At 43.9% G+C, this 71,597-nt stretch overlaps 2 protein-coding genes across 3 annotated transcripts in view; one reads left to right on the top strand and one right to left on the bottom strand.

The window, feature by feature from the left end:
* Positions 1 to 7,241: 7,241 nt before the first annotated feature.
* Positions 7,242 to 51,896, bottom strand: Ube2d2 (ubiquitin conjugating enzyme E2 D2). The gene is made up of 7 exons (XM_048331139.1): positions 51,428 to 51,896; positions 23,584 to 23,647; positions 12,942 to 12,973; positions 12,787 to 12,864; positions 12,599 to 12,704; positions 11,592 to 11,685; positions 7,242 to 8,946 (listed from the first exon to the last, which is right to left on the bottom strand). The coding sequence occupies exons 1-7, from the start codon at positions 51,449 to 51,451 to the stop codon at positions 8,901 to 8,903; spliced, it is 444 nt and encodes a 147-aa protein (XP_048187096.1). The 5' UTR covers positions 51,452 to 51,896; the 3' UTR covers positions 7,242 to 8,900.
* Positions 51,897 to 68,370: 16,474 nt separating this feature from the next.
* Sting1 (stimulator of interferon response cGAMP interactor 1) overlaps positions 68,371 to 71,597 on the top strand; it is a 6,756-nt gene continuing 3,529 nt past the window's right edge. The window contains exons 1-3 of one of the 2 annotated variants that reach the window (XM_048331224.1): positions 68,371 to 68,673; positions 71,081 to 71,307; positions 71,425 to 71,597. The exon at positions 71,425 to 71,597 is cut by the window's right edge and continues 11 nt beyond it. In XM_048331224.1, the coding sequence (XP_048187181.1) occupies positions 68,641 to 68,673; positions 71,081 to 71,307; positions 71,425 to 71,597 (433 nt within the window). In that variant the 5' untranslated portion in view covers positions 68,371 to 68,640. Of the gene's footprint in view, positions 68,674 to 70,691; positions 70,771 to 71,080; positions 71,308 to 71,424 lie in introns of those variants that run through there. The other variant, XM_048331225.1, reaches the window with a different exon arrangement.

The following is a 71,597-nucleotide window of genomic DNA, read 5'->3' on the forward strand; positions in this document are numbered from 1 at the left end:
GGAAAGCAAGGTGCTCTGATTACCTTACTCCTTCCTATCCCTCCTCCTTCAGGAAGGGCTGGGAAACAGGTGGGGAGAGATCTGGCACCCTAGCCCATAGCTGGAATCAAATCCTCCCAGTACCTGCCCTGCCCCCTTGCCCCAGGCTTTATTCACCAGGAAGGGCAGCCACAGCCAGGAGGCCTGGCCTATCCACTCAGCCCTTTATCTACTCTATTTGTGGACACATGCTCATAGGCCTCATTTAGTGGGTATACATGAGCTGTGAGCTTGAAAGGGCCCAGATATCTTGCCCTTAGGTCCCTGTATGTCCTAGGAACTGGGTCCTACTCCAAGGACAAACCTCAGGCTTGTACAGAAATCTAGGAAAGACATCCTACTATACCTACATTCCTGAAGCCAAAGGCGCCTGCAGACACACTCTTCTAATCTGAATAAGGCCATTTCCACCAAGCCTTGCCTACAGACCCAGCTGGGGGCCACATATCCACTCATTCTCTAGAGGGGAAAAGCCAAAGATGAATTAGTTGCCCAAGATTCTAACTGAAAAGCTTGGGGCTTGTGATTCAAATCCCTACCAGAATCCTGTTACTCAAAAGCTACAGATTTAGGCCCACACCCATATGCATAAACACCAAAGAATGTCCAGGCTCACAATTCTCACAAGCTCTTGAACACATGCACAGCACCACACACACACACACACACACACACACACACACACACACACACACGCTGGCCTATGTCCTTCCATGCCTAATGCCTATCAGCCACATTCTCCATGGCTCCCTCCTTCCAACAGAGATAGGGCAGGCAGGGAGTCTACATTCCCAGGTTTCCTCCCTGACCCTGATGGCTCCTCTCACCAGAGCACACATTCCTCCTGCTAAAGTCAGATAACCAGCCCCAAGGGGAGGTCTGGGGAGAGCAAGGAATTCTGGGACCAGGCTGCTAGTCCCCTTCAGGCTTCCTAAGCCCAGGTCTATTGCTAGTATCTGGCATAGTACCAAGCTAGGAACATCCCCTGCAGGTAGCCCCCACTGTCATACTAAAACATACACTTTCCTCACATCCCAAGGACACTCTTATAGCTCTCCAACCTCCTTTGGATTTGAAGTCCCTTACACAGTTAAGGACTAAAGCAGGGCTAAAACCTACAAGAACTCCCTTCCTAGAGTTAATCGACTGGTAGGCAAAAGCCTGACTTACAAGCACCAACAGCCCCTAGACTCCCATCTGGGGGTAGCTGTGGTTCTCACAGCTCTGCCTGGGTTGCAGCCACTTGGTGGGTTCAGCAAATCTGCAGATATTTGCATACCCAGATGGCCAAGCCTAAAATTTCAAAGAATTCCCCATGAAGAGGCAGCTGGCTTCCGGGTGGTGGCCCTAGAGATTCACAGCTGTTAGGCTAGAGGACCGGGGAGCCTGGGGACCCCAGACACAAGATTGACAAAAGGCAAGAAAATGTGATTTCTCTACTCTGCTCCTGGACCGCCACAGCTTCTCCTTTCCTCAGGCTCTGAAAGACCAAGTCATGACTGCCCAGATAGGCAAGTGAGACTGGGTTAAGTGGGGAACAGGACTACTTCTGAGAAAAGATAATGGTAGAATCCCAAATTATACATCCCGCTGTCCACATAAGCCAAGGACGGGACAGATCTGCACACCAATGTTACCCGCAAGGTGGATGAAGGATTTGGCCTGGACCTGTTTAGCCTGTTCACACATAGGAACATGACTAGGAACATGACTATGAGAGCAGTGAGGACAGGAGGTAGGAGTTAGCACCCTGCTATTTCTGGTAGGTCTTGGGCTAAAAGTTCCTTCACTGTGTGAGGGAAACTGAGAAACTAAGCTATGCACTGGCTCGTGGGATGCCAGACACACCAAATAAAAACCAAGCCCCCCAAAACTCTCCCCACCCCCAAATCCACAAAAGCTCAGGATCTGTCTGTGAATGGACTATACACCTTAAAAAGCTATGTCACTACTGCCCTCTGCTGGCCACTCAGGCACTAGCACCCACGTAAGACACCAAAGTCATACCACTCCCCACACTGGCTAACACTTTGGACATCTCCACCTGTGAGCATGGAGATAACCCCATGCAGTTGTCTCTGGAGTCAAGGATTAACAGAGGGCAGGCAAGTGGGAACCAAGCTAAAGACACAAGGTGTCAGAGCAGTTGTTCCACGCCCCACACCCCCCAAATAAATCTGCAATCTGCCCTGTTACTTTTTAACGACGCATCAGAAACTCCCCTAGATTAATCTTCTGTTCTTGCCTGTGTGCACTAAAGGAGGGCTGAGCTGAGCTGGAACTGTGCTTCTAGAAGACAGCTATGATTTTCATGGTTTCTCTTGTGACTTTCCAGCAGGTGACTGGTGACTAGAAGTCCAAAATGTCCTCTAATGAGGCCAGGCACCTTCAATTCTTTGCACAACATCCTGCAGGTAGCCACACCTTCCAAGTTGACAGTGACAGGAGAAGCTGCTCACATGAGTCAAATCAACATTGTTTCTTATTAGCTAAGAAAAATTCTAGACACCCCTGTGGCCAGGTTGTCAGCCTTGCTTTTACCAATTAGTGCAGAATTTCTCTCGTGTCAGAGATGGTGCTGGCTCTAGAGTGCAAATGTCATACTTGGGGGAATAAACCCAAGAAAGCTAACAATTTGGGGAATAGCTGTTCTGCCTTAAAAAAAAAAAATCTTCCCCTTAATCATTCTTGCTCTCTAGAGGGCCTACAATGTAGGTCAGAAACAGCAAAATCACTTGAGCTCAAAGTTTGAGACTAGTTAGGGCAACAAAGTGAGACCTGATCTCTCCTACCACCACTGACATGCGTGTGCGTGCTAACACACACACACACACAATTCACTTTTCTGTAGCATAGAAGTCCAAGCCTACAAATAACTAACTTGCTTTTCTACAAGTGATGAACCATTTGTTTTCAGAATGAAATAGAGTAAGCAAGTGTCCCAGTACTGTACATCTAGGCTAAAAATGAGGAAGCGAAGGTACAAGTGACAGAGTGCCAAATCTGAGTGAGAAAGCCACATGTGAGTGCTAGCTAGGCCCTGAGTTCAAGCCCAGTAGTAGCATCAACCAACCAGCCAACCATTCAAAGACCAATAGTTACAGCTGCTATAATGGTGCTAAGATATTCAAATAGGCTTACGTCTGCTAACAAGCAGATTACACCATGTGTCTGGATTGGACCAAACTCCACAACTAATAATGTAAAGAAGAGAAAGTATCGGGGGGCTGGGGATATGGCCTAGTGGCAAGAGCACTTGCCTTGCATACATGAAGCCCTGGGTTCGATTCCCCAGCACCACATAGGCCAGAAGTGGCCCTGTGACTCCAGTGGCAGAGTGCTAGCCTTGAGCGGGAAGAAGCCAGGGACAGTGCTCGGGCCCTGAGTCCAAGGCCCAGGACTGGCAAAAAAAAAGAAAGAAAAAAAAAAAGAAGAGAAAGTATCATTTGTGACTTTGCCTTGACCAGCAAAGGAATAGTCAGTCCCTTACAAAGAACAAAGCCAGGGGCTGGGAATATGGCCTAGTGGTAGAGGGCTTGCCTCATATACATGAAGCCCTGGGTTTGGATTCCTCAGCACCACTGTGGCTCAGAGTAGTAGAGTACTAGCCTTGAGCAAAAAAGCAGCTCAGGGAAAGCATGCAGGCTCTGAGTTCGAGCCCCACAACAAAAGCTGATCAATGAGACCTTAAGGGCTTTAGCCCAAACATTTGAAATTTCCCACTTATCCTGAGTACGATAAAATATGGCACTAAAGGAACTGTTTCATGAATATTAGCCCTGACAATTCTCTCTCACCAATCTTCCTACTTCTAACCCCACCCTAAGAACTGGTCTAGAAATATTGAGGGTCCTGACTACCAAGCACTTACACTAACCTTAGTTAAGGCTTTTAAAGGTTTCTGTAGAGTAAGAGAACTAGAGAAAGTTGGTTTTCATTTAAGTTCATGTTCAAATAGAAGAAAACAGAACAGGGACCAGGATTTAGGACTGCTTTATGTATCTATATCTGCCTGCATATATACAGATAAACAGAGTGCTATAGTTTGCTTCAACTATGTTTGTATTGAAATTTTACTTTATATAGGATCACACCCACTAAAAAAACTCATTTGAAATAATGTTTTAGAAAGTGACAAGGACGAACCAAAGGATTTTTGACTAAGTCTTTAACTTAGTAACAATTGGCCATAGGGTAGTAAATGTGCTTATTCCTGATTTGAAAGGAAGGAAAATATGTTCATAATTTAGAAGAGCCAGAAACAGAAAAAGTTCTTTTAAAACCCCACAGGCAAAGCAGGTGCCAATGGTTTATACCTGTAATCCTAACTACTCAGTCTGAGATCTAAGTATCTCACCTTAAACTCAGACCAGGTAGGTAAGTCTGAGACTCATTTTTCCAATTAACCACCAAAGACCCAGACGTGGAGCTGTGGTTCAAGTGGTAGAATGCCAGCCTTAAGCAAAGCTAAAGGGCAGTATCTAGGCACTGAGTTCAAGTCTCAGTACCAGCACTGGTTAAACACACACACACACACACACACACACACACACACACACACACACACACACGGCGGGGGCGGGGAGGAAAGGGGAAAAGGGAAGGGAAGGAAGTTAGAAAGGAAAGGAACAGGGAAAGGAGAAGGAAAAAGGGAAGGGAAGGGAAGCTCATAGGCAGCCAGGACTTGGTAGGTCACTCCCATAATGGTAGCTACAAACTAGCCTGGGCAGAAACTCTGAGAGATTCCATCTCCAATTAACAAGCAAAATGCTGAAGTGGTAGGAGTAACTGCCACAAACAAGAAAGTTAAACCAAAAGGCAGGCACTGGCTCCTGTAATCCTTGCTACTTAGGAGGCTGAGATCTGAAGAATAAGATCCAAAGCCCAGCCAGGCAAATCCAAGACTCTTTATCTACAATTAACGAGCAAAAAGACTGAAGGTGTGGCTCAAGTGGTAGAACACCAACCTGAGTTTAAGCCCTGGTGTAAGCACATACAAACTGACCATAACCTCACAAAAATCTCACACCCCAAGATCACCAACCCTCAGCCAGAGCCAGGACAGAGGCATAGCTCAAGTAGTAGAGCACCAACTCAAAAATAAGCTGTGCAAGCACATGGCTGAGTTTACCTTATCTCTCCCCTCCCCCCAAACCCAATGACCAAAACCTCCTCACTGGGGGCTGGGAATATGGCTTAGCCGTACAATGCTTGCCTCTCATGCTCGAAGCCCTGGGTTCAATTCCTCAGCACCACATAAACAGAAAAAGCCGAAATGGGGCTGTGGCTCAAGTGGTAGATACGTGTTAGCCTTGGGCAAAAGAAGCCAAGGACAGTGCTCAGGCCCTGAGTCCAAGCCCCAGGACTGCCAAATACAAAACAACAAAACCCCGCACTGGGTAGTAAGAGGTGCTATACAACACTAAGATAAAGTCTGAGTTTCACTTTAATTGCATACAAGGATAGTTTTTTGGCATGGTAACTGTAATTTAGAAATAACCCACTTCTCCTGACAACTTACCTAGAGTTCAAAATAACTTGTTAGCAGTTAGAAGTAGCAACTTCCAAAAACTGCTGCTTTTGCTAGATCAGGTTGGTACAAAGAAAGTGTCTCTGTCCGACCATATTTTCCTCTCCCCACACACCTTTATGTGCAAACCCCCTCCCTCTCATTTCTACAGCCTTTCCAAATCTTTGTAGAAACTCGAAGGACAATGTTCCTTATGACTACTGGCCAGTAACAACATGCAAATACCTGAGATTGATCAAAAGAGATTGCAACCATTATAGCTTAATAAAGTAGTCCAAGCTATTACTTATTAAGAAAGAGAGAGAAAGGGAAGTGAAGGGAAAGAAAAGGAAAAGAAGGAATGAGCAAGCAAAAGGAAACTTCAATGAACCTTTATAAGTACTACTTAGGCTATCAAAGTAAATCAAGGTTGGGGCTGGGAATGTGGCTTAGTAGTAGAGTGCATGAAACCCTGGGCTCTATTCCTCAGCACCACACAAACCGTAAGAGCTGGAAGTGCCACTGTGGCTCAAAAGGTAGTGTGAGATACCCGTGAGCAAAAAGTCAGGGACAGTGCCCAGGCCCTGAGTTCAGGCCTCAGGACTGGCCAAAAAAAAAAAATTTAAAAACATAAATCAAGGTTGCTTTGAACTAGTTTTTACATATGACAAAGCCAGAGAAACCACTGGAAAGATGATCTTTATGAGAGTAGGTGAAAGCTACTTTGAGTGATATTTTTCTTTTAGTAGGAAAGGTTGGCTTCTCTCACTCAGTCTTCATTTTGGAAAAGACCCATGTACACAAGTGGGACCAAACATGGTTCCTACTAAATTGGCAAAGACTAAACTGCATTCAAGGACTAACACTTCTTTTGTGACCATACAGACCTTTTATGTGGCACTTGTATACTAGGATGGCAGCTTTGATTCAGCACAATACTTAAGGGCATTGTTGTGAAAAATACCCATATTACCACCTAATAAATGGTAGTAAGCTGGTTGCTAAGATGACAAATAAAAATGAGCTTTCAAGATCTGTGCAACTGACTCACTGAAAATTATGTAGTTAATAGCAAATTAAAAAAAAAAAAAAGGGGCTGGGGATATAGCCTAGTGGCAAGAGTGCCTGCCTCGGATACACGAGGCCCTAGGTTCGATTCCCCAGCACCACATATACAGAAAACGGCCAGAAGCGGCGCTGGGGCTCAAGTGGCAGAGTGCTAGCCTTGAGCGGGAAAAAGCCAGGGACAGTGCTCAGGCCCTGAGTCCAAGGCCCAGGACTGGCCAAAAAAAACAAACAAAAAAAACAAAACTGCTGAGTTCAGACTAGGATGCAGTCAATGATTAGAACACTTAATTTGCGGGTGTGTAAGGGTCCAAGTCTGATCTGTGTCGCTGGGGGAAAAAAATCAAAACAAGCCAACCAAACCATACACACATGCACACAGACTGGACTTCCCACTGCCCATCGTACAAAGAATGCAGGGTTGTTTTAAGGTTAAATTCAATTCTAACTTTTCATCCTAATTGTTAACAGTCAAACCTTATCTGCAAGGTCAAGGATGTTAGTAGTCATCCTTGAAATGTTCTTAAGCACCCAACAGCTAACATCACAGAGGGTTTTTAGCTGATGTCATAGGTAGGTTCTGAGATACAGGAGCAGTGACACTGAGAGATGAGACAAGGTGAACACGTTTAAAACCAAAAGCAGTGGACATTTATTCCTCAATTTTTGTGCAAGAGTGTAAAGATGCATTTTAAAGAATCCGATGGCTAGAGGCTGGCCTGGTTTACAATGATAGGTTAGGTAAAGAAGGGGAATGGGAATAACTTGCCTAGTTCACATGAATGATGTTGCTGGCAAACACAGTTTACAAGTTTCAAACTACACTTTACTAGTCCAGGGAAGACTTTAAAAAGCCACATACAGTACAATTTAAAATTGGATGAACATCCTGCAAATGTTAGTGCAAAGTAATTAGGTACGTAGACTCTCCAATACAAGATTGTGCTCATGTTCCCAGGTTTGGTCAGAGTTGCTCTTTTATAATTAGTCACACAGGCTTCACTTACCAAATAGCAACGCCTTTGTGTGTTATGTCCTATGTACCAGGGGAATGTCACAAGGTTTTAGTGAAATGCAGCTTAGTTTCATTAACAAAGCAAATTTCTTATTTAGTTTAACAGTCATGTTCCTGGAATGCTGCACATATACATTTCACAAAAATGCCTTTAAGCTTATGCCTTTATCTTGTTCAGTAAAATTATTCTCAAGGTATTTTTTTAACTATGTAAACTAGAATTGTTTCATGATTTTAAAATGCAATCAGTATAAATGAAAACATTTCAGGGGTGAGGGAACACCCACCACTAATCTTAGTTAGAGAAAGTTCTTAAAATCAAAAAGCCTATTCACACAAAATTATATGTAATGACTGTAGTAATCAGTTTATTACACAGATTAATCATTCTTGAACGTACAAGCTCCAGAGGAGCAATTGGGTCTTTAAATATACACAAGTATTTCCATCAGATGAATTTTCACCCTTACATCCAAATAGACCTAAGCAGTTAAAAACATAAGAAAATAAGAGCTATTAGCTATGTATTAACTGAGAAACCACATACAAACCAAAGAATATGGAGAGGAAGAGAGAGAGAGAGAGAGAGAGAGAGAGAGAGAGAGAGAGAGAGAGAGAGAGAGAGAGAGAGAGAGAGAGGTTGAAAGGGTAGAGAAATGTAAAAGAATTGGGAACAAAGCCCATCACACTTTTTGTACTAATAGCTCAATCCATTTAAATGGTGACCAGTTAAACTTAGACCTTAAAATACAGGATGTGGGTAGTTTAATCTGGTTGGTCATAACTTTCACCTAAGTTGTAGGTCCTTTGAAGAAAATGAATACAGAAATACCTTCATGTTCTTCACCTCGCTGTTCGTAACTGTTTTGAGTTTAAATGGATTCCACTTAAAAACAATCTCCTACAGGCCAGTGGAGCTTTCCCCCATCCAAGTACACACCATGTACCCGACATCCCTCACACCTTGCCGTTATCCAAATTTCTGCCAATAAGGAAAGTTTTTAGTCTCACACCTAGGTTATGCCTGGAAGATTGGCTTGTCACACACATACTTCTCTGCTACGAGGCAATGTTGGTACAGAAGTACAGTATCTCTAGTTTGTTGTTCCAAGTATGTACAACACGCAGCACTGCTGTTTTATCAGGTAAACATGTGCACAGGGGAAGATGAGGCGTGGGCTCATAGAAAGCAGTCAAATGGAAATCAAAAGGACTTTCTCTTTCAGAGTTCCCCTATCTTTATTTGTAGAGGTTATCCAATAATTTCTTTAATTACATCGCATACTTCTGAGTCCATTCCCGAGCTATTCTGTTGTACCTGTACATACAAAGAGAAGCTTAGCTTAACATAGGTAAGGAGTCAATAAGCAACAGATTGAACTCATTATCTTATCTAGTAACTTCAGGGCACAATTTCTAGGACAAAGCCACTTTTATACATTAAATTTGTAAGAAGCCTATACTTTGACAGCAGGACACATTGTACCATGGAAAATAATTTCATATAACTGCATTTGCTAACATATACCTTTTTACACACTTGATTTTTAACTCTTAATTTATTTGAGGCATGTGTGTGTCCTGTCTTTTGTGGGAGGGGGACAGTCTCACTATGAAGCCCTGGGTTCGACTCCTCAGTACCACATAAACAGAAAAGGCTGGGAGTCGGGCTGTGGCTCAAGTGGTAAGAGTGCTAGCCCTGAACAAAAGAGACTCAGGGACAGTGCCCAGGCCAAGTTCAAGGCCCAGGACTGGCAAAAACAACAAAAAAACGGGAATGTAAAAGTTCTGACTACTACATTACTACTACAATGATTTAAGGTATGCCTTCTAATAGCATTCCTATCCATAATTCTTCCATACTAAATGAAATGGTTTCATCAAAAAAAAAAAAAAAAATTTTTTTTTTTTTTTGGCCAGTCCTGGGCCTTGGACTCAGGGCCTGAGCACTGTCCCTAGCTTCCTTTTGCTCAAGGCTAGCACTCTGCCACTTGAGCCACAGCGCCACTTCTGGCCGTTTTCTGTATATGTGGTGCTGGGGAATCGAACCCAGGGCCTCATGTATACGAGGCAAGCTCTCTTGCCACTAGGCCATATCCCCAGCCCCTCATCAAAAATTTTTAATTAAGACTAATTTTATTTATTTATTTATTTATTCATTAGTGGTTAATTGGAGATAAGAGCCTCACAGACTTTCCTACTCAGGCTGGCTTTGAATTGTGATCCTTAGATCACAGCTCCCTGAGCAGTTAAGATTAACTAATAAAACTATAGCTGGGCACTGGTGGCTAGAAGCTAGCTAACTCAGGAGGCTGAGATCTGAGGATCTCAGTTCAAAGCCGGCCTGGGCAGGAAAGTCCATGAGACTTTATTTCTAATTAACAACCAAAAAACAGTATGTGGCCCTGTGGCTTAAGTGGCAGAGCACTAACCTTGAGCTCAGGAACAATGACCAGTCCCAGAGTTCAAGCCCCATGACCAACCAAAAATAAATAAAAAGATAAATAAAAATTACTCTCTGTATATCACCTTTATAATAATAAAATATTACAAATTAAAAAACTTTCTTCTTTTTTCCAGTCCAGGGGCTTGAACTCAGGGGCTGGGCAATGTCCCCAAACTTCTTTTGCTCAAGGCTAGTGTTCTACCACTTGAGCCACAGCACTACTTCTGGCCTTTTCTGTTTATGTAGTACTGAGGGCTTCATGCATGCTAGGCACTCACTCTACCACTAAGCCACCTTCTCAGCCCTAAAAAACTTAAAAGAAATAAAAATTTCACCTAGAAATACATGACTACAAATGCTATTCAGACCTAAACACAAACAAAACTAGATGCAACTACTATTAGAATTCCCATTCCTGGTGTGCTCCATTAAAAAACAACAACAACAAAACAAAGCCTATTTCTTTCTGTTTTGTTATCTGTTTTGTTGGATGCCTGGGCACTAGTGATATTCCACTTTGAGCCACAGCATCACTTCTAGTTTTCTGGTGGTTAACTGGAGATAAGAATCTCACACTTTCTGCCAGGACTTGTTTTGAACTGTAATCATCAGATCTCAGCCTCCAGAGTAGTTAGGATTACAGGTGTGAGCCACTAGCACCTGGGCAAGCCTATGTCTTTTTAAGACATAATCCCTCCTAAAATCTCATGGAACACATGCATTAATCGTTAGAACATTCTTAGTTACTATCTCGTGTGTGTGTGTGTGTGTGTGTGTGTGTGTGTGTGTGCGCGCGCTAGTCCTGGGGCTTGATCTCAAGGCCTATGTGCTATTCCTGAGCTCTTTTTCTCAAGGATAGCACTCTACAACTTGAGCCCTAGCTGGACTATCAGCTTTATGGTGGTTAATTAGAGATAAGTGTCTCATGGGCTTTCTTGCCTGGGATGGTTTTGAACCTCGATCCTTAAATCTCGCTTCCTGACTAGCTAGGATTAAGGATTACAGGCATAAGCTACAGGAGCCCAGCTGCTATCCTGACTATTTTAAAATAATTTATAGTATTCTAAAGTACTAAAATATCTAAATTCCACATCAAGTTTTGTTATGGAAGAAATTTAGGGCTAACATGTCTAATGGGATTTATTCATTTTCCTCCTTTAGATTGTGTAAAATGGTATCCCCCTTCTCATTAATTTATAAATACCTAGGCAAGACAAATGGGGGTATTTGATTTTAAGTGCTTTATGTCAAAGGTCAAGCATAAAACACAAAGCTGTTGGAAAATGTACTATACATGAAAGTATTCCTAGATAGTGAAAGTCACATGAAACAATTAAGAGATAAAATTGGTATCATCTATGATAACTGATGTAAATACTCCTATTGCCTATCTCAAGGCGAGTATGTTAGGAGTTCATTTGAAATATGTGGCCCACATTTAGCTCTTAGATAAGGAAGATTCTATGTAACATCTGTATTCTACCACAGAGACCTTTCTATCTGGAGGCCGCACTTACTTTTCTCTATCTGTTTTGTAGATCCGAGCAATCTCAGGCACTAAGGGATCATCTGGATTGGGATCACACAACAGAGAACAGATGGACAAAAGTACTAGGATGAAAAAATATGTATGCGTTAGTAGAAAATAAAAGCAAAAGTTTGAGATAAACACAAGAAGTCAATAAATTTTCTAGGACTAGGAGTAGCTAGATGGATTCTCTAAAACCAGGTCCAGGGGTGTAGCTAAGTGGTATAGTACTTTATATGCACAAAGCTGAGTTCCATCACCAGCATCATCAAATAAAGATTAAAAACTATACTACACTGCCTTGCAGCTTTGAAAGCTCTACCCCAGTTTACATTTACAGTAGGCATCAAAGATTTTAAGAAGCTTAAACAGATTTCAAAGTTGTCATAAAATAAGAATGACTATTAAAAGTGTCTTTCTTTTCTAATAAACATTTCCTAAAGACAAAAAAAAAGGGAGAATAAATAGAAAATTATTGTTACGACACCTTAGTCTCTCAGATAAGAATATTAGCCCCTTTGGTCAAAGTCTTACAATTATGCCATGATGTAAATAGCTCAGATATGATTGTCTCTAAACTGCTAAGGGAGAAAAGAAGTCTCATAGACTTCTGCCTGGGTTGTCTTCAAACCAGGTAACCTTGGGCTTGAAGTATGGCTCAGTGACAGAGTATCTATTTAGCAAGTGTGAGGCCCCAAGTTCAAACTTCAGTACTGTCCCCCTCCCCAATAGTAATAGTCTTAAACAGGGGCTGGGAATATGGCCTAGTGCAGAGTGTTTGCCTCACATATATGAAGCCTGGGGTTCAATTCCTCAGCACCACATATATATAGAAAAAGCCAGAAGTGGCGCTGTGGCTCAAGTGGTAGAGTGCTAGCCTTGAGCAAAAAGAAGCCAGGGACAGTGCTCAGGCCTCAGGACTGGCAAAAACAAACAACAACAACAACCAAAAAACCATATTTGCTTTGTCTTGATATTAAATAACTATTCCATTACCTTTTGAAATAGTTAGTGCTGGAGACCACTGTGACCGTAGAATATCAAGACAAATGCTGCCATTACTGTTAATATTTGGATGATAAATTCTCGTTGTAAATGCAACCTATATGAAAACGAAATTTTCGTAAATTGGTTTATTAGTACCATACAGAACTCATGAAAAGCAATTGTTACATCTCAATTACCTTAGGTGGTTTGAAGGGGTAATCTGTTGGGAAATGAATTGTCAAGAAAAATACTCCACCCTGATAGGGACTGTCATTCTGTTGATGATAAGAAAAATAGATTTAAAACACGAAAATTACATAAACATTCATCCAAAATTAATGTGAATACTTACTGGTCCCATTATTGTAGCCTGCCAATGGAACACTGAAAAAGAACAAGGAAAAGATCAACATGTAACAAATACCCACATTATACCTACACTATAATAAGCTATCATTGCCCATCTATTTGCAGATGATCATTTATAAACAGTACAATAATTAATATGGGTAGGATAAAAAAAATCAGTCTAAACAACAAAAAAATTAAAAAATTTAGACTACTGATGAGAGAGAGAGAGAGAGAGAGAGAGAGAGAGAGAGAGAGAGAGAGAGAGAGATCTCGATCCTATCAGGCTAGGAACTATAATCCTAGTACTTGGGAGCTGGAGCAAGAAGACCTATCTGGGCAATCTGTGGAGAGAGATCTTAACATACCAAGCTACTTAAAACTTAATCATACCATTATCTGAGGAAACTAAGGGAAGTTGTCCCTGGGGTTAGTTATATTTGGGTAACTCAAACCAGATATTACTACAGTTATAAATGTGAAGATAGAAGGGCATAGGCGGCTCATGTCTGGAATTCTAGCTACTCAGGAGGCTGAGATCTGAGGATTGAGGTTCAAAGCCAGTACAAGCAGGAAAAGTCTTATTAGATTCTTATCATCAATGACGCCACAGCCCACTGGCAGAGCACTAACTTGAGCAAAAAAGCCCAAGGACAGGGGCACACATGCGTGTGTGCTATGTACACACATACACACACATACCCATACACATCTCCACAGAAATCCATTAGAATGCCAGTCCAAATTCTAAAGTCCCTTCTGATCTATCTCTGGAAAGTTTATCTGCAGAAGCCAGGGACACTGCTCAGGCCCTGAGCTCAAGCTCAGGACTGGCAAAGAAATAAAATAAAATTAAAATTAAAAAAGACTAAAGAATGAGAGGCATTGCTGAAGCTCCTCTCCTTGGATTATCCCTCCATAGTACTTTTACTTATTTTTTTTTTTTTTGGCCAGTCCTGGGGCTTGGACTCAGGGTCTGAGCACTGTCCCTGGCTTCTTTTTGCTCAAGGCTAGCCGCTTGAGCCACAGCGCCACTTCTGACCATTTTCTGTATATGTGGTGCTGGGGAATTGAACCCAGGGCCTCATGTATACGAGGCAAGCACTCTTGCCACTAGGCCATATCCCCAGCCCCCTCCATAGTACTTTTAAAAATTCCTCTTATTTTCAGCCAACAAACTGTGTGTGCGTCTGTGTGCTCATACCAGGGCTTGAACTCAGAGCCCCAAGCTCTTGCTTGATCTTTTTTGCTCACAGGTGGTGCTCTACAACTTGAGCAACACCACCAGTCTACTTGGTTGCTTACTTTCTTTTTGGTTAAGTGAAGTCTCCAGCTTTTCTGTGAGTGCTAGCTTCAAAATCTAGACTTTGTAGCTGAGTGCCAGTGGTTGACACGACAATCCTAGCTACTTAGGAGGCTCAGATCTAAGGATCACAGTTCAAAGACAACCCAAACAGGAAAAGTCTGCGATACTCTTATCTTCAATTAAGAACCAAGAAAGCTGAGAGTAGAGCTGTGGCTCAAGTGATAAGAGCACTCGCCATGAGCAAAAAAATCTGAGGCATAGATCTCAGGTGCTGGGTTCAAATTTCAGGACCAGTATAAGACAGAGACACACAGAGATAAACAGAGACATATCTCTAAGGATCAATCTTAGCAGTTGGTCAAAATAAGTTGTTTTGTGTGTGTGTGTGTGTGTGTGTGTGTGTGTGTGTTTGGTGGGTAGTGAGTGGGGCTTGAATTCCAGCACTGTTCTGGATGTCTTTTTGTTTAAGGCTAGCATTCTACCACTTTTGAGCCACAGCACCACTTCCAGTTTTTTGAGTCATTAATTGGAGAGATGAGAGTCTCAAGGGGACTTTTCTGTTTCAAAACTTGATCCTTAGATCTCAGCCTCTGAGAAGCTAGGATTATAGGCGTGAGCCCTCGGTGCCCAGAAAAAAAAAAACCAAACACTTTTTTTTTCCCCCGTTGGCTTTCATTTGCAGTGTTGGGGACTGAAATCAGGGATTTACTTGTGCTAGGCAAGGGATCTACAAAGTAGCTACGTCCTAAACCTCAAAATAGGTTTGACAGTAAAAAGCAGCTAATGTTCAATTTCACCTTGGTTTGATGATGTTAAACCCAATTACACAAAAGAAAGGTACAATCTGTTGTACATCACAGTTTACTCTTTGGTTCTGTGGATAAAGCCTTATCCTAAAATAGTATACCGAGAGTATTTGTTAGACAACCCTACATTTGAACATATATTATCTCAAGAAACTTCTCCTAGTGTTCAAAATAGCTGATTATCACTAACAAGTCTTCAGCTTACTTGTTTCAGAAGTACACTTCTTCCTGCTTATTAGTGGGATATTGAAACCAGGATGCTGTAACTTTTTGTTTCGTTTGTCCTAGGGCTTTGGTGGCTGTTCCTGAGCATTTTCCCCTCTGAAGGCTAGCACTTCCACTGGAGCCACAGTGCCACTTCTGGCTTTTTCTGCGATTATATTAATTGGAGATAACAATCTGCCAGTGCTGGTTTCCAATTTTGATCCTCAGATCTCTGCCTCCTTGAGTAGCTAGGATTACAAGCATGAGCCACTGGTACCAGGCCAGGATACTGTAACTTTGTTTCCATTTTTTTATACTAAACATCAGTAACATGAGATGCTGAGAGATTTCAATGCTGGGAAGGTTAAGAAGTATCTCAGAGGGGCTGGGGATATGGCCTAGTGGCAAGAGTGCCTGCCTCGTATACAGGAGGCCCTGGGTTCGATTCCCCAGCACCACATATACAGAAAATGGCCAGAAGTGGCGCTGCGGCTCAAGTGGCAGAGTTGCTAGCCTTGAGCAAAAAGAAGCCAGGGACAGTATTCAGGCCCTGAGTCCAAGCCCCAGGACTGGCCAAAAAAAAAAGAAGTATCTCAGAAGTTCAGTTTGGCCAACAGTTTCTTTCTATTCATGAAATTAACCTTTGAATTCTTCAAAGTACATGTATCCATCCAATTACATAGGATTACAGATGTGAGCCAACAGGCCCCTTAGGCTGAATTGCTTTTGTTTTGTTTTTACTGCAGGTGGGTCTTCTAGCTTGACTGGGGCCTAAGTACAGTTCCTAAACTGTTTGCTCAAGGCTAGCACTCTACCCACTCATAGCTCCACTTCCAACTTTCTTGCCCCAGCTGGCTTCCAACCAAGATCCTCAGATCTCAACCTTCAGAATAGCTAGGGTTACAGGTGTGAACCACTGCAAGCACCAGCAACTAGCTTTAAAGCAGCTCTGAATCACCGAAAGTAGGATTCAGTTGATATCAGCACAAGGACATAGCTGTGCAACAATCAATGCTAGAACATTTTAATTACCCACCAAAGGAAACCCACACAACCAGTACCTACTCTCCCAAAATTTCTAGTTCTATGAAACCAGTAACCTACTCAATGGATTTGCATGAGTTAGTGATTTCATATGCATGGAAGAACACAATATGTAATTTTTTGTTCTTTCTCTTATTTAGCATAATGTTTTCATTCCTGTTTATCTGTGTTTCAATACTTACCAGTCCTTCATCCCATCTTATTGGGGAATAATGCTCCATTCAATTTATTCTTTTTTTTTTTGGCCAGTCCTGGGCCTTGGACTCAGGGCCTGAGCACTGTCCCTGGCTTCTTCCCGCTCAAGGCCAGCACTCTGCCACTTGAGCCACAGTGCCGCTTCTGGCCGTTTTCTGTATATGTGGTGCTGGGGAATCGAACCTAGGGCCTCGTGTATCCGAGGCAGGCACTCTTGCCACTAGGCTATATCCCCAGCCCCAATTTATTCTTTAATCAGTTGTTGGGAATATGGATTGTTTCCCCCTTTGGCTATTATGAATAAAGCTATGAAAATTTATTCACCAAAGTTTAGATGTATACTTTCAATCCTCTTAAATATATGCCTAGGAGCCAAATTGCTGGATCATACAGTACCTCTGTTTAACTTCTTTCTCTTTTGTATCTTGGGCTTAAACCCAGAGTCTGGGCACTGTTCCCAGAGCTTTTGCACTCAGGGCTGTGCTTTACCACTTAAGCTACTGCTCTACTTCCAGCTTTTAATGGTTAATTGGAAATATAAGTCTCACAGATTTTCCTGCCTGGGCTAGCTGTGAACAGGTATCCTCAGATCTCAGCCTCCTGAGTAGCTAGGATTAAAGGCCATTGAAGTCTGGCTCTTTTTTTTTTTTTTTTTAATCACTAGTTTTACCATTCTGTCACATCACATGATCAACCTGTATCATTTGAAAAAGGGGCTTTCTTTTATTTATCCTAATGGCTGAAAATATTCAACTGGAAGCAGTAGGAGTGAGACACCAGTGATTTGCACCTGTAATACGTCATCTCCAATTAATCAAAAAGCCAGGCTGGGGCTGGGAATATGGCCTAGTGGTAAAAGTGCTTGTCTCGTATACATGAAGCCCTGGGTTCGATTCCTCAGTACCACATATACAGAAAAAGCCAGAGGTGGCGCTGTGGCTCAAGTGGCAGAGTGCTAGTCTTGAGCAAAAAGAAGCCAGGGACAGTGCTCAGGCCCTGAGTCCAAGCCCCAGGACTGGCCAAAAAAAAAAAAAAAAAAAAAAAAAAGCCAGGCTGGAGGCATGGCTATAGTTGTAGAGTGCCACCTGTAAACAAACTAGGTAAGCTTGAAGTGCCCCAGTAACAGGAAAAAGAAAAAAAATTAAGTTAAAGTCTAGGATAATATTTATTTATTTTTATTATTATACAAGTGATATACAGAGGGATTACAGTTACATAAGACAAGTAATGAGTATATTTCTTTTTGGACAGTGTCACCCCTTTCCGGGCTTTCTCCTATTTTTTTCCCTCCCACCCCACTCACAAGTTGTGTAGTTCATTTTCAACATAATGTCTAGTAAGTACCACTGCTGCACTGCTCACCCTTTGTCCTTCCATGGGAAAAGACAAACTTTTCTTTAGCATGTTCACATAGTTTTTGTTTTGTTACTATCATAGTTTACACTGTTACATTTCTTTCTCAGAAAAAAAGTGCTACCCTAGAGAAGAAATACAACTCTCCAATGCATAAACAAAAGGAAAAAGAAAAAGAAATCGAGACATCACCATGGAGTGGGAATACAGTCTAGCGGCAAGAGTGCTTGCCTCATATACATGAAGCCCTGGGTTCGATTCCCCAGCACCACATATATAGCAAACTGCCAGAGTGGCGCTGTGGCTCGAGTGGCGGAGTGCTAGCCTTGAGCAAAAAGAAGCCAGGGACAGTGCTCAGGCCCTGAGTTCAACGCCCAGGACTGGCAAAAAAAAATAAAAATTAAAAAAAATTTAAAAAAGATACATCACCAAAATTAAAGCCTTACGTGTTTGCAAATGCTATCATTAAGAAAGTGATAAAACACTGGGCACCAGTGGTTCATATCTGTAATGCTAGCTACTCTGGGAGGCTGAGATCTGAGGATAGAAATTTAAAGCCAGGGCTGGACATATGGCCTGGGGCAATAGTGCTTGCCTCGTATACATGAAGTCCTGGGTTTGATTCCTCAGCACCACATATATAGAAAACGGCCAGAAGTGGCTCTGTGGCTCAAGTAGCAGAGTGCTAGCCTTGATCAAAAAGAAGCCAGAGACAGTGCTCAGCCCTGAGTCCAAACCCCAAGACTGGCAAAAAAAAAAAAAGGGGGGGGGGAGAGAAATCTTAAAAAAACAAACAAACAAACAAACAAAAAAGCATGTTAAGAAAGAAAAGGAAAATTTTTTTTTTTTTTCCCCAGTCCTGGGCCTTGGACTCGGGGCCTGAGCACTGTCCCTGGCTTCTTCCCGCTCAAGGCTAGCACTCTGCCACTTGAGCCACAGCGCCGCTTCTGGCCGTTTTCTGTATATGTGGTGCTGGGGAATCAAACCTAGGGCCTCGTGTATCCGAGGCAGGCACTCTTGCCGCTAGGCTATATCCCCAGCCCCAAGAAAGGGAAATTTAAAGCCAGTTCAGGCAGGAAAATCTGTGAGAATCATCTCTAACCACCAAGAGCCAGACCTGAGGTCAATACCCAGGACCAGGGCCTGAACTACATATAGTGGGACACACACTTAAAAGTCCCAGCATTTAGTATTGAGGAAGGAAGCCTGACAGTTTGAGACCAGTCTCAGTCATATAGCAAGACCTTGGTCAGTGAATGGGCCCAGCACTGAAGGCTTATGCTTATAATCCTAGATACTTTGCAGTCAGAGACCTGAGAGTTAACAGTTCTAATCCAGCCTTAGCAGAAAAGTCTGAGAGACTTCTCTAATCAATCAGCAAAAAGCTGGGAGATGTGGTTCCAGTGGTAGAACACCAGCCTTGAGCAAATATCCAGAGCAATATTGGATTCTGCATTCAAGACACAGTACCACCATCCCCATTGATAATTGAATGAGTCAATGGGATAAAAGCCTATAAGACAAGAGAAAAGTTTTCCAAGTCATGTCTGATAATTTAAGATACACACTCATCCATACACACACACACAACACACACAACCTTGAGCTTTGCAAATGGGTCAGGCCCTGTGGTTCAGGCATGTAATCTTAGTTACTTAGAAGGCTGAGATGTGGAGTATCAATTATGAAGCCAACGGGCACAAAAGCCCTAGAAGCTCATTTCCAATTAACTAGCAAAATGCCAGAGTGGGGGTATGACTAAAGTAGTAGAACACAACTGTGAGCAAGAAAGCCAGGTAAGAGCTTTTTTTTGTGTGCCAGTCCTGGGGCTTGAACTGGGCATGGGCACTATCGCTGAGTTATTTGGCTCAAGTCTAGCTCTCTACCACTTCGGGCACACCTCTACTTCTGGATTGTTTTGTGGTTAATTGGAGATAGTAGTCTTCTGGATTTTCCTGTCAAGACTGGCTATGAACTAAAATCTTCAGATCTTAGCCTCCTGAATACCTAGGATTATAGGCATGGGCTACTGGTATGGGGCTTTTTCTTAATTTTTTAGAGTTGATTTTTTTGTGTGTGTGTGTGTGCCAGTCCTGGCCTTAGGCTCAGGGCCTGAGCACTGTCCCTGGCTTCTCTTTGGGCAAGGTTAGTACTCTGCCACTTGAGCCACAGCACCACTTCTGGCCGTTTTTCTATATATGTGGGTGGGTGCTGGGGAATCGAACCCAGGGCTTCATGAATACGAGGCAAGCACTCTTGCCACTAGGCCATCCTCCCAGCCCTAGAGTTGATTGTTAGATAAGGTCTTGCCCTATGACCATGAACCTCCTACTCATGCCTCCATACAGGTGAGACCATAAAGAAAATACCCCATGATCACCTAACGTGTTGAGATGAAGAGATTCAATTTAACTTTTTCCCCGGCTAGCATCTATCTCACAGACTTTCCTGCCCAGGCTGGCTTTGAACTGGGCTTTGAACCTCAATGCCCAGATCTCAGCCTCCTGAGAAGCCAGGATTATAGGCCTGAGCCATCAGCGCCCTGCTTGTTCTTGAATTCTTCATCCTCCTGCCTCTTGACTTCTGAGTGCTGAGATAACATGTATGTACCATTATTCCCAGCTCCATTAAACAAACAAACAAAAACATCTAGTCGGGCACCTGTGGCTCAAACCTGTAATCTTAGCTACTCAGGAACTGGCTACTCAGGAGATTTGAGACTGATTTGAAGCCAGCCCAGGAAGGAAAGTTCGTAATATTATTTTCTTCAATTAACTACCAAAGAAGCTGGAAGTAGAGCTGTGGCTCAAGTGGCAGAACACAAACTTTTAACAAAAAAGCTCAGGAACAGTGCTCACACCCTGAGTTCAAACCCCATAACAGGCACCAAAAATAAATAAGGCCAAGCACTGGTGGCTAACATCTTTAATCCTAGCTACTTAAGAGGCTGAGATCTGAGGATTGTGGTGTGAAGCCAGCCCAGGCAATTAACCACCAGAAAACCAGAAGCTGAGCTGTGGATCAACGTGGTAGAGCACTAGCCTTGAGCTGAAAAGCTCAGGGACAGTGCCCAGGCCCAGAGTTCAAACCCCATGACTGATCAAAAAACTACCAAAAGAGGGGCTGGGAATATGGCCTAGTGGCAAGAGTGCTTGCCTCCTACACATGAAGCTCTCGGTTCGATTCCCCAGCACCACATATATGGAAAACGGCCAGAAGGGGCGCTGTGGCTCAGGTGGCAGAGTGCTAGCCTTGAGCATGAAGAAGCCAGGGATGGTGCTCAGGCCCTGAGTCCAAGGCCCAGGACTGGCCAAAAAAAAAACCCAAAAAACAAACAACCAAAAGAGCCAGAAATGGAGCTATGGCTCAAGTGGAACAGTGGTAGCTTTGAGCAAAAGAAACTCAGGATCAGTGCCTAGTACCCAGTTCAAGCCCCAGGACCAATACAAAATAAAATAACATCACAAAATATTAATAACTTTCTTTGCATTAGCTTTGTCTCATCAAGTACAGTATCACCAGATACTTGCACTAATAAAGTTAGAAGACACTGTAAGGAAGAAAGAAACACTGAGACAAAGTGAACAAAAGAAAAATTGCTATTCAACTTAGGCTGTAATATGCTATAATAATTTTGGACACCAAACATATTAGAAGCTGGGCACCAGTGGCTCACACCTGTAATCTTGGCTACTTAGGAGACTGAGGCCTGAAGATGACTTGATTATAATAATGACCACATACATATAAATTTTTAAATAAAAATGTATTTTATATATACACAAGTAAGCTTATAATCCTAGCTATTTGGGAGGCAGAGATCTAGGAATTGAGGCTTGAGTCTCAAGACTCCATCCCAACCAATGGCAGTGCTCAGTTGTTATCTCAGCTACCTGAGAAGTAAAAGAAAGAGTGTGATCAAGACCAGCCTGTGATTTTATGAAACTCTATCTTGAAAACAGTCAATGGACAGGGCTGGGAATATGGCCTACTGGCAAGAGTGCTTGCATAGTATACATGAAGCCCTGGGTTCGATTTCCCAGCACCACATATATAGAAAATGGTCAGAAGTGGCGCTGTGTCTCAAGTGGCAGAGTGCTAGCCTTGAACAAAAAGAAGCCAGGGACTGTGCTCAGGCCCTGAGTTCAAGTCCCCTCCCCCCCAAAAAAAGCGGGGGGGGGGGGAAGGGGGGAGGAGGAGGAGGAGGAGGAGGAGGAGGAGGAGGAGGAGGAAATAGTCAATGGAAAAGGGGTCTGGAGTTGTGATTCCAGTGGTACTGTGCCAGCTTAGGAAGTAGGGAGACCCTGTGTTCAATCTCCAATACCTTAATTAAAAAAAAAAAATTAGGATGGCTAGTAACAGCTCAGTGTAAGAGTGAGACTGTGACTTTGTGGTAGAGTGCTTGCCTAGCATGCATGACACCCTGGGTTCAATTCCTCAGTACCACATAAACAGTAAGAGCTTGAAGTGGCATTGTGGCTCAAGAGGTAGAGTGCTAGCCTTGAGCAAAAGAAGCTCAGGGACAGTGCCTAGGTCCTGAGTTTAAGCCCTAGGACTGAAAACAAACAAACAAGCAAACAAAAAAAACCCTGCTTGCCTAGAATTCATTGGGTTTGAGTTCTATCCTAAACACTGCAAATAAAAATTAAAATTTTAATTCTATCTGTTTTGTAAGTATAAGCCAAGAGACAGACAGGCCTGTACAGATACATCATACTTACTAGTTAAAAACAAATTTCTGAGCTGGGAATATGGCTTAGTGAAAAGAGTGCTTGCATAGTATACATGAAGCTCTGGGTTTGATTCCCCAGTACCACATATATAGAAAACGGCCAGAAGTGGCGCTGTGGCTCAAGTGGCAGAGTACTAGCCTTGAGCAAAACTAAGCCAGGGGCTCAGGCCCTGAGTCCAAGGCCCAGGACTGGTTAAAAAACAAAACAAAAAAACAACAAAACAAACAAATTCCTGGGGCTAGGAATGTGGCTTAGTGGTAGCCTGTTTGCCTAGCATGCAAGAAGCCCTGGGTTTGATTCCTACCACATAAACAGAAAAGGCTGAAGTGGTGCTGTGGCTCGAGTGGTAGAGTGCTAGCCTTGAGCAAAAGAAGATCAGGGACTGTGTCCAGGCTCTGAGCTCAAGCCTTAGGACTAGCCAAAAAACAGCAGCAACAACAATAAAAACAAACACCCTGGAAGTGGAGCTTTGGTTCAAGTGGTAAAGAACAAGCCTTGAGCTTGATAATAATGCCTGGCCTAAATTCGAAATGTAACAAGCAGTACATCAGGTGACTTGATGCCCATAGATTTTTTTTTTTCATGTGAAACTAAGATTATGAACAGTTCCTTTTTCCCTGTACCAAATGATTTCTGGATATAAAATATCCTTTGGACACATATAACCTACATATTCATATCTACCAGACTTCCACCAAGGTTTATGCTGCCTTTTCTTTTTTGGGAGGGGCCCGTCCTAGGGCTTAACCTCAAGGCTTGGGCACCGTCCCTGAGCCACTAGTGTTCTACCACTTGAGCCACAGCGCCACTTCTGACTTTTTCTGTTTCTGTGGTACTGAGGAATCAAGCCCAGGGCTTTATGCCTACTAGGCAAGCACTCTACCAATAAGCCACATTCCCAGCCTGGTTTATGCTGTTTTATTCCATATACTCCATAATTATGTTTAGGCAGGACCTCTACTAATTGAGCCATGCCTCCAATTTCTGTAATTCTGCTATACTTACTGTCATCTCCAACCGGACCTGCTGAACACTGTGCTGGGGGATCCCGCGCCAGGTCGTTCAATTCCTTAAGAAAATACAAAGGAAAGAAATGTATCCATTTATAAATGAAAAGCGTGTAAATATTATTTTACTAAATTTATACTATTACCAACATTCTCTTGTTCTGCTTACTGAGGAAGCTCTTGCATGATTCCTTCAAAGTCAGGAATAGAAGTATTTATTTTATATTCTCCAATGTCAGTTCATGTTTCATATAAAAGGAGTAGAGGCTGGGTATGTAGCTCAGTTATAGAACAACTGCTCAGTAATCTCTAAGACTGGAAGATTGGAGGAATAAGCCAATTTCCTTATTCAGCGTTGAGAAGGCAAGTATGATAAATAAGGTAAATAGGCACACATTATGTACTAAAGAGCCACAAGCTATTTACTTCCCTCCAGTGCTAGAGCTAGAGATGGACGTCAGGTTTTCCCACATGCCAGGCAAGCACTCGTACTGCTAAGTAGTCACATCTCTAGCTCTTAAAACTGTTCTTTTTAAAATCATATACACTTCCCCCAAATGGCTTGTTTTTTCTTTTGTGCTGGTAATGGGGCTTGAACTCAAGGCCTTGCACTATTCTGGCTTTTTGGCTCAAGGCTGGTACTCTAGTACCTGAGCCACATGTCTGGTTAGAGATGAGTCTCAGTGACTTTTTTGGCCTGGCTGGCTTCACACATGATCTTCGAATCTCAGCTTCTAGAGAAGCTAGTATTATAGGCAAGAGCCACCAGCACCCAACTCCCAAGACTATTTTAAAGTAAAAAAAAAATCACTGATTATTTTTCTGTATTTCTATTTTGTTCTATTTTAAGCACTGCAGATTGATTAAACTGAGGGCCTCAACATTACCAACCAAACCACTTTTGCTTTTAATTTGTTTTAGATTGGGTGTCCACTAAGGCCTCAACACTAGATTCTCCTCCAAGTAGCTGGAAATACAAGTATATAACACCATACTTGGCTTTTTTTTTCTTTTGCAGGGGGTGGGAAGTGGAGAGGTTGCTTAACATAATCAAACTGGCCTGGCTAATCTTCCAGTGTCAGTCTCCTGGCCACTAAGATTTTTATGAAGATTTATTGCCTAGGTTGGGGTATGACTCAAGCGGGAGAGCCCATACCTAGGCAAATACAAGGCCCTGGGTTCCAAATTCTAACAACACACACCTCTCTCTCGCTCGCGCTCTCTCTCTCTCTCACACACACACACTCACATGTTTTAAAAAGATTCAGTGTCCTCTACTGAGGAAGGTGGATGTCCCTGGGAAGGAGGGAGGGAGGAAGGTAAAGTGGGAAAATATGTTTGGTTGAAGAAATTTGTTTGAATGTATAAAAATGAATGTATAAAAATTTGGGGAAGGTGGGAATGGGATAGGGAGAATTGACAGAGGGTGTAACTGACAGATTGTGGAAATGTTCCAATGGAATTTCTCTTGTAACCTAATATGTGCTTAAAGAAGAAAGATTCAGTGTCAATTTTTGCACTGCAAATCTATGAAGTTGTATACTCAAAGCAAGTTTATAGTTGGACACCTTGGTTCCCGCATGTATCTTAGCTACTCAGAGAAGCTAAGATCTGAGAATTATGATTCAAAGCCAGTATAGGCAGGAAAGTTCATGAGACTCTTATCTCTGCTTAGCTACCAAGGAAGCTGGAAGTGGAGCTGTAATAGAGCATTAGCATGAATACAAAAGCTCAGGGACAGCACACTGGAGTTTAAGCCCCAGTACTGGAACGAAGAGGGGAAAAAACACACACAAAAAAAAGCTTACAAAATCACAAATGGTCCAAAACAAGACTGGGCCATCTGACATACTGTTTCCATCTGATGAGTACTATCAGGGCTTTAAAAGTGGTAAATAGAGCTTTTTAAAAGATATATTAAAGGGGCTAAGTAATAAAATTGATCTTAAAATTTAGTCAGACCAACGGATCTACTGGTAGTAATGTTCCACAATCAGATGTCAGCTTACTAAGCTATCTCAACATAAAAAGTAACCAAGTTTTCCAAGCAAGCATGAGGCCCTGAGTTCAAACCCAGTACAACAAACAAAACAAAATTTTTAAAAGGGCCACAAATTTGATGAAACCTGGTACAATGGTGGGGTTGAATACAAAATCCAAAGACAGGAAACCAATTTTCTCTTGTTCCCTGAGATGGGTTTTGCTTTCTTTTCTTTCTTTTTCTTTTAAGTTTCAGCAAGGCATTAGTTTAGCATAACATGGTTGTAGTAGGGAAAAGCAGGAAAGAGAGAAAGAAACAAAAATAGAAGTGAAAGACTCCTCCTTTGTTTTCTTTAGCAACACTAGTGAGTGATAAGAGCAGAGTACATGCTAGAAAACTGTTTTGCCACTGGCCATATACTCAGGGGTAAGTATAAGTTTTCACAAGTATGAGCCAGTAGAAAGACGGTGCAATACACAAATGCTTGGTTTTTTCAGACAAAACTCAAGCTCTTTAGGGTTAGGGTAAAAAAAAAAAAAACAAAAAAAAACTCAAGCTCTAAGAACCGATGTTTTAGAATATATTTTAGAAGTACAACAACAGAAACTAATTTTTTTTTGGGGGGGGGAGTACTGGAGCTTGAACACAGGGCCTTTTGCTCAAGGCTAGCACTATACCACTTGAACCACAATTCCACTTCTAGCTTTTATTTGATGGTTAACTGGAGAGAAAGAGTCTACATGGACTTTCCCTGCCCAGCCAGAAGGCTTTGAACCACAATCCTCAGACCTCAATTTCTGGAGTAGCTAGGATTACAGGCATGAGCCAACAGTGCCCAACTTAAAATCTCAATTTTGTATTTTGTGTCTCCCTGCCTATATCATACCCACTTATAGATGTGTGGATAGATGTCAGGTCTCATTTTAAAATGTTAATTGTGGTACTGGTCAGACTAAGTACTCCTGCTCAATTTTGGACACTGCTTGTAGTATCTTAATACCAAAGGCTGCTATCCAACTATAACTTGAATCTAACAAACTATTCTGAAAACCCTGCAGTGTTCATTAAATGTTATTTTACTTCTAATTTAGACATAATCTTTTGCTCCTTTCAACTTGTTCATCTAGTCCTAAGACTTCTCTAAGATGAACCTAAGACCATCAATCCAATTCATAAGCCACTATGCTATAATTAATTTTAAAAACATTACCCAAATGCAGGCTAATACACATTTAATACACTCATTTAACACTTTCTTGGTTCAAGACAGACATGGAGTCATTTAAAAAGCAAAATGCTAAGTCAAAAAGTCACACTAACTAGGTGCCTAACTCATGCTTATAATCCTAGCTACATAAGATGCTTAAATCTGAAGACTGCAATTTGAGGCCATGAGATTTATCTTCTAATTAAGCACCAAAAAGCCAGAAGTAGAGCTGTGGCTAGGTGGTAGAGCTCTAGTCCCGCAAAAAAGCTTAGGGACAGCTCTCAAGCCCTAAGTTCAAGCCCTAGGACATGCACAAAAAATAAATACATAAATAAAAGGGCAGGGGCAGCAGGCAGATCTCTCTCTTCGCTTCCTTCCTCCTTTCCCTGGTGCCCAATTCCTGGTGGCCAGATACAAAACTGCTCTGCTTTGCCCCCCATGACAGACTGAAATCTCTCAAACTGTGGGCCAAAATAAAGCTTTCTCCCTTTTTCTCAGCAAGAATAAAGCTGACTACCATTGGTAAAGACTTCTTAAGTAGTTATGCTACTATATCATGCTTCTTAGGTATGGATCTACAATATTAGAAATGTCTGAGAATCTATAATGTAGCCAGGAAAGTAAATCGAGTTTTAGCATTACTTAAGCACAAACAAAGAACAGTTAGACTAGCAGTTCTCAAAACTGAGGAAGATCTCCTTTGTTGGTGGGTGGCTCACACCTGTAATCCTAGCTACTTAGGAGGCTGAGATCTGAGAATCCCAGTTCAAAATCAGCCCAGACAGAAAAGTCTAAAAGACTCTCTTCAACTAACAAAATAAACTGTAGGAGTTGTTCAAGTGTAGGGTGCCAGCTTTGATTTAGAAAGTTAAAAGAGCATTATCAAGAAAGGGGAAAAAAAAAGTCAAGAGCAAGAAGCCCTAAACTCAAGTCATAAAACTGCCAAAAGACAAAGTAAAATAACAAAACCTAGGACCTGGAACAGAAGTATTGGCATCACAGGGATATTTTAAAAGAAATGCATTTTTTCAGGCTATACCCCAGAGCTACCAAACTGAAATTCTAAGGTAGAGCTGAAGGAGCCAGTTGCATTGTAAGGGCTCCCAGGAAATTACAGTGCACAAAAGTTTAGCTGCTTTTTATGTTTGCAACAGTTAAAACGTATCAAAGACAAAAGGTTATTTACACTAAAATCTGAAGGGAAAGTGGAAAGCAAAATAGTTGCTACAAACAACAACAACAACAAAAAGAATAGGAAAATGGTATCAAAAAGGGTTAAAGGAAAGTTATGTCCTAGGCTTTTTGGGGTGTGTGTGCTCATAAAAGGGCTTAAACTCAAGGCCTCCTGCCCTTACTTCTTCATTCAAGACTGATATTATACCACTTTAGCCACAGCTTGACTTCTGGCTTTTGGTAGTTAATTAGAGATAAAGAGTCTCATGAACTTCCCTGCCCAGGATGGCTTCAAACCAAAACCCTCAGCTCTCAGTCTCCTGAGTAGCTAGGATTATAGGTGTGAGCCCAGGCTTAGGAAATTCTTTTCTTTCTTTTTTCTTTTTTGGTGCCAGTCCTAGGGATTGAACTCAAGGCCTGGGCATTGTCCCTGAGCTTCTCTGGCTCAAGGCTAGTGCTCTACCACTTGAGGCACAGGATTATTTCCAACCTTTTCTGAGTAGTTTATTCAAGATAGGAATCTCATAGACTGGTTTCCAAGTGCAAACCTCAGATCTCAGCCTCCTGAGAAGTAAGGATTACAAGCATGAGCCACCAGCACATGGCTAGGAAATTCTTATTCTTATATATTTGTGTGACAATGTTACAATTTCTAATTCCAATAAAAGTATATAGCTGAAGTTAAGCACACTTACAATTCTAGCACTTGAGAAGCAGAGGCAAGGAAACTGTCCAGTAAATAATATCTGTTGAACATATACCTCAAGTATACATGGTAATTCTAAGTACCTACAAAAAGATGTTTACATCTTTCATTGATTATAGACATTTCAAAAAGCAAAAAACAGGGCTGGGATGTGGCTTAGCGGTAGAGTATTTGCCTAACATGCATGAAGCCCTGGTTCAATTCTTCAGTACCATATAAATAGACGCTGAAAGTGGCACTGTGGCTCAAGTGGTAGAGTGCTAGCCTTCAACAAAAAAAAGCCAGGGACATTGGTCAGGCCCTATGTCCCAAGCCCCAGGATTGGCAAAAAAAAAAAGTAAAAAAAACAACTACTGCTCATGGTGTCATTCCAAACAATGGCATGTCAGCTTAACTGGCAATGTGTCCTTTCAGTATAATAAAGGTTTATCTTTTCTTTTTCTTTCTTTTTTTTTTTTTTTTTTTTTTTTGCCAGTCCTGGGGCTTGAACTCGGGGCCTGAACTTCTTTTGCTCAAGGCTAGCACTCTACCATTTGAGCCAAAGCACCACTCCCAGCCTTTTCTGTTTGTGTGGTAGTAAGGAATTGAACCAAGGGCTTTAAGCATGCTAGGCAAGCCTCTACCACTAAGCCACATATTCCAAGCCCAATAAAGTATATCTTGCAGTTGATGGCAGCTTAGATTCAATGAAGTAGGGTTTGTAGAAAGCAACAATCGCATTCTCTGATAACACAGCCATAGGATCACATGTCTAACAAAGCTTAAGTTTAAGAATTTTAGCGGGCTGGGGATATGGCCTAGTGGCAAGAGTGCCTGCCTCATATACATGAGGCCCTGGGTTCGATTCCCCAGCACCACATATACAGAAAATGGCCAGAAGTGGTGCTGTGGCTCAAGTGGCAGAGTACTAGCCTTGAGCAAAAAGAAGCCAGGGACAGTGCTCAGGCCCTGAGTCCAAGGCCCAGGACTGGCAAAAAAAAAAAAAAAAGAATTTTAGCAACCATGGCCAAAGCAGTAAATGAAAAAGATAGGATAGGAAAATCACAAGTATTCCAGTAAGACTACTCTGTAGTAGACAGGGAAACAAAAATCTTAGCAACATATGTATGGTACAGAAGCAAAACAGGCAAAGAGTTGTTCCTTGCTATCATTTCCTGGAGTTGATGAGTAGTAGAGGCTAAGTTGTCAACTCTAACTTGACTTGCTCTCCACGGGATCTGAAATTCCCTCTACTGTCAGTTTCAGGGACATGAGTCTTTGCTCTCTACTACTGTGTCCAAAACAAAAGTGGTATACAGTAAGGTAGATGGGAAGAATCTACGGTCTAATAGACAGATGGTGGAACATTAATGCCAAAATGTTTCTCTGCTCACTAAGCTCCAAACATTAAATGCTCAGAAGTTTCCTTTCTTGACATTTGGCTGAACAAGATCTCTCCTCTGAGAGTAGGTATAGAGAAAACTAAAACCTTAAAGAAATTACTTTGGGGGTTTGGCTCATTATTACACTCTCCTGTAATATTATTACCCACAAATCCTTAGCTTCAAAAAATGGGTAATGGTTGGGATGGGAGGGTAAAACTAGGAGAGGGAAGGAGTGACATTGTCCAGAAAGAAATGTACTCATTACCAGACTTTTGTAACTGTAACCTCTATTATTTCATAATGATAAAATAAATAAAATGGGGGTAGGGGATCTTGAATACTAATGTCTTGGTATATTTCTATGTTAAAGTAGCAAGACGAGAATTTCAAAATAAGGTAAAATGACATCATACATACCCTGTAAAACTATGGCATCCAAAGAACTTTACTACTTTAGAACTGTAATGATCTGAATACATATAAAAATTGTTCATCTAACAGTTTAAATTCTTTGTGTGTAAGCTAGTGCTAGGGCTTAAATGCAGGATTTTACTTGGCCTTTTGGCTCAAGGCTGGCACTCTACCACTAAAGCTACACTTTCACTTTCAGCTTTTTGCTAGTTACGCAAGTCTCTCAAATCTGTCTCCCCAGCCTGGCTTTTGAAACATGATTCTCAGACCTTGCCCTCCTTAGTAACTAGGATTACATACATGAACCACCACTGCCAGGCTAGAACTGCAAATTCTTGAAACTTAAATAGTGGATTTTACTCTTTGTGCTGTCATTTCATAAATGTAGTTGTATATTGTACAGATAAACTTGACATAGTTGCATCACTCTCCTATAAATTAACAAGCTACAAAATGAGTTGGGGGCACAGTTCAGTGGTAGAGCATTTGCCTAACAGGCAAAGGGCCTTGGGTTCAAACCCCAGAACTGCCAAAAATAAATTATTTAAAAGATAAAAGGATAATAAGTTGTTAAATTTTACCAACTATAAATCTAGAAAAATGTCTTATGATGACCCAAAGGCATGAAAAAAAAGCAATTCCAACCTGGCTTATATAACTGTAACCTACCTCTCTGTAATTACCTTTACATTAACAATAAATAAATAAATAGTAAAAAATAAATGTTATAAAAAAAAGCAATTCGGTTTTTAAAGTAACTGCCAGGACATAGTTCAGCATAGAGAACTTGCCTAACATGCTCAAGGCCCTGGGATCAATCCCCAAAACAGAAGGAAAAAAATCTTAAGTTTACTGTATGTTTTAGCATAATATTTAAACCACATACTGACAAAGATTCTTAAAATCTTCCTGGAAAAGTCCAACCTTCAAATCTAGCCACTAGATAGTATTGATAGGTATAAATAGGAAGTCCTTACCTGATTGTATTTTATGTAAGCTTAGGAATAGAATTTCTTTGTTCACATTGAAAGTATCTGAAATGGCATCTAATCAGGTATCTTCTGAATAGTAACAGAAACACTAAGTCTTGAGGGAAAATATTAAACCATGAAAAGAAAAACAAGCAGTTTCTGTTTCTGTGATGAAATTCACACCCTATAAAGATTGTCATGTCATCTGCAGCAAGAAGGATTGGAACAGGGCCATACTGAAAATTCAAAATTATGAGTTGGTCTGGAAAAAGATTTGGTACTCCATTTTATATTTCCTGACAATGAAAACAAAGCATATAGGGCTGGGAAAATGGCTTAGTGGTATAGTGCTTGCTTAGCATGCACAAAGCCCTGGGTTCCATTCCTCAGTACTACATAAAGGAAAAATGCAGAAGTGGGGCTGTGGCTCAAGTGCTAGCCTTGAGCAAAAGAAGCTCAGGGACAGTGCCCAGACCCTGAGTTCAAGCCTCAGGACTGGCAAGAGAAAAAAAAAATCACAAAAACACACAATTTATTGAGATGCATTGTACTCATTTGTTAAAATGAAACCACACTGTATCACTACTTAAAGATAATTTTTTTTAAAAAAAATTCTTGCTGGGTGCTGGTGGCTCAAGCCTGTAATCCTAGGTACTCAAGAGGCTTAGATCTGAGGATTGCAGTGCAAAACTAGCCCAGACAGGAAAATCTTATCTTCAGTTAAGCACCAAAAAAGCCAGAAATAAGAGCTGTAGCTCAAGTGGTATAGAACTAGCCATAAGAAAAAAAAAAAGCTCAGGGACAGAGTCCAAGCCCTGAGTTCAAGTCCTATGACTGACATATACATATATATACATATATATGGAAAAACTAAATAACACCCATAGCTGTACTAAGCTGCTTAAAAAAAAAAAAATAGGGCAATTGTGTCGGTGCCAGTGGCTCATGCCTGTAATCCTAGCTACTAAGGAGGCTGAAACCTGAGGATCACAATTCAAAGCCAGCCAGAGAGGAAAGCCCATGAGACTCTATCTCCAATTAGCCACCAGAAAACCAGAAGTGGTGCTGTGGCTCAAGTGGTAGAGTGCTAGCCTTAAGCTGAAGAGCTCAGGAACAGTGCCCAGGCACAGAGTTCAAGCCCCATGATCAGCCAAAAAGAAGGGGAGGGGGGTTGGGAATATGGCCTAGTGGCAAGAGTGCTTGCCTCGGATACACGAGGCCCTGGGATCAATTCCTCAGCACCACATAAACAGAAAAGGCCAGAGTGGCGCTGTGGCTCAAGAGGTAGAATGCTAGCCTTGAGCAAAAAGAAGTCAGGGACAGTGCTCAGGCCCTGAGTCCAAGCTCCAGGACTGGCCAAAAAAAAAAAAAAAGAGGGGGGTAGGGGAATCAAAAATTTAAGAAAATGCTATGATACACATTTCAAAGAATATTTATTTTATTCTGACACAAAATGGTATATATTTAAGCTGGTACAGCACACTTATAATCCCAGTAGAAAGATTATGAGTTGGATGTCAGGCTAAGCACATGCAGAAAATGTTGTCTCTGAGCTGGGAATATGGCCTAGTGGTAAAGGGCTTGCCTCGCATATATGAAGCCCTGGGTTTAATTCCTCAAGTGGTAGAGTGCTAGTCTTGAGCAAAAAGAAGCCAGAGACAGTGCTCAGGCCCTGATTCTAAACCCCAGGACTGGAAAAAAAAGAAAATGTTGTCTCTAAAACCAAAACTGAACAAAAATACATATTTGAGTGGTACCACATTACTGCAATATATGCTAACATTATATAATAATGTTCAAGACAGGGTAAACTGATCTACCTCTTCATATATTAATCATTTCTGCCTAATAAGCAGATAATACCATCTTAACCAATTTATCTTCAAGAAATGGAGGAATCTGGCAGCATTTTTTAGACTAAGTCAGAGGAGGCAGCAAGCAGAACATCAGTTCTGTGGAGTAACAGAAATATACAAATATTATGATTTCAACACCTACCTCCAGGGGCTGGGAATATGGCCTAGTGGTAAAGTGCTCGCCTCATATACATGAAGCCCTGGGTTCAATTCCTCAGCACCACATAAACAGAAAAAGCAGGAAATGGTGCTGTGGCTCAAGTGGTAGAGTGCTAGCCTTGAGCAAATAGAAGCCAGGGACAGTGCTTAGGCCCTGAGTTCAAGCCCCAGGACTGGCAACAAAACAAAACAAACTCCTACCTCCAAAAGTACAGCCTCAAGTTTCTTTTCATCTTTGCAATTCTAGGGGTTGAACCCAGAGCCTTGAGGTGGCTAGGCAAGGGTTCTAGACACTTGAGAATTACAACTTCAACCTACTTTTTTGATACTTAAAAAAAAAACCAAACTGTGGCACTAGAGTTGAATTCAAGAGCCTCCTACCACTTTAGCCAAGCCTCCAACGCCCAACCATGTAGACTGGATCTCTCTTAGTTTGCCTGGGTTGCCCTTGAAAGCTTCCATTTTCCTGCTTCTACCTCCTGAGTAAATGGGATTACCCCACCATTCAGGGTTACTTAAGATATGTGTGATATCAGACTGTACTATGATTTAAGTAAAAAGTCTCAGTAAAAACAAGGCTAGTAAGTATGAAATTCTTCCTGACTCAATTCTGAGTCACAAAAAAATTTTAAATTTTCTTTCTTCTCTCTTCAATAGGCTAACCAAAGCAATTTATATATTTATTCTGACTAGAAAGACCAGACCCCTGAGCAAATACCTATACCTCTCTAACAATCACATTTTAAGGCTTTCTTTTCCAGCTATTCTTTCTTTTCCTGCCTCATTAATTTATCAAACACATCTTCAGGAATAAAAAAAAATAAGCCAAGCTCTGGTGACTCAGGCCTGTAATCACAGCTACTCAGGAGGCTGAGGTCCAAAGAATGCAGTTCAAAGCCAGTAGAGGCAGGGAATTCTTATCTTCAATTAACCAGCAAAAAGCCTGGAGGGGAGGTGTGGCTCAAGTGGCAAAGTACCAGTCTTGAGCAGAAAAAGCCAAGGGATAGTGCCCAGGCTCTGATTTCAGGCCCCAGTACCAGACACACACACAAATAACTGATTAATTTTTTGTTTGTTTTTGAGACTAGGTCTATGTAAGCCCAAGTGGGCCTCATAATCTGGGATACTCTCCTGTCAACCTATTGAATGCTAGGATTATAGGTGTGGACTACCACACTGAGCATTAGAATTGTTCTTAATGAATCCAAGGAAGATAGTACAAAATGAAATTTATGGCACATGAACATTATGCACCTTAAGATGTGTTAAAACTCCATAATTACCAAGCCTCGCTCCTATATGTTCAAACCATGTAATTGGCTTTTTTGTTTGGTTTTGTTTTTGTTGCCAGTCCTGGGGCTTGAACTCAGGGCCTGAGCACTGTCCCTGGCTTATGTTTGCTCAAGGCTAGCACTCTGCCACTTGAGCCACAGCGCCACTTCTGGCTTTTTCTGTTTATGTGGTGCTGAGGAATCGAACCCAGGGCTTCATGTGTATGAGGCGAGCACTTTACCACTAGGCCATATTCCTAGCCCGTAATTGGCTTTTTAATAGCCACCCCCACCCCTTTTTTTAATGCCAGTCCTGGTGAGCTGACAGGGCCTGGGCTCTGACCCTGACTTCTGGCTTTTGGGTGCTTAACTGAAGATAAGAATTTCATGAACTTTTCTGCCTAAACTGGCTTTGAACTAAAATCCTTAAATCTCACACTCCTGAGTGGCTAGGATGACAGATGTGAGCCACCATTGCGTGGTTAACTGTCATTTTCTTTTTTTTTTTCTTTTTTTTTTTGCCAGTCCTGGGGCTTGGACTCAGGGCCTGAGCACTGTCCCTGGCTTCTTTTTACTCAAGGCTAGCACTCTGCCACTTGAGTCACAGCGCCACTTCTGGCCATTTTCTGTATATGTGGTGCTGGGGAATCGAACCCAGGGCCTCATGTATATGAGGCAGGCACTCTTGCCACTAGGCCATATCCCCAGCCCGTCATTTTCTTAATTAGGACATACAATTGACAATGAAAAAAACAACCATTTGATCGTTTATCATCAATATGAAAGAGAAAAGCCAAAATAATATGGAATGAAGGAGCAGGGAAGTCAAAGCAAAAGAAAAATGATCATAAACCTTGTAAGAGTAAGATAAGCAATTATTTCCTGAAACAAGAGCAAAATGCATAAAACAACTGAATATTCTGAGAATGTATTCAACTGAAACACTAGGAAGTAAAGATTGATAAAAATCACTTCCAGAAAGTACATTAAAATAAAGGCAAAAAAGGGGGGGGGTAACATTTGGAAAAGTCCAAATACTCCTGAAACTGAATTATTCTCAATGCAATTACTGCTCACTGATTTTTGCATGTGTCAGTCCTGGGGCTTGAACTCCACAGAACTGCTGCTCTGCTTGCTGCTTCCTGTGTCTTAGTCTAAAAAATGCTGCCAGAATCCTCAGGAAGTACCCCACCATTTCTTTAAGATAAATTAGTTAGATAGATGCATGTTAGGTAGGAATGATTACTATCTGAAGAGATAGGTAAGTTTGCCCTGTCTTGAGCATTTGTGTTCAAGGCTCTACCCGATTTTATGCCACAGCCCCACTTCTGGCTTTTTGGTGTTAATTGGAGATAAGAGTCTCATCCCAGTATGGGTTAGAACCCTGATCCTCAGGTCTCCTGAGTAACTAGAATTATTAGGCATGACAAGTGGCATCTGCCTTAACTGACTCTTATAGAAATGGAGAAGCTATTACTAACTTATATGAAAATGCAAAGAACTATAAAGAGCCAAAATAGTAAAGAATGAAGGTGGAAGAGTCAAAACTACAGTATTCAAGAGAGTATAGTACTGGCCTAAGTATATACATAGAGATTAATGGGTGGGGTGTGTGTGTGTGTGGAAATCAAGCAAGGAATCAAATCTATATATTTAGGAATGATCAGTTTTTGTAAGGGCACACAAAAAATGTAATAGTTTTTTCAAAATGGTCCTGGGAGCAAATGTATATTTACATATGAAAAGAACAAACCAAGAACCGGGTATTGGCGGTGCTTGTCTGTAATCCTACTACTCAGAAGGCAGAAGTAGGAAGGATCTAGAGTTTGAGGCCAAGGTAGGTTACAAAACAAAGAGCTAGATGACTACTAAGTTTCTGACAGAACCACACAGAAAATTAAATGGCAAGAAGCAACAATTGTCAAGCTTAGAGACTAGAAGCTTGAGAAGTCTAGTTGTACCAAGTGATGGAAGTGTGGCATTTCCTGCTGGGAGAGGCCCAAGTCTGGTGGTGGTATTTTTGCAGAAAGCTGCAGTGGTGACTCAAATGTCTAACAGGAGCCACCATTAAAGAAGGCCAACACATTCAAAAGAAGGAGCCTGAGAATCCTCCCCTTGCCTGCTAGGCCATTGAGTAGAGGATCTCTGTAACAGGCAGCTGGAACTCTTAAAACAGGTGGCAGTTTCTGTGGCTCTACTTTCTTTAGATAGGGCAGAACTGTATAGCATGAGGCCAGGGTGGCCACAAGCCTTTGAATGGGAATGGATTTCATTCTACAGCCTACCTCCTGGCTGTCGGCGCTCTTTCCTGAGGAAGGAAGAATTATCCCACCTAGCCCTAAAGATCACGATTTCCTCAACTGTCTATGCCACTCAAATAGGCCAATAGATATGTATGTAGAAATAGGTATAGAGGGGCCGGGAATATGCCTAGTGGTAAAGTGCTGGCCTCGTATACATGAAGCCCTGGCAACAAAAACAAAACAAACAAAAATAGGTACAGAGACAGTTATACACACACTACACATAAGAATAACAACTGCCTTTATTGCTTCTTTGGTTTGATTTAATTTTTTTTTTTTTTGTGCCAGTCCTGGGGCTTGGACTCTGGGCCTGAGCACTGTCCCTGGCTTCTTTTTGCTCAAGGCTAGCACTCTGCCACTTGAGCCACAGCGCCACTTCTGGCCGTTTTCTGTATATGTGGTACTAGGGAATTGAACCCAGGGCTTCATGTATACGAGGCAAGCACTCTTGCCACTAGGCCATATTCCCAGCCCTTGATTTAATTCTTTTCTTTTATACCTCTAACCATATAGTTTCTGGTATTTTTTTTCCTTTTCCTGTATATGTGATATAGCCCCTTCTTTCTTTAGTTTTCACTTCTTTTTTTTGCCAGTCCTGGGGCTAGGGACACCGGGCCTGACGCATGTCCCTTGCTTCTTTTTGCTCAAAGCTAGCACTCTACCTCTTGAAACACAGTGCTGAGTTCAAGCCCCACAACCATAAAAACAAAAACAAAAACAAAAATCTACCTTTTATGTGGTCCTGTATGGCAAGCACTTCTTAATCTCTACCAAAGATGGGAGGGTATGTGACATTATCCATATTCTATAGATAACAAATTAGTGATTTGCATAGGAAAATCACTAGGAACTAGGACCTAACTCAGAAGGTATATTGCTCTCAAAATACTCATGTTTGCTTTTTTTTAAGATAGGGGTTTACTAAGTAGTCCAGGCTAGCCGTGAACTTACATCCTGCCAAGTCTTCCAAGACATATAGGTATATGACATAAAAACTCAATCCTACCAATGTTTTTTCTACCATACCACTTAATGTTAGTGTTCTCTGAATATCACTGGCAAGTCCTGAATGCCTACTATGTTTAAGACAGAGACTTTGGTTAGGAAAGCTGAAAAGGCTGCCCTATCCATGATAGGGCAGTAAAAAATTGTTGGCAGAAGTCTAATTGCCTATACACTGCAAGGATAATGTAAATATTCATTCTGAGCAGAGTATCATGACATATCTTTAATCTCAACACTCCAGATGCAGAAATACAGGGAGTTCGGGGCCAGTCTGGGCTAAACAATACCAGGCCAGTTAGGCACCAATGACTCATGTCTATAATCCTAGCCTAAAACCAGAAGACTGAGACCCAAAGGATTGCATTCAGGGGCTGGGAATATGGCCTAGTGGCAAGAGTGCTTGTCTCATATACATGAAAGCCCAGAGTTCGATTCCCCAGCACCACATATATAGAAAATGGCCAGAAGTGGTGCTGTGGCTCAAGTGACAGAGTGCTAGCCTTGAGCAAAAAGAAGCCAGGGACAGTGCTCAGGCCCTGAGCCCAAGGCCTAGGACTGGCAAAAAAAAAAAACAACAACAACCAAAGGATTGCATTCAAAACTATCCAGTGCAGAAAATGGCTGCAACTCCATTTTCAAAGTAACTAAAAACAATTAGGAAAAAGCATGGCTGAAGGCAAGGCACAAGTGGTAAAGTGCTAGCCAAGTAAGGTGAGCAAGTAACATAAAAACAAACAAAAAAAGGTGTTTCAAGGCCAACCTGGGCTCCTGGACTAGTTTGATATTTTGTCTCAATAACACTTGTATTCTTTTGCTACAATCTACCTGTTTGGAACATTTTCTTCACATTATTCTGCAATAAGCAAACTGTAGTACTTAACACATAAATGTAGCACCTGATTAAAATAACATTTATTATTTGTGGATAAGCCCTATGCCAATGAGCTACATCCTGATCAGATAAATCCCTTTTTTTTCTTTTGGTGCCGGACCTGGGGCTTGAACTCAGGGCCTAGGCTTCTCTGGTTCAAGGCTAGCACTCTACCACTTGTGTCACCTAACTACTTTTGGCTTTTTTTGAGTAGTTTATTGGAAATGAGTTTCATGGACTTCTCTGCCAGGGATGGCTTCAAACTGCAATCCTCAAATCTCAGCCTCCTGAGTACCTAGGATTACAGGAATGAGCCACTAGAGCCCAGCTGATTTGATTCTACTTCTAAAGTGCTTCTTTATAACTGAAAATGAAAAAAAAAAGTTTTATTTTAATATTGTCTTTAATAGTATCTCTAAGGCTGGGAATATGGCCTAGTGGTAGAGTGCTTGCCTTGCATACATGAAGCCCTACGTTCGAATCCTCAGCACCACATAAACAGAAAAGGCCAGAAGTGGGCACTGTGGGTCAAGTGGTAGAGTGCTAGCCTTGAGCAAAAAGAAGCCAGGGACAGTGCTCAGGCCCTGAGTTCAAGCCCCAGGACTGGCAACAAAAGGGGGGAGGGAGGCTAGAGGCATGGCTTAGTGGTAAAAGTGCCAGTCTAGCAAGTTTGAGGCCCTGAGTTCAAACTTCAGTACTAGAAAACAAACAACAAAAACTATGTAGCTCAAATGGTCTCAAAGTCTCAGCCTCTTGAATGTTATAATTACAGATGTGTGTCGCCATGCTCAAGCTCTGTTGTTTTTATGCCTCAAGGAAGTCTGAAAGAATCACAGGTATGATTTCCATTATCCCCCTAGAACAGGTGCTTTGGTCATTTAAAATGATTCAGCTGGGTTCTGCTGACACACACCTACTAAATCCTAGATATACAAACAAGGGTGAAGTCTGAGAAGAGAGGCTAAGAACCAGACCATAAGGACAAATCTCAGACTCTTATCTCCACTTAACTAACAATAGCTGGGAGGGAGTGCCGGCTGAAGTAGTAGAGTGCCAAAAAGTCTAGTGAGAGCTAGGGGTAGTAAGTTCAAGCTCCTGTACAGGTACATGTACACATACACACATGCTCGTGCACACATACATGTGCATACATACATCAAAAACTGGTGGCTTCTGAAATAGAGAAAGCAATCCATAAATTCATATGGAACAGCAAAAGACCTAGAATAGCCAAAGCAATTCTAGGCAAAAAAAGCAGTGCAGGAGGTATCACAATACCAGACTTCAAGCTCTACTACAAGGCCATCATAACAAAAACCGCCTGGTATTGGTATAAAAACAGATCGGAAGACCAATGGATTAGAATTGAAGATCCAGAAATAAAACCGCACTCTTACAGTCAGCTGATATTCGACAAAGGAGCTAAAGACATACAATGGAATAAACATAGCCTCTTCAACTACTGGTGCTGGGAGAACTGAGCAGCCATATGCAGAAAACTCAAAGTAGACCCAAGCCTATCACCATGCACCAAGATCAACTCAAAATGGATCAAGGACCTCAATATCAGACCTGAATCCTTGAAACTACTGAAGGACAGAGTAGGAAAGATGCTAGAACTTATAGGCACAGGAAGGAACTTCCTGAATATAGTCCCAGTGGCACAACAAATAGGGGAGAGACTCAACAAATGGGACTACTACAAATTAAAAAGTTTCTGCACAGCTGTTGGGGTTCAGCTTTGGCCTTGAGGGGGAAGGGCAATGGAGAGCCCTGGGGGAATGCGGAAGCAGGCCACAATTCTCTGGGTCCGGAACCAGAAGAACTGGCTTTGCGAACAGCCCCCCAACTTTCTCGCCAGCCCATGTGCTCCCCATTCTCGCTGGCTTTTCGCCCCTGGGGTGGTGCTAAGCAAGTGACGTTAGCTCATGAGGGAGTCCTATGACAAGCTCGCCAGCCTATCGCCAGCTCTCTGATCAATCACCCCTGCTCTCGTCGCCCCCTACTATATCAGCTGCTAGCCCCTCCCTTATTAAATCAGATTTGCTCTTGAAGCGTCTCCGAGATCCGCATACGCCTGGCTTTCTTCACGGATAAGGAGGGAGGTAAAGCGATCTCGTACTGCCATGTGCACCTGAGGTCTTTCCTGAGCCCCCCACTCCACTCTGGCCTTACCTGCGGGGTCGGGTGACCAGGGGAGAGGGTGAGAAAGGGAGCGATTAAAGTAGAGTAGAGCCTGACCCCCTGCGCCAGGGGAGGCGACCCGAGCCCGGCACACAGCTAAGGACACAGCCACCAAAATAGAAAGACAGCCAACCATATGGGAAAGGATATTTACCAGCACAGCAACAGACAAAGGCCTAATATCTGTCATCTACAGAGAACTCAAAAAACTAAGCCCCTCCAAGCCCAATAAACCAATTAGGAAATGGGCAAAGGAGCTAAAGAGAGACTTCACAAGAGAAGAAATAAAAATGGCAAAGAAACATATGAGGAAATGTTCAACATCCCTGCTAGTAAAGGAAATGCAAATAAAAACAACCCTGAGATACCACCTCACCCCAGTTAGAATGGTCTATACTCTGAACTCAGGCAACAACAAATGCTGGAGGGGGTGCGGGGAAAGAGGAACCCTTCTCCATTGTTGGTGGGAGTGCAAATTAGTACAACCACTTTGGAGAACAGTATGGAGGTTTCTCAAAAAGCTCAATATAGACCTACCCTATGACCCAGCCATACCACTCCTAGGCATCCATCCTAAACAGCAAGTCCCAAAATATCAAACAGACATTTGTACTTCCATGTTTATCGCGGCACAATTCACAATAGCCAAAATATGGAAACAACCCAGATGCCCCTCCACAGATAAATGGATCCAAAAAATATGGTACCTTTACACAATGGAATACTACATAGCGATTAGGAATGGTGAAATATTGTTATTCGCAGGGAAATGGTCAGAACTCGAACAAATAATGTTGAGCGAGACAAGCCTAGAATACAGAAAACAAAGGGGCATGATCTCTCTGATATATGACTGTTAACAAAGGGAGATGGAGAGACAGTAGAGACCAAGTCTGTGAAACCAAAAACTGCTTGTCAAATAGTATTCCCCACAGGATTGGGCAGCAACGCAACAGTATGTAACTAAAACCAAACAATTACTCAACATATAAAGGTCAAAAATTGACCTCTCAGGGGAATAGGAGAGCTCAAAAGCTATGTATGTACGTTCATATAAGACTACTGTCGACATATTGTCTAATATCGACATTACATTTAAAGCCCTAGGTGAACTTTCTTGGGCGTAGCCACGTGGCTACTGTATATGTTCTTGATACATTGTATATTGTATATATGTCTACCTGACCTAGAGAAGGGATAGAAAAACAGGGCGTAAGATATCACAAAAAATGTACACACTGCCGTACTATGTAACTGTACCCTTTTTGCACAACACCTTGTCAAAAAAATTTGTGTTCAGGGGCTGGGGATATGGCCTAGTGGCAAGAGTGCTTGCCTGGTATACATGAGGCCCTGGGTTCGATTCCCCAGCACCACATATACAGAAAACGGCCAGAAGCGGCGCTGTGGCTCAAGTGGCAGAGTGCTAGCCTTGAGCAAAAAGAAGCCAGGGACAGTGCTCAGGCCCTGAGTCCAAGAACCAGGACTGGCCAAAAAAAGAAAAAAGAAAGGGAGACGGAGAGACAGTAGAGACCAGGTCTGTGAAACCAAAAACTGCTTGTCAAATGGTATTTCCCACAGGATTGGGGCAGGGACGCAACAGTATGTAACTAAAACCAAACAACTACTCAACATATAAAGGTCAAAAATCGACCTCTCAGTGGAATACAATAGCTCAAAAGCTATGTATGTACGTTCATATAAGTCTACTGTCGACATATTGTCTAATATCGACATTACATTTAAAGCCCTAGGCAAATTTTCTTGGTCTTGGCCATGTGGCTACTGCATATGTTCTTGATACATTGTATATTGTATATATGTCTACCTGACCTAGAGAAGGGAAAGAAAAACAGGGTGTAAGATATCACAAGAGGCCTGGGGATATAGCCTAGTGGCAAGAGTGCCTGCCTCGGATACACGAGGCCCTAGGTTCGATTCCCCAGCACCACATATACAGAAAACGGCCAGAAGCGGCGCTGTGGCTCAAGTGGCAGAGTGCTAGCCTTGAGCGGGAAGAAGCCAGGGACAGTGCTCAGGCCCTGAGTCCAAGGCCCAGGACTGGCCAAAAAAAAAAAAAAAAAAGATATCACAAGAAATGTACACACTGCCCTACTATGTAACTGTACCCTTTTTGCACACCTTGTCAAAAAAAGTGTTCAATTAATAAATAAATTTAATTTAAAAAAAACTGGTGGCTTATATCTGTAATCTTAGCTACAGAGGGGTCTGAATTTTGATGATCAAAGTTTGAAGTCAACCTGGGAAGAACAGTCAGACACTCTATCTCAATTAACTAGCAAAATGTCACAGTGGAGGTTTGGCCAAAGTGGAAGGGTGCCTGCCATTAACAAAAAAGATGACTGACAGCTGGGCAATGGTATAGTTCAGGAGGCTGAGATCTGGGGAGCAAGGGTTGAAGCCAGCCAGGACAGGAAAGTCCATGATACTCTTATTGCCAATTAATCACCAGAAGTGGTGCTATGGCTCAAAGTGGTAGAGCACTAACTAGCCTTGAGCAATAAAAGCTCATGTACAGTGCCTAGGCTCTGAGTTCAAGCCCCATGGCTGACCAAAGGAAGGAAGGAAGGAAGGGAGGGAGGGAGGGAGGGAGGGAAGGAGGTGACAATACAAAGCCCTATTTTCTATTTTTTCCCCTTCCCCTCCCCCGCCCCCATTTTCAAATTTTGATACCAACACACACAAACATAAAAAAGGAATCAGAAATAGAAAAGTTGAGGAAATTTTTCAGCTTCCAGGATATTGTTTAATACCCAACTCTATGAGCAAAATAAAAAAAGCTGGGTGCCAGTGGCTCATGCATGTAATCCTAGCTACTCAGGAGGCTGAGAGATCTGAAGACTGCAATTCAAAACCAGCCCCAGCAGAAAAGTCCATGAGACTCTTATCTCCAAATAACCACATAAAGCCAAAAGTAGAGCTGTGGCTCAAGTGATAGAGTGATAAAGCACAAAAGCTCAGAGACAGTGCCCAGGCCCAGAGTTCAAATCCTACAACTGATAAAACCAATCAACAACAACAAAAAAAGACTCATGGGTACGCACACATACACACGAGGGATTAGCCCAGATTAAGGTTCTTTCTTAAATCCAAGGTCAGGACTCCAACTTGGTACCTGATACTTTTGCTCACTGGCAAAAAAACTACCAAGTGAGCCACACCTCCAACCCCCCAGGTTCAGGTTCTTAAGCACAGAGAGTAGCACATACTTGTAATTGCAGCACCTAGGAAGCTGAGGCCAGCATGGGCCACATGGCAAGACCATGTCTCAAAAAAATATCCAGATGGGCGCCAGTGGCTCACGTAGTCCTAGCTACTCAGGAGGCTGAGATCTGCAGATTGTGGTTAGAAGCCAGCCCAGGCAGGAAAGTCTGTTAGACTCTTATCTCCACTAAACTAAGAAAAAGCTGGAAGTGGTGCTATGGCTCAAGTTGTAGAGCACTAGCCTAGAGCAAAAAAGAGCTCAGGGGCAGCACCTAGGCCAGAGGTCCAGCACCAGGACTGGCAAAAAGAAACAAGGAAGGGGAGGGGAGGGGAGGAGAGGAAAATAAAGGGCTTGGGAATGTGTCTTAGTGGTAGAGTGCTTGCTAAGCATGCATGAAGCCCCATGTTCAATTCCTCAGTACCACATAAACAGAAAATGCCGAAGGTTCAAGTGGTAGAGTACTAGCAGTGCTAAAATATTAATTCTATTACCTGACATCTCACTTGACTCTGTAGACAGAACAAATGGCATTTTATTTCCCCGTGTTATAGTCTATCTATCTATCTATCTATCTATCTATCTATCTATCTATCTATCTAAAGTGTGCTCCTGTATTTCCAAGATGAGGGCTACAGAGGTGCCTGGCAGCTTCAAGCATGAGTCAGGAATTCCTATCTTGGGAACAATCCGGATAGAAGCCATCTCTCCTGTGGACTACATTATCCAGAACTGGAACTTTGTCAAAGTTGCTTTGTCTGTCAATACTACAGTATATATACTAAGTGACTTTAAAGAAAATCCTCAGCTGGCCACCAGTGGTTCACACCTGTAATCCTAGTTACTTGGGAGGCTCAGATCTGAGGATCGAGGTTCAAAGCTAGCCTGGGCAGAAAAGTCCATGAGACTCTTATTTCCAATTAACCACCAGAAACCAGAAGTGGCTCTGTGGCTCAAAGTGGTAGAGTGCTAGCCTTGAGCTGAAGAGCTCAGGGACAATGCTTCTGGTTGTCAGGTGGTTAATTGGAGAGAAGAGTCTCACTGGCTAGTTTTGAACCATGATCCTCAGATCTCAGCCTCCTGAGTAGCTAGGATTACAACCATGAGTCACTGACATTCAATTTTAGTTTTTTTATTTTGGGTGCCAGTCCTGGTGCTTGAATACCTGAGCACTGTCCCTGACCTTCTAGTACTCTACCACTTAAGCCACAGCTGAACTTCTGGCTTAACAGTAGTTTATTGGAGACAAATCTCATGGACTTTCCTGCCTGGGCTGGCTTCAAACCACAATCCTCAGATCTCAGCCTCCTGAGTAGCTAGGATCTATTTAGTCATTTTTTTAAAATAGGAATTTATTCAGCCCTGACCCTTTGACATTATTTTCTGTAGTGCTGAGGATCAAACCCTGGACAATGCACACGCTAGGTAAGCATTCTACCTTTGAACTATACCCCTACCCACAGCCAATGGCATTTAAAAATAATCTTTTAACTTTTACTGTTACAATGTTATAACTCATTCTCTGTATCTACACTTTGGATGTGATGGCTTAAACCTGTAAGCATAGCTACATGGGAGGCAGAGATGGGGGGGTGAGGGGGGATTGCACTTCAAGACCAGTCCAAGCATAAAAGTCCAGAGACTTCATCTCAATCACTGGTAGGCTACTGTGCCTGGCCCTTTCAAATCTTAAAACAATGTAAAAATGCATACAGAAAGATTCATTACATGAAACTAATCATAGTGAAGAATAAAATGTAAACCACTATGGAAATAAGGTATCTACTAAACTGGTGCTCCCTAGGACTTCTCATAAAGATATATAAAGCTGCAGGAGGTGGTGAGCACCTGTAGTCCCTACATACACCCTACAAGGATGCCTCAGGAGTCAAAGGGCAGCTTCCAACACACAGAGACACATGCACCTGTACACAAAAACTTAGGAAGCCGTTAAGGAGAGTTTCAGGAAGTTACTATTTAACCTTGCATAAAAGTTACTTAAAAACTTTTGTGTGGGTCTTGGGGACTGAACTCAAGGCAAGGGTTTAGATGTTGTCCATGATGATCTTTTGCTCAAGGCTAGTTAGCACTCTACCTCTTTGAGCCACAGCTCCACTTCAGGTTTTCTAGTGGTTCACTGAAAATAAGAGCCTCACAAACTTTGCTTCCCAAGCTGGCTTTAAACCCTACCCTTAAATCTCAGCCTCCTGAATAGCATAACAGGTGTGAGCCACCAGTACCTGGCTTTTAAGCTTTTCTCTTGAAGTCAGGGCCTAGGAATTGTTCCTGAGCCTCTTTTGCTCAGCATCACTTCTGGCCTTTTCTGTTTATGTGGTACTGAGGGATCAAACCCAGGGCTTCATGCATGCTGAACAAACACCTTACCACTTGTTTGTTTTGTTTTTTGCCAGTCCTGGAGCTTGGACTCAGGGCCTGAGCACTGTCCCTGGCTTCTTTTTGCTCAAGGCTAGCACTCTACCACTTGAGCCACAGCGCCACTTCTGGCTTTTTCTATATATGTGATGCTGAGGAATAGAACCCAGGGCTTCATGTATACGAGGCAAGCACTTTACCACTAGGCCATATTCCCAGTCCTGGCTTTTTTAAAAGATGGAAACTTTTTTTTGGGGGGGGGGGGAGGTAATAGGGCTTGAACTCAGGGCACTGGGCACTGTCCCTGAACTCTTTCCTCAAGACTAGTACTTTACCACTTTGAGCCACAGCGCCGTATCTGGTTTTCTAGTGGTTAATTGGAGATCAGAGTCTCACAGCCTTTTCTGCTCTGGCTTAATCTGAACTGCAATCCTCAAACCTCAGAGTAGCTAGGATTACAGAACTAAGCCACCAGCACCCAGCTCAAAAGATGGAAACATTAAATGATTTCATTCTCATAGATTCTAATTAATAATAATAAAAAGAACTGATGATCCTAGCATTACTTTTGTTTTTGAGTTATGTACACCAAGTGTTAATTATAAGTAGCAGAACATGTACAAGGCATTATTAGGATTAAAAAGCTTTTAGGATCCTAACTTTGGATCAGTCTTCAACTACTCTAAGAATCAAAATAGCTGGATATTAGTGGTTCACATCTGTAATTCTAGCTACCCAGGAGGCTGAGATCTGAGGATTGTGGTCCAAAACCAGCACTGCAGAAAGTCCATTGCTTGAGACTCATCTCCAACTAATTACCAAAAAAGAAGGAAGTAGAGCTGTGGTTCAAGTGGTAGAGTAATAGTCGTGATCTAAAAAAAGGCTCAGGAACAGAGCCCAGGCCCTGAGTTCAAGCCCAGGACACACACGGACACACACGCGTGTGCGCACACACACACAAAATCAAAAGTTAACTTTCGCCCTTCCAAAGAATAATTTCAATATAATGGCACGTGAATGTGTAGAAGTAAACAGAAAAGTAAAAACAGGAAGCAAGTCAAAAAAACATGTCTCTGATGAGCCAAAGAGGCCATACAGTCTACAGAAGACAAGAAATCTTCACTCAGAGCCTACTGGATCTTATTTTAGACACAATTTTAATAAGCTCCGTGATCTGGTTTCATAGCCCACAACAGATGAGATACAGCCAACTGGAAAAGGGTTGGGGGTGGTGCTGCTAGTAGCAGACACTCAAAAACATCAAAATCAAAACTGAAGACCTGCTGGGCACAGGTGGCTCACACCTATAATCCTAGCTACCCAGGAGGCTGAGATCTGAGAATCATGATTCTAAGCCAGCCTAGGCAGGAAAGTCTGAGATTCCAATTAACCACTAGAAAATAGGACGTGGCACTGTGGCTCAAGTGGTAGAATGCTAGGTAGCCTTTAGCTGAAGAGCTCAGGGACAGTGCCCAGGTCGAGTTCAAGCCCCACAGCTAAAAAAAAAAAAAAAAAAAGACCTATCAAGTCACTGTAAAAGCTCAGAACAGCAAGCTAAGACCATTTGGTACAGATACCAAAAACAACAAAAAAATGCAGAGGTGGGATGGGAATATGGCCTAGCAGTATAGTACTTGCCTCACATACACGAAACCCTGGGTTCGATTCTTCAGCACCACATATATGGAAAAAGCCAGAAGTGGTGCTGTGGCTCAAGTGGTAGAGTGCTAGCCTTGAGCAAAAAGAAGCCAGGGACAGTGCATGGGCCCTGAGTCCAAGCCCCAGGACTGGCAAAAAACCAAAACGCAGAGGCTCTCAATACTTGTCAGAACACTGAATATCACTATACTATATATTCATAATTGGTATACTTTGTTGCTTAAAGCATAGAACACCTTCAGACATATGTCAAAATAAAAGCCCATAAAAAGCTTTTCAAAAAAAAATCCATGGCATTTAAAATGCTGCCAAGTTAGGGACAGAGTATAGATCAGTAGTAGAGTACTTTCTTGACATGTACAAAGGCACAGGACTTAATCCCCAGTACTACCAAAATTAAAGACTGACAAATTCAAACACAAATAGTGTCTCTCAGTCAAAGAAATAAAAACTGAATTCCTAAAGATGCCTCATGTTAAACTGTTTTGGGTTGATTTTTGTTGTTGTTGTTCCTAGGGCTTGAATTCAGGGCCTTGTCCTGAGCTTTTTTGCTCAAGGCTAATACACTATCACTTGAACCACAGCTCCATTTCCAACTTTTCTGTGGTCAATTGGAGATAAGAGTCTCCTGGACTTTCTTGCCGAGGCTGGTTGTGAACCATGATCCTCAGATATCAGCCTCCTGAATTGCTAAGATTACAGGCATTAGCCACTAGCAATTAGCTATATCAAATGATTTTTAAACTTGTTTCCTTACAAAAACTGTTAAATGGGGGCTGGGGATATAGCCTAGTGGCAAGAGTGCCTGCCTCGGATACATGAGGCCCTAGGTTCGATTCCCCAGCACCACATATACAGAAAACGGCCAGAAGCGGCGCTGTGGCTCAAGTGGCAGAGTGCTAGCCTTGAGCGGGAAGAAGCCAGGGACAGTGCTCAGGCCCTGAGTCCAAGGCCCAGGACTGGCAAAAAAAAAAAAAAAAAAAAAAAACTGTTAAATGGGCTGGGAATGTGGCTCGGTGGTAGAGTACTTGCCTAGCATGCATGAAGCCCTCCCTGGGTTCGATTCCTCAGCACCTCATAAACAGAAAAAGCTGTAAGTGGCACTGTGGCTGGTAGAGTGCTAGCCTTGAGCAAAAAGGTTCAAGCTCTAGGACTAGCAAAAAAAAAAAAAAAATGACCTTTTTGTTCTCACATCACTTTTTGAATGGTATACCAAAAATGAATTTCAATTTCCTAATCTCTGGCAGTCTTAGGTATCAACCCATCATGTGGATGGTTCTAAGTTATAAATCATGGGCAGGAAGAGGAGGGTAATACAAGTTTTAAAAGTTCAAGATAGGCTGACCATTGATGGCATCAGTGGCCCTCACTATAAGCCTAGCTTCTCAAGAGGCTAAAAAAATCTGAGGATCATGGTGGGAAGCCAGCCCAGAAAAGGAGTCTGTGAGACTCTTATCTCCCACTAGACACACACACAAAAGCTGGAAGTGGAGCTGTGGTAGAGCTTTGAGCAGAAGAGCTCAGGGACTGTGCCCAGGCCATGAGTTCAAGTTCCACAACCACCACCAATAACAACAACAACAAAAAAGGTCTATCAGACTTGACTGTTTAGGCTGGCTTCAAATCACAATCCTTATATCTCAGCCTCTGAGTACCTAGGATTACAGGCAAGCCTACACAGCAAGCACAAGGCCCTGAGTTCAAAGAGAGAAAAAAGTCTGCTCTTTTTCATTTGTAAGAGATTGAAGAAGTCAAATGAAGTTGGTAAGGAGCTAATTTATAGTAAGAAATGGAATTAATTCCACGTTAAAGGTCTTTTAAGTAGAATGAAATGAGGACCAACTGCAGAGCTAAGGTTTTCATAAAAGGTCAAATAATTTGCATTCCAATAGTTTAAGAAAAAGTGCAAACTGGATCTTTCTCTTGAATCTTCACCCAATCTTTAGGATTAATAAATAAGCTTAGGATCTACACCTCTAAATAGCTAAGGTTTTATGTGGCCAGTCTGAGAGACATATGAAACACCAAGCAAAAATGACCAGTGGTATCCTTCCATTTCCAACAAATAATGGAATTAAGGAGGTTACAGACTTAAGGAAAGAAAACGCCTACATCTTAAGCCAAGTCCACATTCCAGACACAGTATTAAGAAAACCTCTCCATCAATAACTAAATATCTTTCAATTTAAAGAGCAAAGAAATTCTTTCTAGCCCCAAAATCAATTAAAGCTTTTCTAAGTTAAAAAGGTCTCTCTAAAAACCTAGCAGCTAATTCCAGTGTTTTATCTATTTTGTTTAGACTGTGAAAGGAACCTTTGTGTACTTAAGTTTTTCCAGTAGCTTTCAATGTTCAGTTTCTAACTGATTGGCTTCTATCCTTGTCGATCTAACAGCTTTTCCATTAGATTCTATCCAGCAAAACCTACGAGCTAGTTTCTGCCTAAAAGGGCAATCTCAAGAAATAAAAACGTTTTCTCTTTCCACTGCCCTCCTCTTCCCTCACGGAGTCACATTTTCTTCCTTCTGAACTTCCTACTGTAAGCACTTTCTGGACAAGTAATGTGGACCACTTGAAGTAACCAAGAAGGAAGTGAACTCAAACAGTTGTGGACTGGGCAAAACGGAGCTCCCCGTCTGCTCACAGACAGGGGCCCCAAGCTCGGGCATCTGTGCCCTGCCGGGGGGGGGGGGGTGGATGGAATGGAGGGATGCGCGGGCGGGGGGGGGCGGTCAAAAATGGGGTGATGAGCCCTTTCGACCTCTGTGGGTGGAGACGCCCGATGCCCCGGCCACCTCCCTTCCAACGCCGGGACAATGGCCCTGGAGGGCAGCACCGCCGGGCTGGAGGGGGGACCAGGGTCCCGGTACCACGCGGCCTGGAAAGGCAAGCAGGAGGAACGCGAAGAGGGCTGGAGCTCCTCCGGCCTAAGCGCGGGCCGCGCGCCCGGGCCTCCGCGGGCGCCATCACTGGGAGTGGGGCGTGAAGGCCGCCCCGCGGGGCCAGCGCCAGCAGCGAGAACCAGAGGCCGCGAGCCCGGCCGAGTCGACGGCGGGAAGCGCAGGCCCAAGCCTATGCCCGGGCCCGCCCCGCGGCCGTCCCCGCAGCCGACCCTCCGAGCGCTTACCTTGTGGATTCTCTTCAGAGCCATGGTGGGAGGCGGTGGCCCCCGGGGCCGGGACGGGGACGGGGGAGGGACGGGGAAGGGAGCAGGAGGCCTGAGGCCGCCCGGGCGGTCGCGGGTCGGCCGGAGAAGACGGGATGGACGGGAGCGCGGGTCCGGCGGGACGGGCTGAGGGCCGGGGCCCACTCAGCTTCTGGGGCTGCCGCAGCGATCACCGCATCACCCGGCGGCGGCCCCTTTATGCGCTGCCGCCCCAGCAGCCCCAGCCGCTGCTGCCGCCGCCGCCGCCGCCGCCGCCGTAGCTGACTCTTCCTCCCCCAACTCAGCGCCGCCTCCTCGGACGCCGCGGATCCCTCCGCCGGGAACCGAGAACCCCAGCCTCTGGCTCGGCCGGGGCCGGTCGGTCAGACCACCGGAGGAACTGCCTGCTTTCTCGCCTAACGCAGGTGGACAGAGGGACGCGCGGGCGAGCGGGCGGACGGGCGGGCGGCGCCGCCGGGGTGGGGCTGCCGGAACGTGGGGAGGGCCCGGCCGAGGGGCAGGTCGGGAGGCGCCGGGATTGGCGGGCCGCAGACGGAGGGCTGGGCCCACGGACGCGGAGGGATACGGGCCGCCCCTGTGAGTATACCCTACGCGCCGTCGCAGTCGCGGCCGCGGCCGCCGAGGGAATGACGCCGGGAAGCGCCGTGGAGAGATCTCGCGAGAACTGAGGCGCGGGTTCCTGGAAGCTCCCGCGCCGGGACCCTGGAGTCCCCACTTGTGACACTCCGCGCGCGTGTCGGGAAGGAGCAGGCAAGGTGCGGAGGCACGTGTGCTTCACCTTGCTTGGCCAGCACTGGAGGGAGCACCTCGTCCCTGAGCTCCGGGAGGAGGAAGGGACTGGGTCCCCGGGCACACGGCTCTCCCGTGGCCGAGCTGGGACGTTTCCGAGCCACGGGGGTCTCATCGGATGCGTTGCGGGTAGTGAGTCGGGCGGTAGCCCTGCAGCCGCCGGCCGCGAATGGGGCTCCAGGTGGAGTGGCTTCCACGTTTCCTCTCCTCTGTCCCCGGCAGGTCAGCCTTGGGAGAGACCCTACCCCATGCGATCGTAAACAACTGAGGGACTGCTACGGGACCATCCGACCTACTCCGTAGAGGAGGATAACCCCAGCCGGGAAAACAGAATCCACACACCCTGAATAGATATATTTGGGGTTATGGGATGAAGGGCAACGTTCTGTTAGCCCGAGATCTTTTTCTGAAATGTGATGGAAGAGATTTTTTTTTTTAATGCCCGCTTGAAATTTCTCAGTATTTTTGCGTTAAAAAAAAAATAGATGATTATGCAACTGGCCTAGTAGGCACAAGGCTGTGGGCTGGATCTATAGGACTCTATAAATAAACAAAATTAAAAATCCGGGGCTGGACTATGGTAGACTGTGGTAGCTGGTGGTAGAGAGTGCTTGCCTCATATACATGAATGAAGCCCTGGGTTCGGTTCCTCGGCACCAGGTATACAAGAAAAAGCCAGAAGTGGTGCTGTGGCTCAAGTGGTAGAGTGCTAGCCTTGAGCAAAAAAGAAGCCAGGGACAGTGCTGAGGCCCTGAGTTCAAGCCCCGGCACTGGCAAAATAAATAAATAAAAATCAGTATGACTTTGTTGCAAGAAACTTGGATAAGCCGAAGAAAGTAAGTTAAAGTTACCCATACTCTCGTCAAGGAATAACCATTTTTGACATTTGGTCGGCATCTTTTCCTGCTTTTTTCCTTATATATGAACACATAGTTTCCTTTGAAAAATGTTGACTTATTTCATAATAGTTTTTGGTAATCTATTTTTATAATGCATTTCGTTTTCTGACTTAATGGTATTTTTCTCATTTATTACATAAATTATTTTTACAATGGAGTTTTATTGTGATATTGCCATAGATGCTTTAGTCACATTCACCAGTGCACTCTGGTCCTGGGACTTGAACTCAGGCCCTACCACTCTTCCCCAGCTTTTTCACTCACTGCTGATGCTCTACTTCGCGTCCAAGTTGTTGCTGGGTAGTTGAAGATGAAAGGATTCTACTCACTGCTGATGCTCTACTTTGTGTCCAAGTTGTTGCTGGGTAGTTGAAGATGAAAGGATTCTCCGGCTGGGTACAGGTGAATCACACCTGTAATCTTAGCTGTATGGAAGGCTGAGATCTGAACAGAGATTCTAAGCCAGCTTGGGCAGACACATCTGTGCGATACTTTTTTTTTTGTCGGTGATGAGGCTTAAACTCATGTCCTGGTGCTGTTCTTGAACTCTTTTATCTCAAGTCTAGCGCTCTCTACCACTTTGAGCCACTGTGCCACTTCAGGTTTTCTGGTGGTTAACTGGAGATAAGAGTCTCAAAGACTTGGCTGCCCCAGTGGCTTCAAACTCTGATCCTCAGATCTCAGGCTCCTAAGTAGCTAGGGTTACAAATGTGAACCACCAGTGCCTGGCAGGAATTTCATTTTTCTTTCCAGCTGAATTATATATAATAAATGACACGTATATAATATATAATACGTATATTATTATAGATCAGATTTTCTTCAACAGTTTATGGACAGTTAGGCAGAATCCATAGTTTGATTATTATGAATAATAGTGTGTAAATATCTCTTATGCAAGCATACTTACATTCCTTTAGAAATATGCCCAGAAGTGGTATAACATGATAAACTGTCCTTTCCTCTCCTGTCCTCTTTTCTCCTTTCTTTTCCTTACCTTTATCCTCTGATTACCACCTTCTGTAGAGCTGGGATCACAGGATTAAGCCACAAAACCCAGCCATAAATCACAGGCTTTCTTACATTTGTTGGCAGTTGGGTTTTACATTAAAAGTCACCTCTTTGTTGAAAATGAACTATACAATTTGTGGGTGGGGACAGGAGAGAAAAATTGGGAGAAAGTGAGGGAAAGAGTGATATCGTCCAAAAAGAAATGTACTTATAGCCACCACCACACCACACCCCCCCACACACACACCCCACTCCCCCACCCCCCCCACCCCCCCCACCCCCCCCCACCCCGGTGACTCATCCCTTAATCCTAGCTACTCAGGAGGCTGAGTAAGCAGTTCAAAGCCAGACTGGTCAGGAAAGTCCATGAGCCTCTTACCTCCAATAAGCTACTCAGAAAAAGCCAGAAAGTGGTGCTCTGACTCAGGTGATAGAGTGCTTGCTAGCTTTGAGCACAAAGAGGTTCAGTGACAGCACCCAAGCCCAGAGTTCAAGCCCCAGAACCAGCAAAATATAAATAAGTAAATGTACTCATCACCTGACTTATGTAATTGTAACCCCTCTGTATATCATCTCTATAATAACAATAAGAAACAAAAATTTGAACAACAACAAAAAAAGTCACCTTTCAGGAAGCTGTAAGGAATGCCCTTAGACTAGGTTAGGGGCCCCTAGATTAGAGTCCTACTGTGAGAAATTGATCACCCTTGAACAGTTGCAATTGTCAAAGCACTGTTTCATTCAATAGACTGTTAGTTTCTACAGAACAGAGATGTTGTCTCTATTGTTCCTCTTTTAATCCCCACTCTCAAGCATCTCAAAGACACTTATTGAATGAATTCATGAGTGGCTGGCTGAATTATGAGCAGCTCAGGGAAAAACCCTTTATATTCACAGGCTGTGGAGTAACAACAGCTCACTTAAGCATACACACTCATGCTTATGCATGTGCGCACGTGCACACATGCACACACACACACTATGGTATCTAAGAATTCCTATGGTCTAAACCCAGTGTAAAGGGGTTCAAAAATACAGCAGAAAGGAGGAAGAATAGCCTAGTTCTGTCCTGAGACAGAGATGTAGAGTTCCCCTAAACCAAAAGGACAAGATGACTGTGAGCTATGACCGAGCTGGTGCTTGTTCCATGTTGTACAGTGCTAAGTGTCATGTGATCCAGGAAAAAAGTGGTTCAGAACCAGAGCTTTTTATTTTATTTTTTCTGCAGTACAGGAGCTTGAACTCAAGCCCTCAGGGCTGCTTGGCTTCCTTGTCCACTTGAACTGTGGCCCTAGCCCTGTCTCTTACTTGTTACTTTGGAAATGGAGTCTCACTGACTTTTGGGCCCTGGTTGGCTTGATCCTCCAGAACTCAGCCTCCAGAATAGCTAGGATTATAAGTGTAAGTAACTAGAATCCTGCTCATACCAGAGCTTTGTAGCCAGTGAGTTTGAGCCCTACTCTCCTACTTGCTCATAGTATGAAGTTTGAGCAAGTTATTTATTTGACACGAGAGATATTTGTTTCATCTTATGAGACAGGGTTATACTATGAACCCAGGCTAACTCAAACTTGAGATTCTCCTGCCTCAGCTCCCAAGTGCATTGCAGTCATGTACCCCTATACCCAGCTAAATTATTTGACTTCTTGAATATAGTTTTCTTCTAACTTGTTTTTTTTTTAAATTGTTTTGTGCTAATTATCAGGCTTGAACTCAGGGCCCAGGCCTTGAACTCAGCCCCTAGGCTTTAATGCTAAGGCTAGGAACTACTGCTTGTGCCACAGTTCCACTTCTGGTTTTCTGGTAGTTTCACGAACTTTTGTTCCTGGGCTAGCTTTGAACCACAATCCTCGTTTCTCAGTCTCCTAAGGAACTAGGCTTCTAAGCCTGAGCCACCAACACCAGGCTCCTTGTATTTTTTTTTTTTTTTTTTTTGGCCACTCCTGGGGCTTGAAGAATGGGATTCAGGGCTTCATACCTGCTAAGCAAGCACTCTACATCTCATATTTTTTAATATACTTTTTTGTTTTTGGCAGTTGTGGGCTTGAACTCAGGGCCTAGATACTGACCCTAAGCCTCTTTATGCTCAAGGTTATAGCTCTACCATGTGAGCCACAGCACCACTTCCAGCTTTTTCTGTTTATGTGGTACTGAGGAACTGAACCCAGGGCTTCATGCATGCTAGGGAAGCACTCCACCACTAAGTCACATTCCCAGCCCTCATTGTATTTTTATAATTAGTAAAACAGGATTAATGCCATCATTTTCATACAATTATGGGATTAAATATAAAAGGCTATATGTGGGCTGGGAATATGGTCTAGTGGCAAGAGTGTTTTCCTCCTATACATGAAGCACTGAGTTCAAGTCCTCAACACCACATATATAGAAAATGGCCAGAAGTGGTGCTGTGGCTCAAGTGGCAAAGTGCTAACCTTGAGCAAAAAGAAGCCAGGGACAGTGCTCAGGCCCTGAGTCCAAGCCCCCAGGACTGGCAAGAAAAAAAAGAAGAAGAAGAAGCCAGGGACAGTGCTCAGGCCCTGAGTCCAAGGCCCAGGACTGGCCAAAAAAAATAAAAAAGGCATTAATCAGATATACAAAAGGCCAGGCGGCTGACATCAACTTCTGATCAGGTGGGCAATTCCTTTGTAGTTTTGCAGAAATCATGGCATTACCCTTTTGTGCTATTATTTTTTTAATACTGTTATTGATTCAGTCTGCTCCAACCCCATATTCCAGCAACAGCCCACCAGGCCACGTTGAGGTCAATGGGTGCTGGCAAGTGCCTTAGCCTGGAGGGTTCCCTTTATCTACTTCGTGGTGGAGCACTTGCTAGCATAAACGACGTCCTGGGCTCCCTCCCCGGCCCCACTCCTCCTATGGCTCTGGCACTCTTAGAGTCTCTAGGGTAGAAAGGACTATAGTATGGGGAGGACCTCACACGTTTTACCCCCTGGTACTGGGGTTTGACTCCCAGTACTCAAGCTTGTCTTACCGTGTTGGGGTTTGAATTCAGGACTTCTTGATTTCAAGATAGGTGCATTCTACCTCCCACTTTTTCTCTGCCCTGAACCTCTGCAGACCAGTTGTTATTTGCTGGTCAGTTGGGGCCGGGGGAGAGGGGAGGAGGACATTCTCACCTGGTCTCGATTTGGTCAAGAGACTTTGCTTATTTTCACCAGGGTGTTTGCACTTCATAAGCTATGACCCCGGGGGAACTATTGACCCTGTCAAAAGAAGAAACAGGTGGGGGTGGGGGTTGCAAATTTGAGAAGGATCTCTGCTTGGGGCTTAATAATCATCACAAAGGCCTTCCTTGCTAGGCTAGGGGGATCCTTTAAAGGCTTGTGGAGAGCTCTCACATTCCCAGGCTTCAAGTCTCTTTTGATTGGCAGGGTGGGGTTGGGGGGGGGGGAATGGAACTGTACCTCGGAAAACTGCGGAGTATTGCATAACAATGTCCCCTCCTCCATTAGGGAGCACTTACTAACCCAAGACAGTAATGGGATTTATTGAGGTGCCAAATACATCCTAACGGTTTGGGGATGGAGATGCAATTAGGAAAGAGAAGGCTACGGAAGGTCTTTAACTGCTCCGAGGAAAACAGCCTGTGCTGGGGCTGCTTGCTCATCTGCATATCCGCTCCGGGCCACCTATTCTTCTAAACTGCACTCTCTCCAGTGCTGGCTTCTCAGCTTCCCCCAGCCTCCCAGGAAGGGCTTCTGTTTCACCTCACTTCAAGCCACCCACTGGGATTTTTTCCGTACTCCCCATCATCAATCATTGTCTCTCCAGTTATTCATGGCAACCTTGTTACAAAAGGATGACTTTCCCAAACTCTCCCGGTCCAGCCAGCCTTCCATCTTCATGGTGGCCAACCCACCGAAAGATCAAAGGTTAGCAGTGCTGAGAAAGGGTTCAGTCAATACCTCCTAGCCCCCCAGGTTAGTGCCTGGCCATGGCCAGGCAACACATCCAGTGGAGCTCAGGCTGGAAAAAAAGAGTCATCAGGGCTGGGAATGTGGCTTAGTGGTAGAGTGCTTGCCTTGCATGCATGAAGCCCTGGGTTCGATTCCTCAGTACCACATAAACAGAAAAAGATGGAAGTAGCACAGTGGCTCAAGTGGCAGAGTGCTATCCTTGAGCAAAAAAGAAGCTCAGGGACAGAGCCCAGGCCCTGAGTTCAAGTCCCAGGACTGGCAAAAAAGCAAAAACAGAGACCTCATTCTTAAAAAATGTTGTTATTATTGTTATTATGGTGATGTACAGAGGGGTTTCATAACTTAGGTCATGAGTGCATTTCTTTTTGGACAATGTCATCCCTCCCTTCACTCTTTCCCAGTTTTTTCCTCCCATCCCTGCCCACAAGTTGGATAGTTCATTGTCTTAAAAAAAAAAAGTTTATTGTTATAAAGGTAATATACAGAGAGGTTACCATTTCATAAGTCAGGTAATCAGTACATTTCTTTTTGGACAATGTCACGTCTTCCTTTGCTCTCTCCCAGTGTTTCCCTCCCATCCCTGCCCACAAATTTTATAGTTCATTTTCAACAGTGTCCAGTGAGTACCACTGCTGCATTTGTTCACCCTTTGTCTCTTCATTTCTATAACTCCTTACTCCCCTCAAAGACAGATTAAACAGCGAAGACAAAAAGAAAAGAAAGGCTGGGAATGGGACTTAGTGGTAGAGTGCTTGCTTAGCCCTGGGTTCGATTCCTCAGTACCACATAAACAGAAAAAGCCAGAAGTGGCGCTGTGGCCCAAGTGGTAGAACAAAAGAAGCTCAGGGGCAGTGCTCAGGCACTGAGTTCAAGCCCCAGGACTGACAAAAAGAAAGAGAGAGAGAGAAACGGAGGGAGGGAGGGAAAAAGAAAAGAAAAACTCTTGTTCCCACTCCTGGAAAAAAGAGCTTTCTTAGAGCTACAATGCCATTATTTGCTAGCTATTTGGCTTTGTTCAAATCACTTAGCTCCTCTGTGCCTCAGTTTTCTTATCCATAAATTAGAAATAAAGATAATACCTACCTCTGCAGACCTTGGTGAGAATTACATTACATAAGCACATAAGTGCTTTCATCAATGCTTTCAACTGAGTGCCCAAAGAGTGAAATTGTTCTGGGCATCAGTTGAGCACCGTTGATCCCAATGGAAATTATCTTACTCCTCACTCCCCCATAATGAACATTTTTCTGTTCTGCTAAAAAAAAAAAAAATCCCTCAGAGGCCAGGCACCAGAGGCTCAGGGGTATAATCCTAGCTACTCAGGAATCTGAGATCTGAGGATCTCAGTTCCAAGCCGAAAATGTGATACTCTCATCTCCAATCAACTACTAAAGGAGGTGGAGCTGTGGCTCAAGTGGTAGAGTGCTAGACTTGAGCAAAAGAAGCTCAGGGACAGCACTCAGGCCCTGAGTTCAAGCCCCAGGACTAGCGTGCATGCATCAGGACACCGTGGATGGTGGAGACATCATGCCAAAACTGGAGAGAGTGACTAAACCCATGGTTAGATTTTAACCATGATGCTGGGGCTTGAACTCAGAGCCTGGACACTGTCTCTGAGCTTTTTTGCTCAAGGCTAGTACTCAAACCTCTAGCCTTGAGCACAGCTCCACTTCTGGTTTTTTGGTGACTAATTAAAGATAGGAGTCTCAAGAGCTTTCCTGACCAGGTTGACTTTGAACCTCAGTCCTTTGATATCAGCCTCCTAAACAGCTAGAACTACAAGTATAAGCCATTGACACCTAACATCCTTTTGGTTTCATTTTTTGGTTTCTTTTTTTTTTTTTTTTTTGTCAGTTGTGGGGTTTAAATCAGGTCCTGGATGTTGTCCTTGACCTTTTCTGCTCAAGGCTAGTTAGTGCTCTGTCACTTCAAGTCACAGCTCAACTTCCAATTCTAGTTTTCTAGTGGTTAAATGGAGACAACAAATGGACTTTCCCGCCTGGGATGGTTTTGAATGGTGATACTCAGATCTCAGCCTCCTGTAGCTAGGATTACAGGCATGAGCCACCAGCTCCTGGCACTACTTCCTAGTTGTTTTTGTTTGTTTTAGGGCTTGAACTCAGGGATTGGGCACTGTCCCCGAGCTTTTTTGCTCAAGGCTAGTGCTATACCACTTTGAGTCACAGCACTACTTTCAGTTTTCTGGTAGTTAATTGGAGTCTATTAAGACTCTCATGGACTTTTCTGCCTGAGCTGGTTTTGAACCACAATCCTCAGATCTCGGCCTCCTGAGTAGCTAGGATTACAGGGGTGAGCCACTGGCGTCCAGCTATTCTAGTTTTCTATCCCAGGTCTCCCTAGGAATAGCACCTCAGGCTAACTTCTTTTCCTTTTGCTACCCCAAGAGGCCAATTTGTATTTTGGCAACATAGTCAAGTATGCTCTCTTTTCTCCAGCAAATTCACATCTCGAAATGTATCCTGAAGTAACAAAAGAGCCTGTCAAGGATTTTGTTATCAGGATAGTCCTGTTAATGTTACTTTATAAGCAGAAGCAACCTCTATGTCTAAGATGGGAGGATGGGTCTCTGCATCTCCAGCACAACAGTCTGTAGCCATTACTCTGCAGCAGTAGGTTTTAACAGCATGAGCAAATATTCAGTGTGTTTTATTTAACTGTCAAATTTTGCAAGGAAAGAGATAGAAACTTATTTACTTGCTTACTCATTTATTTATTTTGAAAGAAGGTCAAACTTTGTAGCCTAGGCTGACCAGATTACTATGTATCCCAGGTTGACATCAAACTCCTGTTCTTCCTAACTCCACCTCCTGAGAGTTGGGATTATAGGCATGTATCCTATGCAGAGCCCAAGCTTATTATGTAAAATATTCTTGCTACTTATCTGTAGTTCTAATTCATTTGTAAATGAGCATGTATTAATCCTGAAATGAAGAGGGGAAACCCCTCTTCAATTGGGAAATTTGGGGAAAACTTGGAGAGAAACAGGTTAATGGCCTTTGCATATTCTGGGGCTTGAACTCAGACCTGGATGCTGTCTCTTAAGCCTTTTTACTCAAGCAACAGCTCCACTTTGGGCTTATTAGCAGTTAACTGGAAAAGAGTCTCACAGACTCAGTAATCCTCAGATATCAGCCTCCTGAGTAGCTAAGATGACAATTGTGAGCCGCCTGTGTTGGGCTTAACTTGTGTGTACCAAGTGCCTTTTGTAAGTTTATGTCAAAGGAAAAGCAACTGCCCTAAAAAGGAGGGAACGTTTCCTCTATTCCCATGTGATGCTTGGCATTCTCAGTCATGCATTTGACAATCTGGAGAGCTGGGCTGTGATCTGGCAGTCCTAATGGGGGCTGGGAGACCCCTTCTCCTTTTTGATGTAGATAATTGATGTTTCCTTTTTCTCATGCAAATGAATCTCAAAGACAAGGGATCCTTTTCCACCAGCTTTGGCTGTTTGGTGCTTTCTGGCACAACGGGAGCCTGAACTACCTCCCCTAGAGATGCCAGCTCCTCCAGCAGTTATTCTCCTATTGTCCTCTTCCCACCCCTTTCCTCTGCCCTCCCCCTTCTATTGTCTTCTGTTCAGGTGGTGAACCCAGCTCTGTGTGTGTGTGTGTGTGTGTGTCTTAGTGGTAGAGTGCTTGCATAAGCATGCATGAAGCCCTGGGTTTGATTCCCCAGCACCACATAAACAGAAAAAGCCAGAAGTGGCACTGTGGCTCAAGTGGCAGAATGTTAGCCTTGAGCAAAAGAAGCTCAGAGACAGTGCTCAGCCCGAGTTCAAGCCCAAGGACTGCAAAAAAAAAAAAAAAAAAAAAAAAGAGGGCTGGGGATATGGCCTAGTGGCAAGAGTGCCTGCCTCATATACATGAGGCCCTGGGTTCGATTCCCCAGCACCACATATACAGAAAATGGCCAGAAGTGGCGCTGTGGCTCAAGTGGCAGAGTGTTGGTCTTGAGCAAAAAGAAGCCAGGGACAGTGCTCAGGCCCAGAGTCCAAGCCCCAGGACTGGCCAAAAAAAAAAAAAAAGAAAGGACGGAAGGAAGGTTTGCGCAAGTAGGAAAGGCTAGAATATAAAACTTTTGGGCTGGGGAATCTGGCTCAAGCCAGAGAAAATATGACTAATCTCTAGGGTTCTGTGTTCAAACTTCAATACCAAAGGAAAAGAAGAAAGGTACTTAGGTCAAAGTACATTCCAGTCCATGATAAGACCAACAAAGGGGAGCTGGGGATATGGCCTAGTGGCAAGAGTGCTTGCCTTGTATACATGAGGCCCTGGGTTCAATTCCCCAGCACCACATATACAGAAAACGGCCAGAAGTGGCGCTGTGGCTCAAGTGGCAGAGTGCTAGCCTTGAGCAAAAAGAAGCCAGGGACAGTGCTCAGGCCCTGAGTCCAAGCCCCAGGACTGGCCAAAAAAAAAACCCCAAAAACAACAACAACAACAAAGGATGTGGGAGAAGAGATGAAAAAGTTTGGACTAAGCCGTAAGAGCAAGGCTATTGGAGTTTGTTATTCTAAAAGATTGAGTTACCGTGTGCCTATAGTTTCAGTTACTAATCTGGGCGACACAACAAAACCCTGTTTCTAAATAAATAGCTGGTATTTAGCAACAACTTTCTTCATATCAAAAAAGGTTGCTTCTATTAGCCCTCCAGTCACCTTATGAACTAGTTAGAATTATTTCTAAGTTTTACATTTTTTTAAATTGTTATCACAAAGGTGGCATACAGAGAGCTTAAACTTTGTAAGTCAGGCAATGAGTTCAATTCTTTTTGGACAGCGTCACCCTCCCCTAGCTCTTTTCCAGTTTTTCCCTCCAGTTCCCACCCACAAGTTGTACAGTTCATTTTCATTTGTTTGTTTTTGTCAGTCCTGGTGCTTGAACTCAGGGCGTGGCCTCTGTCCCTGGGCCTCTTTGTGCTCAAGGCTGCTCAAGGCTCTACCACTTGAGCCACAGCACCACTCAGTTCTTGGGTAGTTTAATTGGAGGTAAGAATCCCTTTCTGGCCAGGCTGGCTTATTCAGATTCCAGCCTCTTGAGTAGCTAGGATTACAGGTGAGAGCCACCCGGGCTTCTTATGTTTGTTTGTTGGCTTAGTTCATTTTCAGCTTCCTTGGTGTGTAATGATTACCACTGCTGCATTTTCACCTTTTGTCCCTCCATTTCTGACCCCAACCCCCCAAGACAGATAAAGGAACAAACAAGACAAAAAGAAAACACCAACAAAGAAAAAGACCTCTTGTTTATTCCATCTAACTATAAGAAAACCTGGCTTATGGTAGTATTATTTCTTCAAGGTGAAGTTACAGCTAGGAGTTGATTGATCCTGGAGTCAATTCCCTGGATCCTATACTCTCCGAGGGTGGGTGTGGGCAGATGAGGGAGAGCTCTGAGAATATTCTAGACAGAATAAACCCTAGAGTGGCCCCAGCCCCAGGCGGTCAGCATTCATTCCTAAATTGGGGGGGAGAGCGCAGCGCCATCTAGCGGAGGCATCGCGGTAGCACCCGAGCCCAATAAGGTCACCGCCAGAAGGCACGCTGGGAAAGGGAGTCGCCCGGGCTGGTCCCCCAGGGGCCGGGGAGGTGGGGAGGAGGTGGACGATGTGCACCTGGCCTGGATCTACTTTGCGGACTCAGTATGCCCCCAAATGCAGCACCTCCTGACCTAGGGTCCTGAATGGATGGCATCACCAAGAACCCTACAGTACCTTCCCTTCCTTTCTAGCCTGTGACCTTTGCCAGCAGCCTCCTTCACCCTGACCTGTCCCTCAGACTTCCTAGCCCAGTCCTCCCTGCCCTCCTCACACTCCTGTGACGTGTACCACGTTCTAAGTCCTCGCACCCTTACGTCTCAAGTCCAAGTCCAGGGTACTACAGGGCTCTGGGGGTCCAGTGGATTCCCCACCTCCAGGTATATTACTTTTCTCTGTCCCAACTTCCTTTTCCCTACTTCCTGCTAATATCCATTTCAGTGGAAAGACCACACCAGACCCATTCAATCTATTTTTCTACCCTACAACTGGCTGAGGGATCGCTAAAGATTCTGTTGTTCCCAGGACTAAACTCTTGGTGTGTGTGCGTGTGTGTGTGTGTGTGTGTGTGTGTTTGCATTGACCAGTCCTGGGGTTTGAACTCAGGGCTTGACCACTGTCCCTGAACTTTTTGCTCAAATTTAGTGCTCTACCACAACATAGCTCCACTTAGGATTTTTGGTGGTTAATTGGAGATAAGAATCTCACAGACTTTCCTGTCTGGGCTGGCTTCAAACCTTGATCCTCAGATCTCAGCCTCCTCGGTAGCTAGGATTGCAGGTTTGGTTGGCTTTCAGTGGTTTTCTTTTGGTTTACATAATAAAAGTCCTGTATCTGACCTACCAGCCTTTACCATCTCCCAGAATACCTTAGATGTCCTATCACTACCAAAACTCCTGGTAGAGCTTGTTAAATATATGGATTCCAAGTACCCAGCCCAGCCCCATCGCATCAGAATCCCTAGGAACAGACTCTGTTTTAGGAGGGCCTCCATGGGGTGGGGGGGGGGGCTGCTTCTCAAGAATTACAGGGTTTCTAGGCCTGGCTCAGTGGTACATACGTGTAAAACCAGATATGAAGGAGGCAGATGTATCAAGATTATAGTCTGAGCTGAGCATAGCAAAAGTGTGAGGCTCTATCCGCAAAAAACCTAAAGTAGAAAGGGTCGGGGAGGCTTAAGTGGTAGAATTTAAGACCTCAAGTTCAAACCCAGCACCACAAAGAAAAAGAAAAATCCCTATACACCAGGGCATTCTTCCTGTATACAAGTTCCCTTTTTCTGAAAAATGACTCCTTTCTTTGTTTCCTTCACATTGAATTTAAAGGTCATTCTATTTTTTTTTTTTTTTTTTTGCCAGTCCTGGGCCTTGGACTCAGGGCCTGAGCACTGTCCCTGGCTTCTCTTTGCTCAAGGCTAGCACTCTGTCACTTGAGCCACAGCGCCACTTCTGGCCATTTTCTGTATATGTGGTGCTGGAGAATCGAACCCAGGGCTTCAAGTATAAGAGACAAACGTTCTTGCCACTAGGCCATATCCCCAGCCCCTAAAGGTCATTCTTGCCCAGTGCTGGTGACTCATGCCTGTAATCCTAGCTACTGTGGAGGCTGAGATCTGAGGATCAAGGTTCAAAGCCAGCCGACCAAGAAGGTTCATGAGGCTCTTATCTCCCATAAATTACTAAACAAAACAAAACTGGAAGTGGAGTTGTGACTCAAGTGGTAGATCACTAACCTTGAGCAAAAATGCTCATGGACAATGCCCAGGCCCTGAGTTCAAGCCCCTGTACCCCCCCCCAAAAAAAAAACAAAAGGAAAGAAAAAAAAATTTGAGACTATCCTCCACTTGCTCTCCTGATACCTTACTCCCCACCAAAATGCAAGTACCAGATGGGTCTGCCTTGTTCAATCAGGCTCAGGTGCCTGAATAGAGAGGGGGCTCAGTAAGTACCTGTTGAGTATTGAATGCATGAAAATCTCCTCTTCCGCTCCTCTCCCATTCCCCTCCCCAAAGAAGAGCATTTCCTGCTCATCAGGGAGGGAGGGAGAGTCCTCCCCCAAGCCTTTGAGCTACACCAGGTCTGAATTTTGGTGTGGGGAAAGGGCAGGAGAAAACTTCATTTCATTGCCTTCCTTACTTCTCTCAATCCATCTTCCTCTACTTCTCCTATGGGGTTTGAACTCACACTTTTGCTTGGCTTTTCCCCATCGAGGGTGATGCTCTATCACTTGAGCCCCAGCAACACACTGCTGCCTTTGCTGGTTGAACTCTTGTCTGAAAGGGGCATTGCTTAAGCCCTTTCATCCCAACCCACTAATCTCTAATCTTAGGTCCCAGATATAGGAACAGATTTAAGTCATTTCAGTCTTTTCCCCTAAAGAGCGAGCAGGGGTAGCGAGGGGTAGAAGGGGTGGGTAGAGAGGAGGCATCTCTGAGACTCAAGTGGTAGAGTGGCATTATCAAGTGGGAAAAAAAAAAAAAACCTAAAAAGCCATTCCCGGTTCCCGTCTCAGTCCATCCCTCCTCAGGCCTGTGGAGGCCGTGTGACTTGTGCTAGTGCCACCTGGTGGCCAGTTAGACTAATTCAGGGACAACTATTCTAGTTCATGGCTATAAGGCAGAGCCTAGTACCATGTCTGACGCACAGAAAGCCCTCTCCTTTAGGATCGCAAGAATGAATGAAGAATGGAGAAGGGGAAAGGAGGAAGAGGTTTCTGTTGGGGCTTGGAGACCCACCAGGGGAACAAATCAGGATTGCAGGAGTCAGGCAACTCATCTATCCAGGGTTGTACAAACATGTAGGCCTTTGTGGCTCGCCCTTCCTTCCTTCCTTCCTTCTTTCCTTCCTTCTTTCCTTCCTTCCTTCCTTCCCTCCTTCCTTCCTTCATTCCTTCCTTCTTTTTCCTTCCTTCCTTCCTTTTCCTTCCTTTTTTTGTGCCCATCCTGGGGCTTGAACTCAGGACCTGAGCACTATCCCTGGCCTCTTTTTGCACAAGGCTAGCTAGCGCTCTTACCACTTGAGTCACAGAGCCACTTCTGGCTTTTTCTGCTTATGTGGTGCTGAGGAATTGAACCCAGGGCTTCAGGCATGCTAGGCAAGCGTTCTATCGCTAAGCACATTCCCAGCCCTGCCGCTCTTTCTTATCTGTCCTGTATTCTAGGGGCCCAAGGAACTCCCTCACAACTATTTGGGAAAAGATGGAAATGAATTAATTGTGAGTTGCATAGTGTATGACATATCTCAGTGAGCCGTTTCCAAAATATCTACACCTTGCTGGGTCTTCCTTCTTAGAGGATGGGAACCATTATTCACTTCCAGAAGATACTGTAGCTCAGCCAGCGGGCTTTCCTGTGCTAGTCATGCCATCCCTGGGCATGTATCATCACCCATCATGGCTGCTGTCTGGAGAAACCTCATGGAGTTCCATGATAAGGCCTGTGCATAACAGAGCACTGCCAGTGTTAGAGCCAGAAGCCACCTCCAATACAACATCAAAGCTCTAAAAGGGCTGGAGTGTGGCTTGGGGTAGAGTGCTTGCCTCGCACGCAGGAAGCCCGGGATTTGATTCCTCAGTACCACATAAACAGAAAAAGCCTGGAAGTGGTGCTGTAGTGGAGTAGTAGCAGAGTGCTAGCCTTGAGCAGAAGAAGCTCGGGGACAGTGCCCACGCCCTGAGTTAAAGCCCCAGGACTGGCCAAAAATAAATCTCTGTATATGTAGAAATTTCTTGAGCTCAAGGCAGAGTCAAGTTGTTAAGGGCTGGCAACTCCATGAGTGTGATGTCAGTGGTGATGTTGATGATTAGAGTTAGCAATTCCTGAGCATTTACAAATAAGGTCTACATCTACATCTACATAGCTGCTTTCTCCTCTCATGACATACCTATGAGCTAACAGGTATCACTATCCCCACTTTAAGTGCGAGAAACTAGCAGTCAAAGAAGTTGAATATTAGCAGGCTTCCTGGCACACGCCTGAAATCCTAGTTACTCAAGAGGCTGAGAACTGAGGATCGAGGTTCAAAGCCTACTCTGGCAGAAAAGTCCATGAGACTCTTATTTCCAATTAACCAACTAAAAAGCTGGAAGTGGAGCTGTGGCTCAAGTTGTAGAATGCTAGTCCTGAGCAAAAATGCTAAGGGACAGGGCAGTGCACAAGCTGTGAGTTCAAGCTCCAATACTGGTGCATGCACACGTGTGTGTGCACGCACGCGCGCACAAACACACACTTGAATAACTAGGCCAGCACCACACAGCTATGATACATAGGAGCCAGATTGATTCCCAGGTCTATAATGATCAACTGGTATTAAACTCTTCCCAATGTCCATATTCTAGCAAGAATAAAAGTTCCTGGGGCATGATGCCAGTAGCGCATCTTTATAATCCTAGCTACCCAAGAGACTGAGATCTAAGGATTAAGATTCAAAGCCAATTTAGAAAAAAAAGTCCATGAGACTCCCATCTCCAATTAACCAGCAAAAAGTGGACGTATGGCTCAAGTAGTAGAGCACCAGCCTTGAGTGAAAAAACCAGACACAAGTTCCTGAGTTCAAGCCTCAGTATCAACACACACACACACACACACACACACACACACACACACACACACAGTCACTAGGGTTGGGTGGACAAGAAAGTAGCTCTTTATATCCTGTCCAGGGCCAGTGTTCTCTGAACCGGTGCATGGAAATTTCTTTCTTTTCCAGGAACACAGATGACAAATTTCAGAGAAGAATTGTGGGAGCTATAACAGAGCCTGAAATAGAAACAAGAGACTGCCCAGATCCGCACTTCTGTGGCATATGGGAAGAAGAAGAAACTACCAGAACATTGGCCTGAAAGTAGAGTCTGGAAGCTTGGCAGCCTACGATGGGGGCTGCACTCCCTTCCACAGCCTTTGGCTTCCTCCTCAGATGACCAGAGGCCAGTCAGGAGAAGTTGCCAATTCCCTGCCTGTCAGTGCAACTAGTCTGACTGAGGGATGTCATACAAGGAGTGGCATGATTCTTCCCAGGTCTGGGTCCCAGCCCAAATTGTCTGCCTTTCTCTCCAGATCCCTACTTATATCACTGACCTTATAAGAGATAAAATTGTGTCACCAGGGAAATGTTCTGAAACCCGAACCTCTAGTACATATATCATGTCTGTTTTCTGTTGCTAATAACACAATACTACAAGCTGGGTAAACAGAAACAGGTTAATTCTGGCTCCCAATTCCTGTTCAAGGTCAAAGGGCTTCGTATGGTGATGGTTTTCTTGTTGGCAGAGTCCCAAGACAATGCCAGGCATCATGTGGCAAGAAGCAAGAAGTGTAGGAGAGAGAGAGAGAGAGAGAGAGAGAGAGAGAGAGAGAGTCTGTCTGTCTATCTGTCTGTCTGTGTCTCCACTGTTTCCTTCTTATAAAGCCACCAGGATTTAGTCATGGCTATCTTCATGCTGATAACTTTATCTAATCCTAATCTTTCTCAAAGGCCCCACCTCTCAACTCTACATCTAGATTAAGTTTCTACCCTCTACTTTGTGATGACTTCTGGAGGGAATGAATCAGAGCACTCTATAAAAATGATGACAGCTGGGCATATATTTTCAGGAGGCTGAGATCTGAGGATCAGAAGCCAGCCTGGGCAGGAAAGTCCCTGAGACTCTTATCTCCAATTAACTATCAAAAAGCCAGAAGTGGGGCTGTGGTTCAAGGGGTTGAGCCTCATCCATGAGCAAAAAAACTCAGGGATAGTGCCCAGGCTCTGAGTTCAAACCTTAGGATTGGCACCCTCCCCGCAAGAAAGAAAAAGGAAAGGAAAGGAAGAAGGCAGGAAGGAAGGGAGGGAGGAAAGAAGGAAGGAGAAAGAAAAAAAAAGAAAAAGAAAAGGAAGGAAGGAAGGAAGAAAAAGAAAGAAAAGAGAAAAATGACTATAGCTGGCTGCTGGTAGCTCAGGTTTGTAGTCCTAGGTGCTCAGGAGACAGCGCTGAGGATGGAGATTTGAAACCAGCCCATTCAGGAAAAGGAAAAAGAATAAAAATCACCCAGATTCGGAGTTGGGAATATGGCCTAGTAGTAAAGTGCTTGCCTCGTATACATGAAGCCTTCAGCACCACATTAAAAAAAAAGCTGGAAGTGGCGCTGTGGCTCAAGAGGTAGAGTGCTAGCCTTGAGCAAAAAGGAAGCCAGGGACAGTGCTCAGGCCCTGAGTCCATGCCCCAGGACTGGCAAAAAAAAAAAATCACCCAGATTCCTATTGCCTAGAGTCACTGTTGGTAGTATTTTGTCTTCTTTCTTTCTTCTTTTAATGTGAGCCAATTATAGGGAACAGAGACAGTAGGGGATTCCCTCCAGTCTTAGGAAATGGTTTCCAGGAATCTACATTACTTATGGGAACCCATGGGCATCTGTGAGTGTGGTTTTCTTCCTGTGTCGCTCGCAGTGTGGGGAAGGGTCCCCGCAAAGACCTGAGCAGGAGTGAGCTACTGCAGCTCTACAGGGACTTGCCAGGCCCTCCCCGCTCCTGACGCAGCTAGACACACCCTATGAAAGTGGAATTGCTCCGTGGGGTTTTGTGAAATCAAGCACAGAGCTGGGCTTTGGAGCACCCCCCCCCCACCACCACCACACCAGACTTCACTTGCCAGGGCCTTAGTTCATCTGCGCCAGGTCATCAGGCCCCACCTCTAAAACAGGGCTAGAATTCTAGCTTCCTGAACCAGGGCCTGAAAGGCTTTTGGGGGGAGTCGTTTATTGGAGATCAGAGTCAGCAGGACTTTCCTGCCCAGGCTGGCTTCTCAGATTTCAGCCTCCTGAGTAACTAGGATTACAAACATGAACTGCCCGCTCCATGCTCAGAATGGAGTTTTCTCAAGCCTTATTCCTACCCTAAGAGTCTGGCCTGAGTGGGAGGGCCCTCCCTCTTTCCCTCCCTCCCTCTCCAAGGCACAGGAAATCCCCTTCTCCGCAGAGTACCTAACACAGCCCTCTGGCAAGGTGCCAGGGCTGAGGAGGAAGCTGTAGAGCCTTTTACAGTTTCATTTTTAGAGTATCGTTGCTGGTAGTGGTTGGGCCGGGCTTTTGCCTGTCATCAGCCATCTTCTAGGAACGAAGTGCATCAGGAGGCGGAAGGTAGGGTTGGGAGCCCTGGGAAGCGGGAACAGAGCAGCGCTGAGGACAAGGGGGGCTTGGTCTCCAGGGGTTCCCAGACATGGATGGGTTGGGCAGCATGGTGACACTTCCGGGTCTGCATCTGGGCTCCTTAGTGCCTTCCTTACCGTGCCTCTGCTCCCCTTGGGGCTCTGCCCTGTTGGCAGCAAACCTCTCCTGGATAGATGCCGCTCCATGGTGGGTGGCCAGGGAAGGGGAAACTAAGGGGGATGCCCTCCCGGGAAGCAGGAGGGCACCCCAAGCATGGCCGTGGGTCTTTTGGTGCCCACAGATGCCGCCTTCCAGCCTTCATGCATCCATCCCACGACCCAGGGGTCAGCGGGCCCAGAAGGCAGCTTTGGTGTTGCTGGCAGCCAGCTTGCTGGTTCTTTGGGGGCTGGGGGAGCCCCCAGTCCACACTCTCCGGTGCCTGTTACTCTACTTAGCCACCCTACAGTTTGAACTGCTGTTAAAAGGGATTTGCTGTCTGGCTGAAGAGCTGTGTCACATTCACTCGAGGTAAGTCTCTGCGTCTCTATGGTGTCTGGGCACCCAGCCTGTATTACTCCCTGCAGTCCTAACTCTGACCTTCCCTGACGAAGCTAGTCCGGGCTGAGGCTGGGCTGTCCTCTTCAGGTACCATGGAAGCTACTGGAAGGCTGTAAGGGCCTGTTTGGGATGCCCCATTCGCCACGGAGCCCTGCTGCTGCTGTCCTGTTACTTCTACCCATCCCTCCGAAACATCACTGGCCTGTCCCTCAGCTGGGTGCTTGTCATTCTGGTCCTCTCCCAGGCGTTGAGCATCCTCC

This window comes from Perognathus longimembris, chromosome 22 (assembly GCF_023159225.1).
Source record: "Perognathus longimembris pacificus isolate PPM17 chromosome 22, ASM2315922v1, whole genome shotgun sequence".
In the NCBI taxonomy this organism is placed as follows: Eukaryota; Metazoa; Chordata; class Mammalia; order Rodentia; family Heteromyidae; genus Perognathus; species Perognathus longimembris.

Bases quoted from the DNA above. Each gene is read 5' to 3' on its own strand.
- Ube2d2 (XM_048331139.1), bottom strand. From the start codon at position 51,451: ATGGCTCTGAAGAGAATCCACAAG. The intron at 23,648-51,427 runs GTAAGCGCTCGG...TATTTTCTTAAG, and splicing joins CTCTGAAGAGAATCCACAAG to GAATTGAACGACCTGGCGCG. The intron at 11,686-12,598 runs GTAATGGAATAG...TTTTCATCCTAG, and splicing joins AGCACTAACTATTTCAAAAG to TACTTTTGTCCATCTGTTCT.